The 71,357-nt window shown below is 46.5% G+C and overlaps 3 protein-coding genes across 5 annotated transcripts; all 3 read right to left on the bottom strand.

Moving 5' to 3' along the window:
- Positions 1-36,936: 36,936 nt before the first annotated feature.
- Positions 36,937-39,560, bottom strand: LOC103633434 (40S ribosomal protein S6-like). Its single transcript, NM_001301661.2, has 6 exons — positions 39,404-39,560; positions 39,263-39,327; positions 38,191-38,248; positions 37,991-38,099; positions 37,633-37,905; positions 36,937-37,400 (listed from the first exon to the last, which is right to left on the bottom strand). Exons 1-6 carry the CDS (start codon positions 39,407-39,409, stop codon positions 37,156-37,158), a joined length of 756 nt encoding a protein of 251 aa, NP_001288590.1. The 5' UTR covers positions 39,410-39,560; the 3' UTR covers positions 36,937-37,155.
- Positions 39,561-47,718: 8,158 nt separating this feature from the next.
- LOC542529 (ribosomal proteinS6) lies at positions 47,719-50,172 on the bottom strand. The gene is made up of 6 exons (NM_001112074.2): positions 50,072-50,172; positions 49,931-49,995; positions 48,876-48,933; positions 48,678-48,786; positions 48,320-48,592; positions 47,719-48,087 (listed from the first exon to the last, which is right to left on the bottom strand). The coding sequence occupies exons 1-6, from the start codon at positions 50,075-50,077 to the stop codon at positions 47,843-47,845; spliced, it is 756 nt and encodes a 251-aa protein (NP_001105544.1). The 5' UTR covers positions 50,078-50,172; the 3' UTR covers positions 47,719-47,842.
- A 778-nt stretch (positions 50,173-50,950) lies between these two features.
- Positions 50,951-56,688, bottom strand: LOC100192497 (uncharacterized). 3 transcript variants are annotated; one of them, NM_001155771.2, is made up of 9 exons: positions 56,233-56,688; positions 54,529-54,603; positions 52,766-52,867; positions 52,628-52,681; positions 52,339-52,431; positions 52,170-52,262; positions 51,764-51,868; positions 51,582-51,680; positions 50,951-51,509 (listed from the first exon to the last, which is right to left on the bottom strand). In NM_001155771.2, exons 1-9 carry the CDS (start codon positions 56,350-56,352, stop codon positions 51,231-51,233), a joined length of 1,020 nt encoding a protein of 339 aa, NP_001149243.1. In that variant the 5' UTR covers positions 56,353-56,688; the 3' UTR covers positions 50,951-51,230. The 3 variants fall into 3 exon arrangements, with proteins under 3 accessions (NP_001149243.1, NP_001131189.1, XP_035816257.1); NM_001137717.2 differs by having other exon boundaries at positions 52,766-52,836; XM_035960364.1 differs by having other exon boundaries at positions 52,766-53,644; positions 56,233-56,664.
- Positions 56,689-71,357: the final 14,669 nt, after the last annotated feature.

Here is a 71,357-nt window from a genome sequence, read left to right as displayed (position 1 = left end):
GCCATACCCTGAAGGCAATATGCTCTTGAACTAAGTCTCTCGTTCCAATGAAAGAGCAGACTGCGCTGAAGGCCCTCTGGCATTCTTCGGCAGCTTCATTCATTTCAAACTTCGGCCTCCGAAGGCCGAAGCTTTGCCAAATAGGGTGCATAATTATACCTTTAATATCTTCTCGTATTGTCAGATCATTCTTTACATAAAACCATTCTGTCATCCAGTCGCCGGGCCATCTCTTCCGAAAGGTTGGCACGGGGCAGCTTGACCCGGACCGAGAAACGAAACTGTAGCAGCCAAAATTATTGTGATACTGTTCCTTACCCCAAGGTTTTGTCTCGTATGATAATTCGTGTATATTACAGAAGCTTTTTGCATCAGGCTTCAGACCTTGGCTTCTCACGGCCCACACGAAGATATTCAGCTTTATAATTGCCTCGGGGGTAAGTTGATGGAGATAGATTTCGAATATTTTCAGCACCTCCACAACGAAGCTGCTCAAGGGAAATCGCAGTCCAGCTTTCAAAAAGCTTCGGTACACTACGACCTCATTCTCTTCGGGATGTGGGCAAGTTTTTTCCCTTCGTCCGCCCTCACAATGGACAAATCCCGGAAATACCTTCCTCTCATATTGACAAGATGATTTTCTTTGATAGTTGATTTACCATAAACCGAATGGCTTGGGCGCCAGGGACGATCTTCGGAGTCTTCACCACCACTGTCCACATCATAGCTGCCACTGTCACCAGTATCCTCAGACAAACCTTCCAGAATCTCCTTAGTGATTTTTTCTGTGTTGGTCTTTGACATCGCTATAAGAAACCCCAAATTTTTCTCTTCGTCGAGGCTCAGCTTCGTCTCAACAGCAGTCTTCTTATCTTCGGACATCTTCGGAGACACTAAAAAACTATTTTCAAAGCCGAAGCTTCAAAACTAAAAGCTTAGCAAATCGTAGTGCACAAAAGCTAAAAATTGAGTGAGCGGGAGCAGTTAGCCAGAGAGCGTGTCAAATGCGTTTGCGGTATGGCCGTATTTATACGCCAAGTGCGTTGAAAATTGAAAGACCCCGCTTGTCAGTGAATGTTGCTATTCTAGCAAAGGGAAGGTGTTTTTTCGGACCTTCGGCGTAAAGCCTTCGTCCAGGTCGCAATCTAAATTTATTATTTTGAACAAATTAATATTGCGAGGGGCTACTGTTGGGGACCTTCGGCATCCGAAGGTCCTCAAAAACAGGATTTAATAGTGTTTCTGGAGTATAATGTGTGAACAGGTATCTTCGGACTCAAGTCAGGCATCACAGTAGACCAGAATAATACGAAGGTTGGTGAAGCGCCGAAGGTGTAAGTAGGAAAGCTTCGGCGTGACAGCAGCAGGTGAAACCGACTTAAAGATGAAAAGGCTATTTAGACCTCGACAGATTAGAATTGTTGTCGAGTGTAAAGGGCATTAATGTAATTTTGCACGGGCTGCGTCCCATGCCTATAAATAGGTGAACAGTACTCCCGTACTGTTCACGCTGACTTGGCATTCGCTTTTTGCGTCACGCTTGTAATATCATCTCCTTCCAGTTGAAGGTACACTTGTAATTCAACGATATTCCTGTTTATGCTTAATAATAATACATAATTGTTCATGCCGTCATCTATATTCCTTACATTTCATCCTTCGTCATTTATAATGAATTTATGAAGGTATACCCTTCATAACCTTCGTCCGAAAACCATTATACCCAAAGGGAAATAATGTTTCGAAGGACGAAGGACTTTAACGATTAACATTTTCTATGTTGCCTTGTTCTTAACTCATAGCATTTGAGAACAAGTCCCCAACACCTACCAACATTTCTATCATGCACATAAGAAGAACTAGAAGCAAACATGGCATGAGAATCAAAGGCATTATATGCATTACAACTTCTATAAGCATTTCTAGATTGTCTCCTATCATGGTACATAAAAGCATGGTTCTTTTGCACACTACTAGCCATAGGGGCCTTTCCTTTCTCCTTGGCGGAGATGGGGGCCTTATGGCTTGTCAAGTTCTTGGCTTCCCTCTTGTAGCCAAGTCCATCCTTAATTGAGGGGTGTCTACCGATCGTGTAGGCATCCCTTGCAAATTTTAGCTTGTCAAATTCATTCTTGCTAGTCTTAAGTTGGGCATTAAGACTAGCTAATTCCTCATTTAATTTAGAAATTGAAACTAAATGATCACTACAAGCATCAATGTCAAAATCTTTACACCTATTACAAGTTTCAACAATTTCTACACAAGAATTAGATTTACTAGCTACTTCTAGTTTAGCATTTAAATCATCATTAAAACTTTTTAACTTAGCAATAGTTTCATGACAAGAAGATAATTCACTAGAGAGCATTTCATTCCTCTTAATTTCTAGAGCAAGAGATTTCTGAGCTTCTACAAATTTATCATGTTCTTCATACAACAAATCCTCTTGCTTTTCTAACAGTATATTCCTATCATTCAAGGCATCAATCAATTCATTAATTTTGTCTACCTTAGTTCTATCTAATCCCTTGAATAAGCATGAGTAATCTATCTCATCATCATCACTAGACTCATCCTCACTTGAAGAAGCATAAGTACTAGTATTAGGAGTGCTTACTTTCTTCTCCCTTGCCATGAGGCAAGTGTGACGCTCGTTGGGGAAGAGGGATGACTTGTTGAAGGCAGTGGCGGCGAGTCCCTCATTATCAGAGTCGGACGAGGAGCAGTCCGAATCCCACTCCTTGCCAAGATGAGCCTCGCCCTTTGCCTTCTTATAGTTCTTCTTTTTCTCCCTCTTGTTCCCTTGATCCTGATCACTATCATTGTCGGGACAGTTAGCAATAAAATGACCAAGCTTACCGCATTTGAAGCATGAGCGCTTCCCCTTGGCTTTGGTCTTGCTTGGCTGTCCCTTGCGATCTTTAAGCACCGTCTTGAATCTTTTGATGATGAGAGCCATCTCTTCATCATTAAGTCCGGCCGCCTCAATCTGTGCCACCTTGCTTGGTAGCGCCTCCTTGCTTCGTGTTGCCTTGAGAGCAAGGGGTTGCGGCTCGTTGACCGGACCATTCAAGGCGTCGTCCACGAACCTCGCCTCCTTGATCATCATTCGCCCGCTAACAAATTTCCCAAGAACTTCTTCGGGCAACATCTTGGTGTACCTGGGATTTTCACGAATATTGTTCACCAAATGAGGATCAAGAACGGTAAATGACCTTAGCATTAGGCGGACGACGTCGTGGTCCGTCCATCGCGTGCTCCCGTAGCTCCTTATTTTGTTGATAAGGGTCTTGAGCCGGTTGTATGTTTGTGTCGGCTCCTCGCCCCTTATCATCGCGAACCGTCCAAGCTCGCCTTCCACCAACTCCATTTTGGTGAGCAAGGTGACGTCGTTTCCCTCATGAGAGATCTTGAGGGTGTCCCAGATCTGCTTGGCATTGTCCAAGCCGCTCACCTTGTGATACTCGTCCCTGCACAAAGAGGCTAGCAACACAGTAGTAGCTTGTGCATTTTTATGAATCTGTTCATTAATAAACACAGGGCTATCCGAGCTATCAAATTTCATTCCACTTTCCACAATCTCCCAAATGCTTGGATGGAGAGAAAACAGGTGAGTACGCATTTTGTGGCTCCAAAATCCGTAGTCCTCTCCATCAAAGTGAGGGGGCTTGCCAAGTGGAATGGGGAGCAATTGAGCAATTGAACTATGCGGGATGCGTGAATAATCGAAAGAAAAGTTTGAGTTAACCGTCTTTCGTCTATCGTGGTCGTCCTTTTGGGAGGAGGAAGATTCGTCGCTATCGTAGTAGACAATTTCCTTGATGCGCCTTGTCTTCTTCTTCCTCCCGTCTTTTCTTTTGTGGCCCGAGCCTGAGTCGGTGAGCTTGTCATCATTGGGCTCGTTGACGAAGGTCTCCTTCTCCTTGTCGTTGATCACCATCCCCTTGCCCTTATGATCTATCTCTTCGGGCGGTTAGTCCCTTTCTTGAAGAGAACTGCTCTGATACCAATTGAGAGCACCTAGAGGGGGGGTGAATAGGTGATCCTGTAATACTTCAAAATCTTAAGCCACAAAACTTGATTAATTGTTAGCATAGTAATTTGCCAAGTGGCTAGAGAAGGATCTCAACACAACACAATAACCAAGAGATATCAATCACAGAGATGGCACGGTGGTTATCCCGTGGTTCGGCCAAGACCAACGCTTGCCTACTCCACGTTGTGGCGTCCCAACGGACGAGGGTTGCAATCAACCCCTCTCAAGCGGTCCAAAGACCAACTTGAATACCACGGTGTTGCTTTGCTTTTCTTAATCCCACTTGCGAGGAATCTCCACAGCTTGGAGCCTCTCGCCCTTTCAAAAGATGTTCACAAAGAATCACGGAGCAAGGGAGGGATCAACAACTCACACACGACACAAAGATCACAGCGAATACGCACACACAAAACCAAGACTTGAGCTCAAGTGACTAGCACACTAGAACGGAGCTCAAATCACTAGAATGTTGAACAAGTGCGCAAGAATGTAGTGTGAGTGATCAACAATGCTCAAGGGATGCTTGGTATTCTCCTCCATGCGCCTAGGGGTCCCTTTTATAGCCCCAAGGTAGCTAGGAGCCGTTGAGCACAAATCTGGAAAGCCATTCTTGCCTTCTGTCATCGGGTGCACCGGACAGTCCGGTGCACACCGGACACTGTCCGGTGCCCGATTTCCTTCCTAAAATGGCGCGGCCGACCGTTGCAGATCTGGGAGCCGTTGGCGCACCGGACATGTCCGGTGCACACCGGACAGTCCGGTGCCCCCTCCCGACCGTTGGCCCTGCCACGTGTCGCGCGCAGATTCCGCGGCCGACCGTTGGGCCGGCCGACCGTTGGCTCACCGGACAGTCCGGTGCACACCGGACTGTCCGGTGAATTTTAGCCGTATGCCGTCGGCGAATTCCCGAGAGCTGCCACTTCACGCCGAGTCAGCCTGGCGCACCGGATACTGTCCGGTGTGCCAGACTGAGCTGAGTCTTGGCTGTACACAGCCAAGCCTTTTTCACCTCTTTTCTTTTCTTCTTCTTTCTGTTTCTAACACTTAGACAAGTATATTAGTACACAAAACCAATGTACTAAGGCTTAGAAACATACCTTTACTCTTGATTTGCACTTTGTCCATCCATGAGCATAAATTCACATTTAAGCACTTGTGTTGGCACTCAATCACCAAAATACTTAGAAATGGCCCAAGTTTACATTTCCCTTTCACTTGTTAAAGACTCTATATGCCCTTGTGTTTGAATCATATCCTAGTAAAAAGCCTTCTACAGTCTTAGGAGCAAATTTAGATTTTCTACCTCTTTTAACAAGAATAAAACATTTGCTACCAAAGACTCTAAAATATGAAATATTGGGCTTTTTACCAGTTAGGAGTTCATAAGATGTCTTCTTGAGGATTCGGTGTAGATATAACCGGTTGATGGCGTAGCAGGCGGTGTTGATCGCCTCGGCCCAAAACCGATCCGAAGTCTTGTACTCATCAAGCATGGTCCTTGTCATGTCCAATAGAGTTCGATTCTTCCTCTCCACTACACCATTTTGTTGTGGCGTGTACGGAGAAGAGAACTCATGCTTGATGCCTTCCTCCTCAAGGAAGCCTTCAATTTGAGAGTTCTTGAACTCCATCCCGTTGTCGCTTCTTATTTTCTTGATCCTTAAGCCGAACTCATTTTGAGCCCGTCTCAAGAATCCCTTTATGGTCTCTTGGGTTTGAGATTTTTCCTGCAAAAAGAATACCCAAGTGAAGTGAGAATAATCATCCACTATTACAAGACAATACTTACTCCTGCCGATGCTTATGTAAGCAATCGGGCCGAATAGATCCATGTGGAGTAGCTCAAGCGGCCTGTCGGTCGTCATGATGTTCTTGTGTGGATGATGGGCTCCAACTTGCTTTCCTGCCTGACATGCGCTACAAACCCTATCTTTCTCAAAATGAACATTGGTTAATCCTAAAATGTGCTCTCCCTTTAGAAGCTTATGAAGATTCTTCATCCCAACATGTGCTAGTCGGCGATGCCAGAGCCAGCCCATGTTAGTCTTAGCAATTAAGCATGTGTCGAGTTTAGCTCTATCAAAATCTACCAAGTATAACTGACCCTCTAGCACACCCTTAAATGCTATTGAATCATCACTTCTTCTAAAGACAGTGATACCTATATCAGTAAAGAGACAGTTGTAGCCCATTTTGCATAATTGAGATACGGAAAGCAAATTGTAATCTAATGAATCAACAAGAAAAACATTGGAAATGGAATGGTCAGGGGATATAGCTATTTTGCCCAAACCTTTGACCAAATCTTGATTTCCATCCCCGAATGTGATAGCTCGTTGGGGATCCTGGTTTTTCTCGTAGGAGGAGAACATCTTCTTCTCCCCTGTCATATGGTTTGTGCACCCGCTGTCGAGTATCCAACTTGAGCCCTCGGATGCATAAACCTACAAAATAATTTTAGTTCTTGACTTTAGGTACCCAAACGGTTTTGGGTCCTTTGGCATTAGAAACAAGAACTTTGGGTACCCAAACACAAGTCTTGGAGCCCTTGTGTTTGCCCCCAACAAACTTGGCAACTATCTTGCCGGATTTGTTAGTTAAAACATAAGATGCATCAAAAGTTTTAAATGAAAAACTATGTTTATTTGATGCACTAGGAGTCTTCTTTTTAGGCAATTTAGCACGGGTTGGTTGCCTAGAGCTAGATGTCTCACCCTTATACATAAAAAGCATGGTTAGGGCCAGAGTGAGACTTCCTAAAATGAATTCTCCTAATTTTGTCCTCGGGATAACCGGCAGGGTATAAAATGTAACCCTCGTTATCCTGAGGCATGGGAGCCTTGCCCTTAACAAAGTTGGACAATTTCTTAGGAGGGGCACTAAGTTTGACATTGCCTCCCTGTTGGAAGCCAATGCCATCCTTAATGCCAGGGCGTCTCCCACTATAGAGCATACTTCTAGCAAATTTAAATTTTTCATTTTCCAAGTTATGCTCGGCAATTTTAGCATCTAATTTCGCTATATCCTATATGATCATTTTGTTGTTTAATTAAAGCCATGTGATCATGAATAGCATTGACATCAACATCTCTACATCTAGTGCAAATAGAAGTGTGCTCAACGGTAGATGTAGAGGTTTTGCAAGATTTTAATTCTACAACCTTAGCATGCAATATATTATTCTTGGTTCTAAGGTCGAAAATAGTAGCATGACAAACATCAAAATCTTTAGCCTTAGCAAGCAATTTTTCATTCTCAATTCTAAGGCTAGCAAGAGAAACATTCAACTCATCAATCCTAGCAAGTAAATCAACATTATCATCTCTAGGATTGGAAGTTGAAACATTACAAATATGAGAATCAACCTTAGCATTTAAACTAGCGTTTTCATTTCTAAGGTTGTCAATGGTCTCATGGCAAGTGCTTAGCTCACTAGATAATTTTTCACATTTTTCAACTTCTAGAGCATAAGCATTTTTAACCTTAACATGCTTTTTTGTTTTCCCTGATTAGGAAGTCCTCTTGGGAGTCCAAAAGGTCATCCTTCTCATGGATGGCACTAATTAATTCATTTAATTTTTCTTTTTGTTGCATGTTTAGGTTGGCAAAAGGGTACGCAAATTATCTTCCTCATCACTAGCATTATCATCACTAGAGGACTCATATCTAGTGGAGGATTTAGATTTAACCTTCTTCCTTTTGTCGTCCTTTGCCATGAGGCACTTGTGGCCGAAGTTGGGGAAGAGGAGTCCCTTGGTGACGGCGATGTTGGCAGCGTCCTCGTCGGAGGAGGAGTCGGTGGAGCTCTCGTCGGAGTCCCACTCGCGGCACACGTGGGCATCGCCGCCCCTCTTCTTGTGGTACCTCTTCTTTTCTCTCCTCTTGCCCTTCTTGTCGTTATCCCTGTCACTGTCACTTGATAATGGACATTTAGCTATAAAGTGACCGGGCTTACCACACTTATAGCAAACCTTCTTGGAACGGGATTTGTAATCCTTCCCCTTCCGTTGCTTGAGGATTTGGCGAAAGCTTTTGATGATTAAAGCCATCTCCTCGTTGTCGAGCTTTGAAGCGTCGATTGGTTGTCTACTTGGTGTAGACTCCTCCTTTTTCTCCTCCGTTGCCTTGAATGCCACCGGTTGAGCTTCGGATGTGGAGGGATCATCAAGCTCGTTGATCTTCTTTGAGCCCTTGATCATACATTCAAAGCTCACAAAATTCCCGATAACTTCCTCGAGAGTCATTAGTGTGTATCTAGGATTACCACGAATTAATTGAACTTGAGTGGGGTTAAGGAAGATGAGTGATCTAAGAATAACCTTAACCACCTCGTGGTCATCCCATTTCTTGCTCCCGAGGTTGTGCACTTGGTTCACCAAGGTTTTGAGCCGGTTGTACATATCTTGTGGCTCCTCCCCTTGGTGAAGACGGAAGCGACCGAGCTCCCCCTCGATCGTTTCCCGCTTGGTGATCCTGGTGAGTTCATCACCCTTGTGCGCGGTCTTGAGTAGATCCCAAATCTCCTTCGCATTCTTCAACCCTTGCACCTTGTTATATTCCTCTCTACTTAGAGAGGCGAGGAGTATGGTTGTGGCCTGGGAGTTGAAGTGCTCGATTTGGGCTACTTCATCCTCATCATAGTTTTCATCCCCTACGGATGGTACCTGTGCACCAAACTCAACAACATCCCATATACTTTTGTGGAGCGAGGTTAGATGAAATCGCATTAAATCACTCCACCTAGCATAATCTTCACCATCAAAAGTTGGTGGTTTGCCTAATGGGACAGAAAGTAAAGGTGTGTGTTTAGAAATGCGTGGGTAGCGTAGGGGAATCTTACTATACTTCTTACGCTCTTGGCGTTTAGAAGTGACGGACGCCGTGTCGGAGCCGGAGGTGGATGCCGATGAAGAATCGGTCTCGTAGTAGACCACCTTCCTCATTCTCTTTTTCTTGTCCCCACTCCGATGCGGCTTGTGGGAAGAGGATTTCTCCTTCTTCTCTTTGTGGTGTGAAGAAGATTTCTTCTCCTTCCCTTTGGAGGAGTCCTTCTTCTTCTCCTTCCTCTTGGTGTGGGACTCTTCCGATGAAGTGCTCCCGTGGCTTGTAGTGGGCTTTTCGCCGGTCTCCATCTCCTTCTTGGCGTGATCTCCTGACATCACTTCGAGCGGTTAGGCTCTAATGAAGCACCGGGCTCTGATACCAATTGATAGTCGCCTAGAGGGGGGGTGAATAGGGCGAAACTGAAATTTACAAATATAAACACAACTACAAGCCGGGTTAGCGTTAGAAATAATAACGAGTCCGAGAGAGGGCGCAAAACAAATCGCAAGCAAATGAAGAATGTGACACGTGGATTTGTTTTACCGAGGTTCGATTCTCGCAAACCTACTCCCCGTTGAGGAGGCCACAAAGGTCGGGTCTCTTTCAACCCTTCCCTCTCTCAAACGGTTCCTCGGACCGAGTGAGCTTCTCTTCTCAAATCAAAACCGGGAACAAAACTTCCCCGCAAGGGCCACCACACAATTGGTGCCTCTTGCTTTGATTACAATGGAGTTTTGATCACAAGAACAAGTGAGAAAGAAAAGAAGCAATCCAAGCGCAAGAGCTCAAAAGAACACGGCAAATCTCTCTCGCTAATCACTAAAGCCTTGTGTGGAATTGGAGAGGATTTGATCTCTTTGGTGTGTCTAGAATTGAATGCCTAGCTCTTGTAAGTGGTTGAGAAGTGGAAAACTTGGATGCAATGAATGGTGGGTGGTTGGGGGTATTTATAGCCCCAACCACCAAACTAGCCGTTTGGTGGGGCTGACTGTCGAATGGTGCACCGGACAGTCCGGTGCGCCAGCCACGTCACCAAAGTTGTTGGGTTCCGACCGTTGAAACTCTGTCTTCTGGGCCCGCCTGGATGTCCGGTGGCGCACCGGACATGTATTGTTGAGTGTCCGGTGCGCTAGTATGGGCGTGCCTGACTTCTGCGCGCGCTGGCGCGCAATAAATGCGCTGCAGGTAGCCGTTGGCGCCGAAATAGCCGTTGCTCCGTTGTCACACCGGACAGTCCGGTGTACACCGGACATGTCCGGTGAATTATAGCGGAGCAGCCGTTGCAGTTTCCCGAAGCTGGCGAGTTCCTGAGGCCGCTCTTCCTTGGAGCACCGGACACTGTCCGGTGTACACCGGACAGTCCGGTGAATTATAGTGGAGTTGCCTCTGGATTTTCCCGAAGGTGACGAGTTTGAGTTGGAGTCCTCTGGTGCACCGGACATGTCCGGTGGTGCACCGGACATGTCCGGTGGTTCACCGAACACTGTCCGGTGGCACACCGGACAGTCCGGTGCGCCAGACCAGAGGTGCCTTCGGTTGCCCCTTTGCTCTTTTGATGAACCCAATACTTGGTCTTTTTATTGGCTAAGTGTGAACCTTTGGCACCTGTATAACTTATACACTAGAGCAAACTAGTTAGTCCAATTATTTGTGTTGGGCAATTCAACCACCAAAATTATTTAGGAACTAGGTGCAAGCCTAATTCCCTTTCAGAAGGTCAGGTCAGCTTTCAGTTCTCTAGTTTGGAGGATCTTAACTCGTCTGGCAGCTCAATGAGTTGTTTGGGTCATGGACTTGGTGCTATAATGCCTTGGGGCCCCATCAACATAGCGGTAGTAGGAGTTGAGGATCCAAAGTTGCCACACTTGATGATTAAAATTTGGACATTCATGTTGTTTTGGTGTTAAAGGCAATCCACCCAGTTATTAATTACAGGCCAAATGATGCTGATATGCTGGAGGATATGGGGGGATAATCAACCTCCTATCAACATGGTAGTAGAAGAAGGAGTTGTGGAGCCAGAGTTACTGAAAGGGAAATAGTCTCAACATTTCCTATAAACGATTTTGGTGTTTGACGACCATCACAAACCTTGTAGACTAACCAGTTTGCCTAGTTGATCACTTCACAGGTGCATAAGTTCATCTACAACTATTCTAAAGTCGACTGTCCGGAATACCATAGATTATTTCGGATAGGAGAAGCTTTTTGGAAAATCACCTAAGCGCGGACCGTCCTCGACACCAAGGTGATCCTTGGACAGGAACACTGCAAGAACACACGTCTACACTACGGACCGTCCAATGGAAAAGCAAGCACCGTCCGAGACCAAGCGCGGACCGTCCGGCCTCAGGCGCGGACCATCCGGTCAGTATAGAACCGAAAAATCCGAAGGTGACGGGTTCGGTAAAATGAATTATAGCGTCCTCGCGGACCGTCCGGGGTGCACGACCGGACCGTCCGTGACTGCCTTTATCTCACATTTGACGACACATTAAATGCTATATAGTCGTTGATATAGCCGTTACTGTTGACCGTTGCAATTTCAGTCGTTGATGTGCAGGGGTGGACCGTCCGGACCAGGGGCGCGGACCGTCCGGACCAGGGGCGCGGACCGTCCACGGTCGGCAGAAAAGGAGCAACGGCTAGAAGTGGTTGAGGGCTACAAATACAACCCCAACCACATCCATTCAACACATCCAAGCATTCCAATCTTCCACATTCAATACAAGAGCTAGCAATCCATTCAAAGACACAATCAAAGCTTCCAATCTCTCCAAGTTCCACAATTTAGACAAGTGATCATTAGTGATTAGTGACTTGAGAGAGAGAGAGTGATCCATGTGTTATTTGTCGCTCTTGTCGCTTGGTGTTTGCAATCGTGCTTTCTTCTTTTCCCATTCTTATTCTCAGGCACTTGTAATCAAAGCAAGATACACTAAGTTTGTAGTGGTCCTTGTGGGGGTCTAAGTGACCCATTTGATTAAGGAGAAAGCACACTCGGTCTAGGTGATCGTTTGAGAGAGGGAAATGGTTGAAAGAGACCCGGTCTTTGTGACCACCTCAACGGGGACTAGGTTCTTTGGAACCGAACCTCGATAAAACAAATCACCGTGTCATCCGCTCTATTTCTTTGGTTGATTTGTTTTCCCCTCCTTTTCGGACTTGGATTTATTTCTAACGCTAACCCCGGCTTGTAGTTGTGCTTTAAGTTTGTAAATTTTAGTTTCCGCCTATCCACCCCCCCTCTAAGCGACTTTCAATTGGTATTAGAGCCAAGTGCTTCAATAGAGTCTAACAACTCGAAGTGATGTCGGGAGATCACGCCAAGAAGGAGATGGAAATCGGCGAGAAGACCACAAGCCATGGGAAGGCTCCATCAAGAGAGTCCGGCAACAAGTTAAAGGAGGGATCACCTCCTCGCAAGTCGCATTGGAGCGGCGACAAGAAAAAGAAGATGAAGAAGGTGGTCTACTACGAGATTGATTCTTCGTCACCATCTACTTCCGGCTCCGACGCGCCGTCCGTCACTTCTAAGCGCCATGAGCGCAAGAAGTTTAGTAAGATCCCCTTATGCTATCCCCGCATTTCCAAACACACTCCTTTACTTTTCGTCCCATTAGGCAAACCACCGTTTTTTATGGTGAAGATTATTGTATGTGGAGTGATAAAATGAGTCATCATCTAACCTCACCCCACGCTAGCATTTGGGACATTGTTGAGTTTGGAGCGCAGGTACCCTCCGTGGGGGATGAAGGCTATGACTCGGACGAGGTCGCCCAAATCCGGCACTTCAACTCCCAAGCCACTACTATACTCCTCGCCTCTCTAAGTCGAGAGGAGTATAATAAGGTGAAAGGGTTGAAGAATGCCAAAGAGATTTGGGACGTGCTAAAGACCGCGCACGAAGGGGACGAGGTGACCAAGATCACCAAACGGGAGACGATCGAGGGGGAGCTCGGTCGATTCATCCTCAACCAAGGAGAGGAGCCACAAGCCATGTACAACCGGCTCAAGACCTTGGTTAACCAAGTGCGCAACCTCGGGAGCACCAAATGGGATGACCATGAAATGGTCAAGGTTATTCTTAGATCACTCGTATTTCGTAATCCTACTCAAGTTCAATTAATATGTGGTGATCCTAGATATAAGCTAATGTCTCCCGAGGAAGTAATAGGAAAGTTTGTGAGCTTTGAGTTGATGATCAAAGGCTCCAAACAAATCGTCGAGCAAGGCGCCACCTCCACACCCGAGGTGCAACCCATCGCATTCAAAGCGACGGAGGAGAAGAAATAAGAGTGTACATCAAATAGGCTCCCCATCGACGCCTCCAAGCTCGACAACAAGGAGATGGCGCTCATCATCAAGAGCTTCCGCCAAATCCTCAAACAAAGGAGGGGGGGAGGATTACAAACCCCACTTCAAGAAGGTTTGCTACAAGTGTGGTAAGCCCGGTCACTTTATAGCAAAATGTCCAGTTTCTAGTGATAGGGGCGACGACAAGATAGGGAAGCAGAAGGAGAAGAAGAGATACTACAAGAAAAAGGGCGGTGATGCCCACGTGTGTCGGGAATGGGACTCCGACGAGAGCACCACCGACTCCTCCTCTGACGAGGATGCCGCCAACATCATCGTCAACAAGGGCCTCCTCTTCCCCAGCGTCGGCCACAAGTGCCTTATGGCAAAGGACGGCAAGAAAAAGAAGGTACAAGCTAGAACCACCCCAAGTATACTACATCTAGTGATGAGGGGAGTTCTAGTGATGATGAAGATGACTTGCTTAGTCTTTTTGCCAATCTTAACATGCAACAAAAGGAAAAATTAAATAAATTGATAGGTGCCATTCATGAGAAGGATGATCACTTGGAAAGCCAAGAGGAATTCCTTATTAAGGAAAACAAAAAGCATGTTAAAGTAAAAAATGCTTATGCTTAGGAAATAGAGAAATGTGAAAAATGACTAGTGAGTTTAGTATTTGCCATGACACTATCTCCAACCTTAGACTCGAGAATGCTAATTTGATTGCTAAGGTTGAGAAGTCAAACGTTTGTGATGATTCTTTTGTCAATCTTAAAAATGATAATGCTAGTTTAATTGCTAAGATTGATAAATTGAATGAATCACTTTCTAGCCTTAAAATTGAAAATGATAAATTAATTTCTAAGGCTAAAGATTTAAATGTTTGCAATATTTCTATTTCCAATCTTAGAAATGAGAACGCCATTTTACATGCTAAGATTGATGAATTAAATGCTTGCAAACCCTCTACATCTAGTGTTGATCATGTTACTATTTGTACTAGATGTAGAGACATTAATGCTGATGCTATACATGATCACCTTGCTTTAATTAAACAACAAAATGATCACATAGCTCAACTTACTGCTAAAATCAATGAGCATGAGGTAGAAAATAAAAAATTCAAATTTGCTAGAAGCATGCTTTATAATGGGAGACACCCTGTCATTAAGGATGACATTGGTTTCCAAGAGGGAAGCAATGTCAAAATTAATGCCCCTAAAAGATTACCTAATTTTGTTAAGGGCAAGGCTTCCATGGCTCAGGATAACGAGGGTTACATTTTATATCCTATTGGTCATCCTGAGCATAAGATTAGGACAATTCATGCTAGAAAAACTCATTCTGTTTCCCACGATGCTTTTATGTACAAGAATGAGGCTTCTAGCTCTAGGCATACCACTCATATCAAAATGTCTAAAAAGAAAACTCCTATTGCATCAAATGAACCTAATGTCTCATTTAAGACTTTTGATGCATCATATGTGCTTACTAACAAATCAGACAAAGTAGTTGCCAAATATGTTGGGGGCAAACACAAGGGCTCCAAGACTTGTGTTTGTGTACCCAAGGTGCTTGTTTCTAATGTGAAAGGATCCAAGACCGTTTGGGTACCTAAGAACAAGGCCTAAACTTGTTTTATAGGTTTATGCATCCGGTGGCTCAAGTTGGATCATTGATAGCGGATGCACAAACCACATGACAGGGGAGAAAAGGATATTCTCCTCCTACGAGAAAAACGATGATCCCCAACGAGCTATCACATTCGGGGATAGAAATCAAGGTTTGGTCAAAGGACTTGGTAAAATTGCTATATCACCTGACCATTCTATTTCCAATGTTTTTCTTGTAGATTCGTTAGATTACAATTTGCTTTCTGTATCTCAATTATGTAAAATGGGTTACAACTGTCTTTTTACGGATATAGGTGTTACTGTCTTTAGAAGAAGTGATGATTCAATAGCATTTAAGGGAGTACTCGAGGGTATAGGTGGCCAAACGGGCCGGGCTATATGGACTAGCACGAAACACGACTATTTTGGCACGACACGAGCACGACACGGCACGATATTATAGTGCCCGGGCTGGCACGAGGCCCATCATGGGTCGTGCTTGGGCTTAGAGACAAGCCCGTTGGGCAGCATGAACACGACACGATTAGCGACGACCCATTTAGCCCGCTGGTTGGCCCGTTCGGCCCAAAAAGCCTAGCACGACCCGGCCCAGTCCATTTATGGCCCGATTACCACTAGTCCAGACTCCAGATCCAGAGACGGTTCAGTAGTGTACTGGTGTCCAGTGTCCACTGTAACGCCCCGAATTTTGCAGTTGAATTTTTTTTCTTTTCTTTGCTCGCCAAAATTCGGGCGTTACCTTTCCTTTTCTTTTTCCCTCGCTAAACCTTGACCTTTTCCAAAGTTCTAGCGGGATTCGGTTTGGAATTCCCGTATGTATAAAAACCCTAAATACTTTATGTTGTTTGATGCACCATGCCGAACCTTGCATTTCTTTTGATTGCTTTGAAAGTGCAAATGCATTCATGTAGAAAGATCGGATTTCGAAAATGTTTTCTTTCTCTTTTCTTTCTCTTTTCTCTCTCTCTTTCTCTCTCCTTTTTTTTTTTCTTTTTCTCTCTCTCCCGCGCCGTGGGCCGACCCCGGCCGGCCCAGCCGCCCCCTGGCGCCCCCCTCTTGGGCCTAGTAGGCCCAGCCGCCCCCCCCCCTCTTTCCCTTATCCCCTAACCCTCTCCCTCTCCCCCCTCATTTTCTCCCTCCCCACCCAAGCCGCCGCCCCCTACCCGCCCCCTGCCCTAGCCGCCGCCCCTGCCTAGGCCGCCGCCCCTCCCCGTCGCCGTTCGGCCGCCCCGCTCGGCCGCCCCGTCCCCGTCACCGGTGAGCCCCCCCCCTCCTCCCTCTCCTCCCTCCCCCTCTCCTCCCTCCCCTTCCCCTCGCCGCTCGGCCCCATGGCCGGTTCGGCCGCCCGCCCCACCCCTCGCCGCTCGGCCCCATGGCCGGTTCGGCCGCCCGCCCCACCCCCCCCCCCGCGCGCGCCCCCGGCTTGGCCGGCTCGGCCGCTCGGCCGCCCCCGCGCCCTGCCCCGCGCCCCTGCGCGCCCAGCGGCTCGGCCGCCCCGCCCCTGCGCCGCCCCCTGCCCGGCCGGTTCAACCGCCCTAGGGCCGGTTCAACCGCCCCCCCCCCCTCTGTTTCTTTTTTTTTTTTATTTTATTTTATTTACTTTCTGTGATCATAATTACTGTATTTTAAGTAGGCTAATCACTGTTCATGCTATGGGAAAATAGGAAGTTTAATTTAAAATTCCGTTATGCTATTGATTCACGTAGTTAATTGTTTACCCCGTGCAATGTTGATCAACTAGAAGTGATTAGGTTTCCATTAGTATATATAAATATGTATAACAGAATTATTTTGTTAAGAACCAATTGTGTCATTAGTGCATAAGATTTAACCCCCTGCGAGACCTTTCCCGTTTCTTTCTATCCACAACAAATGCGTTATCGAATGTCATACTTGATGCATATTCGCTTTATTTGTTATCTTGTATGGTGTACTGTTCTTTTGTATTAAATATGTGGATGTATGTATGTATGTTTGCGCTCGCATAGAGAACGATCCGGTCGAAGAGCCCGAGGAATTCGCAGGAGAAGCCCCTGAGCAGCAGTCGTTTGGTGGAGGCAAGTGTCCTTTGACCTATCTATGTCCTATTCATTCTTTAATTCACCTCCCGCATTACACATTTATACCTAAGGATTGACTAGCTTTTGTTATCCATGTCCTTGTTTACCTATTTGGGTCGGATTATTACTACTTAGTCTGATGCTATTGCTCAACTCTAATCAATGAACATGATGTGATTATCTATGATACGCTGTTTTCCCGTTCTTCTTTATGATTATACTTGTGGTTTTCAAGGGGACTCGAGCGGTTTCTCGAGTGCCTCTCCGTAAGGACCTGTTCTATGGATGACCGCCCGGGAAAACAGTGCAACCATGAGGGTGGAATGGGGTGCCCTTAGCTGAATAATTAGAGGATCCGGGGTGTAGTTCACTTAGCCGTCGTGCCGTCAATGGGGCTCGGTGTATGCGGCTCGCTCTGCCAAGTTTGGGTTCGCCCCTTGGGGAGGAGTGCGGTGCATTTAGGAAACCTAACGGGTGGCTACAGCCCCGGGGAATCTTTGTAAAGGCTTCGTAGTGATGCCCTGCTGGATCACCTTGGTAGTGATCAATGGAGAGTCATGATCTCCGGGCAGAATGGGAATCACGGCTTGTGGGTAAAGTGCACAACCTCTGCAGAGTGTTATGAAACTGATATATCAGCCGTGCTCGCGGTTATGAGCGGCCAAGGGAGCTCCAATGATTAGTGGTACTTGATCAGAGACATTGTGGTACAGGTGGTTATGAGATTGATGGTTCTGGTTATGGTTATGATGCTGGTAAGTGGTATTCTTTCCGTTTGGAAAGGATACATTGGGTTAATAACTTGGGTTAATGCTAAAACTTGGCTTTCTACTAGTAAGTAATAACCTGACCAACTAAAAGCAACTGCTTGACTTATCCCCACATAAAGCTAGTCCACTACAGCCAAACAGGATACTTGCTGAGTATGTTGATGTGTACTCACCCTTGCTCTACACACCAAACCCCCCCCCCAGGTTGTCAGCATTGCAACCACTGCTCAGGCGAAGATGAAGCTGTGGAAGGAGACTTCCAGGAATTCCAAGATTACGACGAGTTCTAGGTGTGGGTTAGCGGCAACCCCCAGTCGGCTGCCTGTGAAGGCCGCGTTATCTACGTTTCTTTTCCGCACTTTGATTTATTGTAAGAACTATATGGACGTCTCAGACGTATGATGTAATCGATTATTTCCCCTTATTAATACTATTTTGAGCACTGTGTGATGATGTCCATATTATGTAACTGCTGTGTACGTGAATAACTGATCCTGGCACGTACATGGTTCGCATTCGGTTTGCCTTTTTAAAACCGGGTGTGACATAAGTGGTATCAAAGCCGTGCTGACTGTAGGACCGCTAACCTAGAGTAGAATGGTCGTTCTAAGGACTATAGACCTCTGTCTCTTCCTTGACTTTGATATCTCTTCAAAAGTTGGTCCTACTGACCAAACCTATGTTCTACTATATATAATACCTTGCTGAAAATTATGTTTCATTCTGATCCTTCATTTACTTATTACTTGCTGGTCATATTAATTCTGTTCTCACCCTTTTGCTTGCGATGTCTTTTGTAGATGGCTCGACTTAGACACACTGCACGAAAGTCAGTCATCCCCTTCTTACCCTCCCGTCTTGCTGAGCGTCCGCTTCGCCGTCCCGTGGCCGGACAGTCCAGCCACTTGGAGAGACTACACCACCGCCTGCGTGAGGAGCAGGAACGTCGACGACAGGAGCAGCGGAGCTCTTCCCTCTCGCTCCACCAGGAGATAGAGTCTGTGAGGAGCTGCTCCCCTGTGCTTTCTCTGGAGCCGCCCCCTGCACCACCACTGGGCGCCCCAGCTTCTGGAGTAGCTGCTGGAGGAGACCCAGACGACGGAGGAGGCGACGACAGCTCGAGCCACGACACCGACTTCTCTGCTAATCCTGAGCCGGAAGGATGGGTTGCTCGACCCATCACTCGCGACGCTGCTCGCGGGTGTCACTTCCACGATGCGCTCGACACCCTGCTACGTCGGGCATTTGACCGGCATACTTGGTCCGTCGAGTATCGCTGTGTGGTCTACCAGCATAGTCGCGGGGTCTACCCGGACCGCTGGGAGGCGACTTGCTTGGTGCGCTGCCCGGAGGACAGTCTCCAGGGTGCAGAGGCCTGTTCAGAGCACTATTCTATCTCTGAGCGGGACTCAGCTGAGGCAGCCATGCAAGATGCTGCACGGCGTGCGCTTTCGCACTACTGCTCGGTTTTCGGTGGGGCAGCTGACGGTCTTGACCTGAAGTATTACCCCCGCCGTTCATCTGGCAGCACAGGAGGCGTGATTGTCTCACCTGTCGGTGAGGGCAATCCTAGGTTGAGCAGCACAGTCAACCTAGCCGCCGTGCTAAACACGGAGCTGGACCATGCACTAGATGAGCTGAGTAGGGCTCGTGCTGAGATCGCCCTGCTGCGGGCTGAGCGCGCGGAACGTCGTTTTCTGGATGGTGGTTCCCCCGCTCCCGTTGGGACTCAGCACCCGTACCGCTCACCTCAGCGTGGACACCAGTCTTATGGCAATCCCGCCTGCAAGACCAAGATCAACCTAGAACCATAGATCGTTAGAGTTGGATCTTGTAATTAATACGAAATAAATATATACATAGAAGCTTCAGTCTTAGCGTTAGTCTCGGTCTTAGTTAGTTTTAGTTAGACAGGGTAGTTTGCTATATCCTGTGCATTTATGTTTGTCATGATGAACTATGTTTGGTTTGGATCTTTGTAATGATTGTCACCAGAGTGTGGGTATCCCCTGCATTTTGGTTTACGTACTATGTCAATAAAGTTAGTTATATAGTTGGGAAACCCATTATTCTCCTTTCCTCTTTATCTGAGAAGCTGTGTGGTCTGTGTTGGAGATCAGTGAAGATGCTCATCTGTTCAGTGCTGTTGGAGAATTCTATACTCTTTTCTTATGCTGCAAGCTTTGCCAGATCAGTTCTGATGTGTGGTTGCGTTCTGCAGATGTCAGAGAACAGGCGTAGAGGAGGAAGGCGTGCTCAGCAGGAGCGAGCCGCTCCGCAGGATGAGGTGCCCCAGCAGCAGCACCTGCCGCCCCCGCCCCCGATGTCCATCGAGCAGATGTTTCTGATGCAGACTCAGGCAGTTCAAGCCATCGGCCAGACTTTGGCCGCCATTCAGCAGCAGCAGCAGCAGCAACAGCAGCAAGCACCACCCCAGCCTCAGATGCCTCAGATGCCTAGAGATAAGCGTGCTGAATTCATGAGAGGTCATCCACCAACGTTCGCTCACTCTTCTGACCCCATGGATGCTGAAGATTGGCTGCGCACTGTGGAGCGGGAGTTGCATACCGCTCAGTGCGATGACAGGGAGAAAGTTCTGTATGGTCCCCGTCTGTTGAGAGGAGCAGCCCAGTCATGGTGGGAGTCTTACCTCGCCACCCATGCCAACCCCGACACCATCACCTGGGAAGAATTCAGAAGTAGCTTTCGTCAGTACCATGTGCCTGCAGGTCTGATGACAGTGAAGAAGGAGGAGTTCCTGGCCCTTAAGCAAGGGTCATCGTCTGTCAGTGAGTATCGGGACAGGTTTCTGCAATTGTCTCGCTACGCTCCCGAAGATGTCAACACCGACGCCAAGCGACAGTACCGTTTCCTGAGAGGCTTGGTTGACCCTCTGCAGTATCAGCTGATGAATCACACCTTCCCGACATTCCAGCACCTGATTGACAGAGCAATCATGACAGAAAGGAAGCGCAAGGAGATGGAAGATCGTAAGCGCAAGATCAGTGGACCCCAGCCTGGAGGCAGCAGCCGTCCCCGTTTCTCAGGCAATCAACCTCAGCAGTTCAGGCAGAACCAGCGTCCACCTCAGCAGCATCAGCAGCGTCAGCAGTATCAGCAGTTCCAAAGGCAGTACCCTCAGAATCAGTACCAGAACCGTCAGAGCAATCAGTCAGGAGGTCAGTTTCAGAAGCAGAATCAGCAAGCACCTCGTCTTCCTGCCCCAGCAAATCAGCAGAACAGTCAGGCAGCACCAGCTCAAGTTGGAAACAGAGCGTGTTTCCACTGTGGAGAGCAAGGCCACTGGGTGATGCAATGTCCGAAGAAGGCAGCCCAGCAGCAGTCAGGCCCCAATGCCCCAGCAAAGCAGAATGTGCCTCAGCCTGGAGCAGGCAATCGCTCTCAGCAGCGCTATAATCATGGAAGATTGAATCACTTGGAAGCTGAAGCAGTTCAGGAGACCCCCGGCATGACAGTAGGTATGTTCCCAGTCGATTCCCATATTGCAGAAGTGTTATTTGATACTGGAGCAACACATTCTTTCATTACTGCATCATGGGTAGAAGCGCATAATCTTCCAACTACTACCATGTTAACCCCCATTCAAATTGACTCAGCCGGTGGTAGAATTCGAGCTGATAGCATTTGTTTAAATGTAAGTGTGGAAATAAGGGGGATAGCGTTTCCCGCCAACCTTATAGTAATGGGTACTCAGGGAATAGATGTCATCCTAGGGATGAATTGGCTAGATAAGTATCAGGCAGTTATCAGTTGTGATAAAAGGACAATCAAGTTAGTGTCCCCACTAGGAGAGGAAGTGGTGACCGAGTTAGTCCCGCCTGAGCCAAAGAAAGGAAGTTGTTATCAGATGGCTGTCGATAGCAGTGAAGCAGACCCAAATGAGAGTATCAAGGTTGTGTCTGAATTCCCAGATGTGTTTCCAAAGGATTTACCGGGTATGCCACCAGAGCGGAAAGTTGAATTTGCTATAGAGCTTCTTCCTGGAACCGCCCCTATCTTCAAGAGAGCTTACAGAATATCTGGACCAGAGTTGGATGAACTTAAGAAGCAAATTGATGAGCTGTCAGAGAAAGGTTACATCCGGCCAAGCACCTCGCCTTGGGCCGCCCCTGTCTTGTTTGTGGAAAAGAAAGATGGTTCTAAGAGGATGTGTATCGATTATCGAGCTTTGAATGAAGTCACGATCAAGAACAAGTATCCTTTGCCCAGAATAGAAGATCTGTTCGACCAGTTGAGAGGAGCCAGTGTGTTCTCCAAGATCGATCTGAGGTCAGGTTATCATCAGCTCAGGATCCGACCTTCGGACATTCCGAAGACGGCATTCATTACCAAGTATGGTTTATATGAGTTCACAGTGATGTCTTTTGGTTTGACCAATGCGCCAGCATTCTTCATGAACTTGATGAACAGTGTATTCATGGATTATCTTGATAAGTTCGTGGTGGTATTCATTGATGACATTCTGGTTTATTCTCAAAGTGAAGAAGAGCATGCAGATCATTTGAGGATGGTATTGCAGAGATTGCGAGAGCACCAGTTGTATGCAAAGTTGAGCAAGTGTGAGTTCTGGATCAGTGAAGTCCTGTTCTTGGGTCACATAATCAACAAAGAAGGATTGGCTGTGGATCCGAAGAAAGTGGCAGACATTCTGAACTGGAAAGCGCCAACGGATGCTCGAGGAATCAAGAGCTTCATTGGAATGGCCGGATATTATCGGCGATTCATTGAAGGGTTTTCGAAGATTGCAAAGCCAATGACAGCGTTGCTAGGCAACAAGGTTGAGTTCAAGTGGACCCAGAAATGCCAAGAGGCCTTTGAAGCGCTGAAAGAGAAGTTGACTACAGCGCCTGTCCTAGTCTTGCCTGATGTGCACAAGCCCTTCTCGGTGTATTGTGATGCTTGTTACACAGGTTTGGGATGTGTGTTGATGCAAGAGGGAAGAGTTGTGGCTTACTCGTCCCGACAGCTGAAGGTTCATGAGAAGAACTACCCCATCCATGATCTAGAGTTGGCAGCAGTGGTTCACGCACTGAAGACATGGAGGCACTATCTGTATGGACAGAAATGCGATGTTTACACAGACCACAAGAGTCTGAAGTACATATTCACTCAGTCAGAATTGAACATGAGGCAACGAAGATGGTTAGAATTGATCAAAGACTATGAGTTGGAGATTCATTACCATCCAGGCAAAGCAAACGTAGTGGCAGATGCTTTGAGCAGAAAGAGTCAAGTCAATCTGATGGTCGCTCGCCCGATGCCTTATGAGTTGGCCAAGGAGTTTGACAGGTTGAGTCTCGGATTTCTGAACAATTCGCGAGGAGTCACAGTTGAATTGGAACCTACCTTGGAGCGCGAAATCAAAGACGCGCAGAAGAATGATGAGAAGATCAGTGAGATTCGGCGATTGATTCTAGATGGCAGAGGCAAAGATTTTCGAGAAGATGCAGAAGGTGTGGTATGGTTCAAAGACCGCTTGTGTGTTCCCAATGTCCAGTCTATTCGGGAGTTGATTCTTAAGGAAGCTCATGAGACAGCTTATTCGATTCACCCTGGCAGTGAGAAGATGTATCAGGATCTGAAGAAGAAATTCTGGTGGTACGGAATGAAAAGAGAAATCGCAGAGCATGTGGCTATGTGCGGTAGTTGTCGAAGAATTAAGGCAGAACACCAGAGACCGGCTGGATTGTTGCAACCGTTGCAGATCCCTCAGTGGAAATGGGATGAAATTGGTATGGATTTCATAGTCGGATTGCCTCGCACTCGAGCCGGCTACGATTCCATTTGGGTAGTAGTGGACCGCTTGACCAAGTCAGCCCACTTCATACCTGTCAAGACCAACTACAACAGTGCAGTATTGGCAGAATTGTATATGTCTCGGATCGTTTGTCTTCATGGTGTGCCAAAGAAGATAGTGTCAGACAGAGGAACGCAGTTCACCTCTCATTTCTGGCAGCAGTTGCATGAAGCCTTGGGCACGCATCTGAATTTCAGTTCAGCTTATCACCCGCAGACAGATGGCCAGACCGAAAGAACCAATCAAATTCTTGAAGATATGTTGAGAGCATGTGCGTTGCAAGATCAGTCCGGATGGGACAAGCGATTGCCTTATGCGGAGTTTTCCTATAACAACAGTTACCAGGCCAGTTTGAAGATGTCACCGTTTCAAGCGCTGTATGGAAGGAGTTGTAGAACTCCGTTGCAATGGGATCAGCCTGGAGAGAAGCAAGTGTTTGGGCCAGACATTTTGCTTGAAGCCGAAGAGAACATCAAGATGGTCCGAGAGAATCTGAAGATAGCGCAATCAAGGCAGCGAAGCTATGCAGACACAAGAAGAAGAGAGCTGAGTTTCGAAGTCGGAGACTTTGTTTATCTGAAAGTGTCACCGATCAGAGGAGTCAGAAGATTCGGAGTGAAAGGCAAGCTAGCACCCCGCTACATTGGTCCGTACCAGATCCTCTCAAAGCGTGGAGAAGTGGCTTATCAGCTCAGTTTGCCAGAGAATTTGTCTGCTGTGCATGATGTCTTTCATGTGTCTCAGTTGAAGAAGTGCTTGCGTGTGCCGGAAGAGCAGTTGCCAGTGGAAGGTCTGGAAGTCCAGGAGGACTTGACCTACGTTGAGAAGCCAGCTCAGATCCTTGAGATTGCAGACAGAGTCACCCGAAGGAAGACCGTCAGAATGTGCAAAGTCAGATGGAATCATCACTCTGAGGAAGAAGCAACCTGGGAGCGTGAAGATGATCTGAAGGCCAAGTACCCGGAGCTCTTTGCTAGCCAGCCCTGAATCTCGAGGGCGAGATTCTTTTAAGGGGGATAGGTTTGTAACGCCCCGAATTTTGCAGTTGAATTTTTTTTCTTTTCTTTGCTCGCCAAAATTCGGGCGTTACCTTTCCTTTTCTTTTTCCCTCGCTAAACCTTGACCTTTTCCAAAGTTCTAGCGGGATTCGGTTTGGAATTCCCGTATGTATAAAAACCCTAAATACTTTATGTTGTTTGATGCACCATGCCGAACCTTGCATTTCTTTTGATTGCTTTGAAAGTGCAAATGCATTCATGTAGAAAGATCGGATTTCGAAAATGTTTTCTTTCTCTTTTCTTTCTCTTTTCTCTCTCTCTTTCTCTCTCCTTTTTTTTTTCTTTTTCTCTCTCTCCCGCGCCGTGGGCCGACCCCGGCCGGCCCAGCCGCCCCCTGGCGCCCCCCTCTTGGGCCTAGTAGGCCCAGCCGCCCCCCCCCTCTTTCCCTTATCCCCTAACCCTCTCCCTCTCCCCCCTCATTTTCTCCCTCCCCACCCAAGCCGCCGCCCCCTACCCGCCCCCTGCCCTAGCCGCCGCCCCTGCCTAGGCCGCCGCCCCTCCCCGTCGCCGTTCGGCCGCCCCGCTCGGCCGCCCCGTCCCCGTCACCGGTGAGCCCCCCCCCTCCTCCCTCTCCTCCCTCCCCCTCTCCTCCCTCCCCTTCCCCTCGCCGCTCGGCCCCATGGCCGGTTCGGCCGCCCGCCCCACCCCTCGCCGCTCGGCCCCATGGCCGGTTCGGCCGCCCGCCCCACCCCCCCCCCCCGCGCGCGCCCCCGGCTTGGCCGGCTCGGCCGCTCGGCCGCCCCCGCGCCCTGCCCCGCGCCCCTGCGCGCCCAGCGGCTCGGCCGCCCCGCCCCTGCGCCGCCCCCTGCCCGGCCGGTTCAACCGCCCTAGGGCCGGTTCAACCGCCCCCCCCCCCCCCCCCCTCTGTTTCTTTTTTTTTTTTTATTTTATTTTATTTACTTTCTGTGATCATAATTACTGTATTTTAAGTAGGCTAATCACTGTTCATGCTATGGGAAAATAGGAAGTTTAATTTAAAATTCCGTTATGCTATTGATTCACGTAGTTAATTGTTTACCCCGTGCAATGTTGATCAACTAGAAGTGATTAGGTTTCCATTAGTATATATAAATATGTATAACAGAATTATTTTGTTAAGAACCAATTGTGTCATTAGTGCATAAGATTTAACCCCCTGCGAGACCTTTCCCGTTTCTTTCTATCCACAACAAATGCGTTATCGAATGTCATACTTGATGCATATTCGCTTTATTTGTTATCTTGTATGGTGTACTGTTCTTTTGTATTAAATATGTGGATGTATGTATGTATGTTTGCGCTCGCATAGAGAACGATCCGGTCGAAGAGCCCGAGGAATTCGCAGGAGAAGCCCCTGAGCAGCAGTCGTTTGGTGGAGGCAAGTGTCCTTTGACCTATCTATGTCCTATTCATTCTTTAATTCACCTCCCGCATTACACATTTATACCTAAGGATTGACTAGCTTTTGTTATCCATGTCCTTGTTTACCTATTTGGGTCGGATTATTACTACTTAGTCTGATGCTATTGCTCAACTCTAATCAATGAACATGATGTGATTATCTATGATACGCTGTTTTCCCGTTCTTCTTTATGATTATACTTGTGGTTTTCAAGGGGACTCGAGCGGTTTCTCGAGTGCCTCTCCGTAAGGACCTGTTCTATGGATGACCGCCCGGGAAAACAGTGCAACCATGAGGGTGGAATGGGGTGCCCTTAGCTGAATAATTAGAGGATCCGGGGTGTAGTTCACTTAGCCGTCGTGCCGTCAATGGGGCTCGGTGTATGCGGCTCGCTCTGCCAAGTTTGGGTTCGCCCCTTGGGGAGGAGTGCGGTGCATTTAGGAAACCTAACGGGTGGCTACAGCCCCGGGGAATCTTTGTAAAGGCTTCGTAGTGATGCCCTGCTGGATCACCTTGGTAGTGATCAATGGAGAGTCATGATCTCCGGGCAGAATGGGAATCACGGCTTGTGGGTAAAGTGCACAACCTCTGCAGAGTGTTATGAAACTGATATATCAGCCGTGCTCGCGGTTATGAGCGGCCAAGGGAGCTCCAATGATTAGTGGTACTTGATCAGAGACATTGTGGTACAGGTGGTTATGAGATTGATGGTTCTGGTTATGGTTATGATGCTGGTAAGTGGTATTCTTTCCGTTTGGAAAGGATACATTGGGTTAATAACTTGGGTTAATGCTAAAACTTGGCTTTCTACTAGTAAGTAATAACCTGACCAACTAAAAGCAACTGCTTGACTTATCCCCACATAAAGCTAGTCCACTACAGCCAAACAGGATACTTGCTGAGTATGTTGATGTGTACTCACCCTTGCTCTACACACCAAACCCCCCCCCCCAGGTTGTCAGCATTGCAACCACTGCTCAGGCGAAGATGAAGCTGTGGAAGGAGACTTCCAGGAATTCCAAGATTACGACGAGTTCTAGGTGTGGGTTAGCGGCAACCCCCAGTCGGCTGCCTGTGAAGGCCGCGTTATCTACGTTTCTTTTCCGCACTTTGATTTATTGTAAGAACTATATGGACGTCTCAGACGTATGATGTAATCGATTATTTCCCCTTATTAATACTATTTTGAGCACTGTGTGATGATGTCCATATTATGTAACTGCTGTGTACGTGAATAACTGATCCTGGCACGTACATGGTTCGCATTCGGTTTGCCTTTTTAAAACCGGGTGTGACATCCACTGTCCAGATTCCAAATTTCCAATACCAGGCAGCCCAGCCACTCGCCACTGTCGCCAGCGCCCAAACGGCCCAGACGGCAGACGCCACAGTGCAGACGGCCCACGGGCCCAGACAGCGGCTAACCCTAAATTCCCTTACATATTACTGCGGTACCGCCGGTCCGCCGCACAGTGCAGGCAGCCAGGCAGTAGTGCGCGCGCCAGCCGCCAGCGGACGACGGCCGAAAACCCTAGTCGCCACTTCGCCGGTCGCCAATCCCACTTCGCCGAAAACCCTAGGACGCCAGTCGCCAGCCACTTCGCCGGTCGCCAGTCGCCACTTCGCCAGCCGCCGCTCGCCAGTCGCCAGGTGCCAGCGCCACTTCGCCAGCAACTCGCCAGCCGCACCGAGTGGCGTACCCGAGTTCGGCAGCTGCACCGCACCGAGTGGCGTACCCGAGTTCGGCAGCCGCAACTCGCCAGCCAACTCGTCAAGCACCCAGCAAGCCGCCGCACCGAGTTCGCCGCCAACTCGTCAAGCACCTAGCAGCCCTCTAATGGAGACTCGCGAGCAGGTGGCTGGATCTCTTCCACCGCGGGTTCGGTGCTCCCTCGTCTCTCCTGCGGCACTACGTCCTACTCCTGCTCCCGCCTCCATCCGTGCAGCAACACCGTCGTTGTCGCCATCGACTACTCCCCCTGTGGATGGTACTGTTTCTTGTATTTTTCTCAAAATTAGTTTCATGACCATCAGCTGCACATGACCATCAGCGGTACATGACCGAAACAGTACAGTTTGTCTAGTTTCTCCAGGTTTGTCTAGTGATGATGTTGACGCAGTGTTGGGTTCAAATCCCTCATGTCCTAATAGTTTGGATGGCGAAGGAGCAAGTCTTGAGAGCACTGCGGGTGGTGACAACAAGAGAATGAGGACCAGAGCATCGACATCTGAGGTTTGGAAAGATCTAAAGCCTCTATTCAAAATCTTATCTAGATAGTGATCCTCTTACTGAGTTTGATGATTCATTTAGTGTACTTAGTTGGTGGCGTGATCATAAAAGAACCTAATATGGGTCAGCTATTCTTAGTTGATTTCAATAGAGCTGAACTCGATACTTGCTTAATTGCTAAGACTAATATGGGTTGGCTCTGGCATCGCCGACTAGCCCATGTTGGGATGAAGAATCTTCACAAGCTTCTAAAGGGAGAACACATTTTGTGTCTAACAAATGTTCATTTTGAGAAAGACAAGGTTTGTAGCGCATGTCAAGCAGGAAAGCAAGTTGGTACCCATCATCCACACAAGAACATTATGACAACCGACAGGTCGGTTGAGCTACTCCACATGGACCTATTTGGCCTGATAGCTTACATAAGCATCGGCGGGAGTAAGTATTATCTTGTAATTGTGGATGATTATTCTCGCTTCACTTGGGTGTTCTTTTTGCAGGAAAAATCACAAACCCAAGAGACCTTAAAGGGATTCTTGAGATGAGCTCAAAATGAGTTCAGATTAAGGATCAAGAAAATAAGAAGCGACAACGGGACGGAGTTCAAGAACTCTCAAATTGAAGGTTTTCTTGAGGATGAGGGCATCAAGCATGAGTTCTCTTCTCCCTACACACCTCAACAAAATGGTGTAGTGGAGAGGAAGAATAGAACTCTTTTGGACATGGCGAGGATCATGCTTGATGAGTACAAGACTCTGGACCGGTTTTGGGCTGAGGCGATTAACACCGCCTGCTACTCCATCAACCGGCTCTACCTTCACCGAATCCTCAAGAAGACATCGTATGAACTCCTAACCGGTAAAAAGCCCAATGTTTCATATTTTAGAGTCTTTGGTAGCAAATGTTTTATTCTTGTTAAAAGAGGTAGAAAATCTAAATTTGCTCCTAAGGTTGTAGAAGGCTTTTTACTTGGTTATGACTCAAACACAAGGGCATATAGAGTCTTCAACAAATCCACTAGATTAGTTGAGGTTTCTTGTGACATTGTGTTTGATGAGACTAATGGCTCCCAAGTGGAGCAAGTTGATCTTGATGAGCTAGATGATGAAGAGGCTCCGTGCGTCGTGCTAAGGAACATGTCCATTGGGGATGTGTGTCCTAAAGAATCCGAAGAGCCTCCATAAGCACAAGATCAACCATCATCTTCCAATCTAGCATCTCCACCAACCCAAGATGAGGATCAAGCTCAAGATGTTGTAAATGAAGATCAAGAAGATGAGCCACCTCAAGAGGAGGACAACGATCAAGGGGGAGATGAAGTAGATCAAGACAAGGAAGATGATCAGGGTCAAAGACCGCCACATCCAAGAGTCCATCAAGTGATACAACGAGATCACCTCGTGAACTCCATCCTCAACGACATTCATAAGGGGGTAACAACTCGATCTCGTGTCGCTCATTTTTGTGAACATTACTCTTTTGTGTCTTCAAAGAAATAAAATTCAGTAGCTCTTTCTACCGCCGAAGCCGAATGTATTGCCGTAGGTCACTGTTGTGCGCAATTATTTGGATGAGGCAAACCCTCAGGGACTATGGCTACAAATTGAGCAAAGTCCCTCTCCTATGTGACAATGAGAGTCCAATCCACATGGCGGATAATCCCGTTGAATACAGCCGCACTAAGCACATAGCCATTTGGTATCACTTTTTGAGAGATCACCAACAAAGGGGGATATCGAGATTGCTTATGCTAGCACCAAAGAACAATTAGCCGATATCTTTACCAAACCATTAGATGAGAAAACCTTTACCAAACTTAGGCATGAGCTAAATATACTTGATTCTCGGAACTTTGATTGACACTTTGCACACATAGCTCATTTATATACCTTTGATCATATCTCTTTCATTTGCTATGACTTCTATGTTTTCAAGTATATTTTCATGATAAGTTATAGATTGAAAGGGAAATGGAGTCTTCGACGAAGACAAGGCTTCCACTCCACTCTATCGGTATTCTTTACCCTTCGCCGTCACTCCATACCTCTCCTCACTTTGGTATAATCTTCACTCATATTTATATGTACCATTAGGGGAGAAAGTATAAGGGCTCTCAAAAGACTCCGTTTTTTGCGATTAATGCCAAAGGGGGAGAAAGTATTAGCCCAAAGCAAAAGAACCGCACCACCACCAATTTCAAAAGTTTTTAAAGAAGTTTTTCAATTGGTATCTTATTTTAGATAGAAGTCTTTCAATTGGTATCTTATTTCTGATATATTTCAAATTCATAAGTCCAGCTTGAAATTAGTATCTAAAACCCTCTTGAACACTAAGAGGATAATTTTATTCAGGGGGAGTTTTGTTCTAGTCAAAGGAAAAGCATTTGAAACAGGGGAAGAAATTTCAAAACCTAAAAATGCTTCCTAAAAATCTTATTCCTATACCTTTGACTATTTGCAAAAAGATTATGAAAAGATTTTTCAAAAGAATTTGCAAAAACAAACAAGTGGTGCAAATGTGGTCCAAAATGTTAAAATTATCACATCAAACTTATCTGCTTAGAAATGCTTTCATTTCAAAATAACTTATGCACATCTGTCAAGATGCAAACTAGTTACATTTCTACACTTTGTATTTGCTTTGGTTTGTGTTGGCATCAATCACCAAAAAGGGGGAGATTGAAAGGGAAATAGTCTCAACATTTTCTATAATCCATTTTGGTGTTTGACGACCATCACAAACCTTGTAGACTAACCAGTTTGCCTAGTTGATCACTTCACAGGTGCATAAGTTCATCTACAACTATTCTAAAGTCAACTATCCAGAATACCGTAGATTATTCCGGGCAGGAGAAGATTTTTGGAAAATCACCTAAGCGCGGACCATCTGGGCCCTTGCGGTGGACCGTCCGCGACACCCTCGGATAGGAACACTACAAGAACACACGTCTACACTACGGACCGTCCGATGGAAAAGCAAGCACCGTCCGAGACCAAGCGCGGACCGTCCGGCCTCAGGCGCGGACCGTCCGGTCAGCACAGAACCGAAAAACCTGAAGGTGATGGGTTCGGTAAAATGAATTATAGCGTCCTCGCGGACCGTCCGGGGTGCACGACCGGACCGTCCGCGACTGCCTTTATCTGACATCTGACGACGCATTAAATGCTATATAGCCGTTGATATAGCCGTTACTGCTGACCGTTGCGATTTCAGCCGTTGATGTGCAGGGGCGGACCGTCCAGACCAGGGGCGCGGACCGTTTGCGGTCGGCTGAAAAGGAGCAACGGCTAGGAAGTGGTTGAGGGCTATAAATACAACCCCAACCACCTCCATTCAACACATCCAAGCATTCCAATCTTCCACATTCAATACAAGAGCTAGCAATCCATTCAAAGACACAATCAAAGCTTCCAATCTCTCCAAGTTCCACAATTTAGACAAGTGATCATTAGTGATTAGTGACTTGAGAGAGAGAGTGATCCGTGTGTTATCTGTCGGTCTTGTCGCTTGGTGTTTGCAATCGTGCTTTCTTCTTTTCCCATCTTATTCTCAGACACTTGTAATCAAAGCAAGAGACACTAAGTTTGTAGTGGTCCTTGTGGGGGTCTTAGTGACCCATTTGATTAAGGAGAGAGCTCACTCGGTCTAGGTGACCGTTTGAGAGAGGGAAAGGGTTGAAAGAGATCTGGTCTTTGTGACCACCTCAACGGGGACTAGGTTCTTTGGAACCGAACCTCGGTAAAACAAATCACCGTGTCATCTGCTCTATTTCTTTGGTTGATTTATTTTCCCCTCCTTTTTGTACTCGGATTTATTTCTAACGCTAACCCCGGCTTGTAGTTGTGCTTTAAGTTTGTAAATTTCAGTTTCCGCCTATCCACCCCCCCTTATGTGACTTTCAGTTACCATAGTTTAATGATAAAAATTTGGACATACCTGTTGCATTGGCATTGGAGGCCATCCCCCAGTTATAAACTTGGGGCCAAATGATGTTGATATGTTGTAGGATATGGGGGATAATCAACCTTTGCAGGCAGCAAACCAGGAATTTATGGAGTACCACCCGAACATGGGTTTCATGTAGAGTCTTGATACCTACATGTTGGATCCGGACCTGGAAGAGCACATGGCAAGAAAAAGGCTTCACATGTGGACCTCACACTTTGTTGGGTTTGAAACTGACAGTATGGTGCTAGTGTCAAAAAAGTTGGGTGTCTTCCTTTATGGATCTTCTTCTGAAGCCTCGGTCCTTTGAATGGGCAATAAAGTTCATGACATCAGAAGTTGTTAAACCTTCCTAGAACCAGGCTCATAAACAGTCCCATTGTACCTGTCCAAAAAAATGTCAGTCTTTATCTGTTACAGTGGAGCAGAATGGGGAGGTGGACCTTTCTACCAAGAAAAACCAAAAGAAAACAACAATAGTAGACACAAAAGTAAGGAGGAGTCTCAGGCTCAAGAAAAAAAATCTGCTTGTTTCAAGCACTACATGAACCAAAGTGGGTGTTGTATCATTTGCAGAGATATTGTCCCCCACCATCTCCCCGAAAGTGATCAAGAAACTAGGAGAGGAGTTCTGCAAAGTTGCACCAGATGAACTTCTTGTTGGTACTTCAGACACTCCCAATAATAGGTTTAAAAGTCAAGCAATGATGTTGGGCAAGGCAACGACAAAAATGACATCTCGCATGGGCCCTAAGAGCCTAGGTGATATGTAGAGCCATGTGCTCGCATCATCATTTTGTTGTTGCTGTTTTGGAAACAACTTCTTTTGGGAACTACTTTTGATTGCTATATAAATGTCTTTAAGTTGTAATTTTGATTTGCGAGAGTGGAAGATTTTGGGATTCTGCACTTTTATTAGGGCCGCTTGGGGCCCTAGAACCTTTAAAAATGATGCACTTGCTTCTAAGCTTAATGGGACCCAACAATGGGGGTTTTCCTTTATATTGTTGTTGATTTCTCTCTATTGGCTTCAGCATGAGTCTTCCTTTGGCATGTGTTATGCACATGTCAACTTTATTGAATTTATGTTATTTCTTTATGGCATCCACATAAGAACGACGTAACAGAGATTGGAAAATCCTCTCTCACAATATCAGAGGGGTCAATGGAAATGGAAAATGAAATTCTTTGCATAATAAAATCAAAGAAACCAAATGTGACATTGTTTGCTTACAAGAAACGAAGAGAGAATATTTTGATGAAGTTTATCTTAGGAATTCTGCCCAAGACAATATGACAAAATTCTTTTTGATTTGTCGATCGAGGCCTCTGGTGGTACAATCGTTATCTGGACAAAATTCTTTTTTCTGCCCAAGATTTTCTAGTGAATTGATTTTTGAGAATGAATATGCTCAAACAAAAAAGTTCCACTCCTACCTAACGAATGAGCCCTAGGTCCTCACAAATATATATGCCCCTTGTACGATAAGTGGAAAATTAGTTTTCTTGCAATGGTTTTCAAGTCATTTGTTACCCTAGGATGTGCCATGTATTATCCTTGGAGAATTTAACTTAATACGTAGGCCTAAGAATCGTAATAAACTAGGTGGCAATATCTAGCTTATGATGGAGCTCAATGCTTTAATTAGTTAGATCAAGGTTCTCGAGATCCCCTTGAAAGGACAAGCCTTCACTTGGATTAATATGCAACAATTCATCAGTTGGACCTAATAAAAAACTCATGGCCAAACTCAAGAGAACAAGGAAAGCACTTAAAGAGTGGTAGAAAAGCATGATGAACCTCAACAGCACAATTGAGAACAACAAATTGATCATCTAGTTGTTTGATTTTATTGAGGAGCGAAGGGACTTAACAACCTAGGAGTGGATCTTTAGAAACTTTCTCTCCCAACGTGTTCAATCGCTGTTGGAACAACAAAAGGCTTACCGAAAAGAAAGATGTGACATTAAATGGGCCACGTGTGGTGACGCGGGAACCAAATTCTTCCACGCCAATGCCACTTTAAACATAGGCAAAATACAATTGTGACGTTGTGCAACACTTCAGGGCAGGATATCTCCAGTCATGAAGGAAAAGTAGGAATTTTGGAAAAGCTTTTGACAAGATCGAAAAAGCTTTTGACAAGACCGAGCATGAGGTCATCTACAGTATCCTGCAACACAAAGGTTTCGGTTCAAAGTGGCTCAAGTGGATGGAAATGGTCATGAAGTCCAATACATCTGCAATGCTTCTTAATAGAGTGTGTGGGAAACCATTTTGGTGCAGAAGACGAGTCAAACAAGGTGTTCCACTCTCTCCACTCCTTTTTGTGCTCGCTGCAGATCCCTTTCAATCAATAGTCAACAAGGCCAAAGATCTAGGCATTCTCAAGCTCCCTATTCAACAAGGATGTGGGCAAGATTTTCCTATTATATAGTACGCAGACAACACCATAATGGTTTTGGAAGCATGCCAGAAACAAATTTTCTTCTTGAAAGCAGTCTTGAACTCTTTCACAGAATCTACAGGGCTACGTGTCAATTATCACAAGTCCAACATTTACCCCATCAATGTGCCAGCTCAAAAAATGGAGATCCTGGCTAGAACTTTTTAGTGTTGAATTGGGACTTTGCCTTTCACCTGTCTAGGACTACCCATGGGTCTTACCAGACCCCCTGGAGGGTTTTCTGCCTCTTGTCCAAAAGATCGAAAAAAGGTTGTCCTCCACCTCCATATTTTTATCACAAGAAGGCAGATTGCAAATGGTCAATTCAGTGTTCTCGTCATTACCTACCTACTTTATGTGTGCTCTTTGTCTCCCGAGGTATGTTATCAAATAGATACATAAATATAGGAAGCATTGTTTATGGAGGGGCGCTAACATCAATGCGACCCCCACAGGCGTCCTGGTCCTTGGCATGCAAACCCAAAAACTAAGGAGGCCTACGCATCCTTCAGCTTTCCACTCACAATGATACTCTGTTGATAAAAACTTACATGAGTTTTTCAACAGGCTTGATATACCCTGGGTGAACCTGATCTAGAATACCCACTTAGAGCAGGGAAGATCCCTTCTAAAAAAGGATTTGATCTTTCTAGTGAAAAGATGTGTTGAAGAATCTGAATGCTTTCAAAGGGTTTTCAAAAGTAAACATACAAGATGGTCGTATTGTTCGAATATGGTACGATGAATGGAACAATAAAACACTTTTCTCATAATACCCGGAGCTTTTTTCATATTCCATCAACAAGAACATTACAGTTATGAAAGCAAAGAGGATCACGCAACATGAGGACATGTTCCATATGCCTATGTCTGTACAGGCCTTCACCAAATTCCAGTTAACAAGGGTTTCCCCCGCTTCGCTGACCTTCGCATTATTGTGGAGGTCCAAGTGTCAGCTAAAGCATAAGCTCTTCTTTTAGTTATTCCTTCACAATCGTCTGAATACAAAAACAATGCTTAGAAGGAGAAACATGGAGTTGGACTCATACACATGTGAAAATTGCATCTTACAAAAAGAGGAAACAATTGCTCACCTCTTTCTTAGGTGTAACTTTGCGAGGAGATGCTGGCAGATAATTGGATTAACATCATCGCGCACCTCGAACCTTCACACTACGGTTCAGTGCACCATGCAACAACTTGCAAATGCCTGTAGAGTGGAAGTCGTGGTGGTGCTCATGTTGTGGTGCACATGGAAGTGTAGAAATGGCTAGATTTTTGAAAATAATCCACCCAGGACCCACAGTTGTCTAGCGATGTTCAGAAGGAAGATGCTTGTTATCTGTTTCATAATAAAGCAAACGATAGCAGAAGATGTGAGGCTATGGGTGCATGCTTTGTAAATACCCCATGTACATAGCAAAAATTGTAAAAATATTTAATCATTGAATAAAAAATACTGAGGACCACCCTGCACTAATCCTTTCAAAAAATACTATGGTTTTGAAAACATAGTTTTTAAGAAAGCAACCAAACAGAATCAATCATGTTATTGCCTAGAAACTACAAAAATTTCACTTTCGAACTAGCCTTTGTTACACTTGTACGTATCAACTAGCCTTTGTTACACTTGTACACATCTTACTTCTTGCTTGTTTATCAATCCATGCTCCTTTGGAATGTAGGAATTTCACAAAAATAGTATATGAGTTTCACAAGATTTAGTTCAAAACACATAAAAAACGTAGGATTCAGGAAATGATCCTTTGTTCCAAAGGAGGCCCCATTTTCAACTCAAGGTGCTATGAAATTTCCTATAAGCAATAATAGTACATAGTAGAGTCAAATTTCCTATAAGGACCGTCAATCTGGAACAGTTTGAGTTAGGCTAGTACGGGGTTAGCTTTGTTTGTTTAAATGTGTTAGGCAATCTTCAACGGGTCTTCTATCATACCCATTTTTTTCAAACTTAACTCTATTATCTAGAGTGCTACATTCTCTATTTTACAGGGTCCACTAAAGAGAGGCTACCAGCTGTTCGACCAATTCACAAATATATAACCCTACGCTGTGATCTTTTTCTAAGCCTTTCCACTTATTTAAAATATTAATAAAAATAGTAAGTCCATCTTAAATAACCTTAAGTGATAAAACAAATCATAAAAATAAACGATACGCTTAAACAAGTTTTAAGTACGTATCTTCTTATTTGTTTACTTGATTCAACGCAATTTCAACTCAATGATCTTAAGAAATTTCCTATAACATGGATACACTGTTTACAGATGAGACGGTAACAATGCCGGAGATAATAAGTAGCTGCTGAGGCCAACTTTTCAGCCAAGCTTCGGATTGAGAAGAGAGATCGCAGCAAAGCCCCAATAGAACCATACAGCAAAAAGGATCAAGGCAACCAAGCAGGATACTTCATGTTAACAAAAATCCCAAACGTTAACATATAGTTCAGACTGCATACCAAAGAATATGGCTCGCTTACGTTCACAGCATAAACCAACATAGTAAACCTCTGGTACCCCGACAAGCCATTACCATGTTCATACAAAAAAGCAACAATTACTCATAAATCTAAGTAGAGAGGCACTTTCGCTGTAACGAGATAGACCTTACAAAGATCCCAAAACACTGAATATTCTTAAGCAGAGGTGGCAGCAGAAGCCTTGACGGCGGCAGAAAGCTTGGACCTCCTCTTGGCCAAGCTCTCGCTCCGGCGGTCCCTCTGTTCCTTCAGCCTCTGGGCAAGAAGCTTCTGGTACTCAGCAGCCTCAGACTTCTTCTTAGTTATCCTCTTCTTCTTGTCAGCGATTCTAGCACGCTTCCTCTGGAGGGTCAAGGGTGTCACAAGCCGTTGGATCTTAGGTGCCTTGCTGACCTTCTTGCCTGCCAAGGAAACATACAGGTTAGCTTGTTGTGGTTCGAAAACTTCAGAAAACTGTGGCTCATTGTCAAGAAACCCATCCAGCGTATAACAAGCAGAGTACCAAGTAGAAGAGTAAGTAACCAAGACAAAGCATGCAAGCACTTGGGAGACAAACTGTCGAACCCAACCAAAGTCAAGTCTACTTTACCAAGACATTGAAATTCAACTGCAGTTTGATGCAAGGAAGCTCACCGTTCTTGGTAGTGAATGTCCTGCGGTATGTGTTCACGTACTTGCGTACATCATCATCCTTGTTAAGGTTGAACAGCTTTCTGATCTTGGAGGCCCTCTTGGGACCCCTCATCCTTGGCTTCTCAGTGTCAGTCAGACCAGGCAGATCATTCTCACCCTTCTTCACAATCACCAAGTTGATAACAGATAGGTCTTGGCTCACGATGCAACCACGGACAGACTTCCTCCTGCGCTCACCATTACGCCTGCCATAACCACGGAAGCAGGGAGTGCCTACAGAATTGATATCGAATGTTCAGATAAGAATCAGAGTAAAAGATGGTGTTGAGAGTACACTGGACATAGGAAGTCTCTATACCCCTATGGAGCAGAAGACGAACACGACCAGAAGTCAAAACTCCTTGCTTCATTGGGAAGCCTTGCTTGTCACATCCACCCATGATCTTGAAGACATAACCCTTGAACTCCTGCAAAACAAAGAAACATATCACACCTATATTTTTAAGTATGAAATCAGCAAGAGTCATGGATCAAGAAATAAGTCACCCCAAAGTTTACCTCACCCAGAGCATCACCACTGACCTCCTGGGATATCCTTCGGTCATAAAAGGCACGCCTATAGTTGATACAAAAGGTTTATCAGCAAACTAAGCAAGGAAGACCAAGAAGAAATAGCATCTGTTTATTTGATACCTCGGTCCATACAAAAACACAATTATAGCTCTATTTCTAGAGAAACTTTCTAAAGTGTAAAGAAATTTATAGAAAAGAGTGACAGATCTAATGACATTTAGTTGGTATCAGAAATAATGATAAATTTCATATAAACCTAGCCAAAATCAAAATGGTTTAACACAGTAGTATGCTTTGAGGACAGAGGGAATAGATTATAACTTCACAGAAGACATTTTCATTAACTCAAAAGCTAGATAGTAAAGTGCACTTTCAAACAAATAAAACAGAACATAATGATCTACAACCATTTTGAATCAAGTCAGTATAATTTCTAGAAATAAACTATTACCCTAAGGACTAAGTTGCTCTAAGCCCCTATATGAAATATCAATTCTCACCACAATTTAAAACACGGCAATGAAACAATTCCCTGCTCCTAAGTTCAACAAATAATGAATTTTAACACGATTTAAACAACATTTAACGCAAATCAAGATGCTGCTTTCCTAATTTAAATCATTGGACACGAAAAAAACACCAGCAACGATCCATTCAAGAAACAAAAAAATGGGGATGGAGTATATCTAAAAATCCAATACCTCATAAGACTATGCTAATCATGTATGTTTTTATATTGCTAGTTTACTATTCCATACAAGGCATTATATTATATCCGGATAATAAAGCTAATATATATGGATATAGCAAGTATTAGATGGTCCAGTGGGCAACAGCAAGCAGCCTAAGTAAATGAATCTAAGCAGGAAGAGTGCTTAATGAGACAAGGGACAAGTTGGTAAAACCACATAGAACAAACTGATGCATTAAGTACTAGACCTCAAATACTCAATCAAGGCACCATCAGCTACAAAGTGGGCTCGAAGCAAAACACCACTCCCACAGATCTAAGAGAAACGAAAAAATACAGAGCAGATGGAGGACGCGAAACACTCACAGCTTCTGGTCGTCATCGATTTCCAGCTTCTTTTGGCACCCGGTGGAAGGGTTCGCGATGTTGAACTGGAAAGTGCGCACAGATCAGATACTAGATTCCCACAAACACCGCCTATCGCGGGAAAGGCCGGGAGTAGCTTACCTTCATGGTGGCGTTGCGGCGCGCGCTCGCAGGACGCGAGGAGCTCGAGCGCTGGGTGGCGGAGGAGGCGGCGGCGCAAGGGCTAGGGTTTTGGACGAGAGGGCAGAGAAGACAGACGATTGGTTCTTATATAAGTTGCGTGGATCGATCTAGCCCGTTCATCTTTGCCTGCGCGATTTGGCAGTTGGGTTGCATTAGTAGGCCTGAAGTATAAATGGGCCCCAACTTATGTGACCAAGCTGTACCACCACCCAGTTCGCCCAGTTTCTTGGCCCATTAGAAAATTTTCTTGTTTTGTGCCATCGAAAATGCTAGTCGTTGACTCGTTGTAGGACATCTTTTGGCTTATATATACTAGCCAAGTATCCGTAAATTGATATGTTTCTATTTATATTTAAATATAGAATATAAAGTATAAATACATTTATGTTTCGTTGACTAAGTGGTTGTGAATGTATGTTTAGAGCCAGAACAATTATGACTTAAATCTTCATTTATGTATAATTTTAGTATTTTTACTATTTAAACATTAGAGAGCACGTCGACGGTAAAAACCGTGGAATCATGAAAACTGGTGCTCTAATATAGTACTAGTCGGTTGTCCGTGCGTTACGACAGCTCACAACAATATCCACATAAACTATCCATTAAAAAGATCTCAAGATTTTTTATTAATTGTCTCCACTCTCCACATAATATTTTTTGATTTGACTAACTAATGTTGTTGTTTTTTCCATCCAATATGTCTTGGTACAAGACGACCAATGAAGTGAGCGATTAGAAGAGAGTTCACAACGACTGACTGAACAAACAGAGATTATAGAATAACATAATTCCACCATAAAGAGTCCAAATAAAAAAAAGTTTGTGAGTTCAAGTTTCTAAAATAAGTCACGTGAACTCAAACTTATAAAAAAAAGATAGATCAAAATATGGAGTGGTTGCTAAAGTCATGCATCAATAAAAACTGGATGTGCTCCATACAAATTATGGTACTTTATAGCAATTACAAACTTTTAAAACCAACAAATAACATTTCTTTTATTGTTAGTGTGACAAATTATTGTTGCTCCATACAATTCAACAACCTCAAACACCATGTAGTCCATTGCGCCAATGTGGTATCAGAAACGACCTAATGTTTGCAAGAGCCAAGAACACAAGTGACAAGCATGGTTATTAAAACGGTAAAACGTTAAAACGTTATGAACCAACTTTTCAAAGTTTAAACGTTTAAACGAACGTTGAAACGTCTTTTCAGACTTGACATAGAATTTCAAATATAGAATAAGTTCATACATAAGTTGAATTCACAAACCAAATAGCATTAGCATAAAAAGAAACAGTGCACACACAGCTATTGTGACTAATCTTTGAGTGGGTCATAGGAGTCATTAGCCTCGCTATTTGTTGCCATTGCAATTGAAATTCACTGCCACACAGCCCACACTTTAGCCTGCAACAGTGCAACACACAGTGGAATGAACATCAGCCCACAGTCACACAGCCACAGTGGAATTCACTGCCACACAGCCCACACTTTGCAATTGAAATTCGTTGCTGGTTGTGATGCTGGGTTATACTAAGCAGTTTATGAACATCAGCAGCCAAGGCCCAAGGGATTCAAGTTTAACACACTGGTTATACTAAGGGAATCAGCAGCCAAGGGATTCAGCACTACAGCCAAGGGATTCTGGAGGGCGGCCGACAGCGACAGCATACCTGGAGGGAGGAGGGAGAGGAGGGAGGAGGGAGGATGGAGGAGGGGGCGACATACCTGGAGCGTGGAGAGCGGCTGACGGCGTCTAGGCGGTCTGGCGGCTGGAGCGTCTGCGTCTGGGCGGCTGGGCGCGCGCGCAAGCCTCTGGCTGCTCCTGGGCGGTGGATAGCAGGCCGGCTGGGTGGGTAAAGGACTAAAGGCGGCCCATTAAGGCCCACTAGTACACAGGCGCGTAGAACGTCCACAAAACAGAGAAAACGTCTAGAACGGACGTTCCGACGTTTTAACATCGTTTAAACGTCCAGAACGGACGTTCTACGCGGTTTTTGAAAAACGTGCAGACGTTCCAGCCACTAATCACGATTTAGCGTTTAAACGACGATTAATCGTTGTTTAAACGACGTTTTAATAACCATGGTGACGAGCACCCTATGGTAGTGCTCGCATGGATCTCCAAATTCTAACACATATTTTGCAGGATTCATGAGCCATCATCAGAAGAACGCAACCATGTGCAGACAATAAATAAAGTATTAACACACTCAAATTATGTTCAGTCGTTAGCACAACAAAAAAACTAACACCCAAAACAAATAGAAACAACACAATAATTGTTGCAATGACACAAGGATGGGTGATAGGTACATAAAAGCGATAGAAGCATACCGAGTCGACACCATGGTAAGGAAAAGGCCATGTAGACAGGCGATACCGAGCCATTGAACAGGTACCATATGCACCAAATCAGTGATCCCCATCCTTCGCCTCCTCACTTCCAAGGTTTCGTAGAGCAGAAAGGGAAGGGAAGAGACGGACATACCTGTTCGTTGCCGGAGAAGGACACGACGAAGAACTGGACATCTAGAAACGACATAGGTAGTATACCGCTAGATACATATAGGAAGAGAGCATGCAAGCGGAGAAAGAAGTCCAGCTGGAGCAGCTCCAAAAAGGGAGGCACCCGCACCAGGCGTCGGTCCGAGAAAGACGAGAGAATGCGAGTGCCTTCCTAGGACCCGCCGAGGCGAAACAACACCACCATCAACTCCGTAGCATATGCCGACTACTGTCGCGCTACGGACCTTGGTTGTCCAATATCTCAGACTTGGACTCCTCATCACCAAGATAACCTAAGCGTGGCAGATGCCACCGTGTCCTATCAGCGGCACGCACGAAGACAGGCCAGGAGCAAGACCGACTCACCTCGTACCTGCGACGAAGAGCATCGGTTGGCTCGCAGCTGCGACCGTGGGCGGGGGCAGTAGGTTGGAGAGGAAGAACAGGGGCGAAGGCCGTGAAGACGAACGGGGCGTCCGATTTTTCCCCGGAAATTCGGTTCTTGATTCGGAGCTGGTACCTTCTGATAGAGTAATACGTTGTCGACATTGAACATTCCCACAAGGCAAGTATGAAATAGTTAAGCATTTTGACGTTGGTTAAATAGCAAAGGTAAAACAAATTGGTTACTCCTATAAACTCTTAAATTATACACTTGGGACATGTTTGAAACCATACTGATAATGAGAAAATCTAGCAGATCTAGACTGATAATGAGAATCTAGCAATCTGCTAAATTTTAGCTCTATGGATATAAATAGGTACGGGTAATAGATGGGAATAAACTTTAGATTGTTTCTAAATCCCCATTACCTTATTATCTACCCCAAATCTAGATAATATTATCTAATGGGAGCTAACAGGAACATTATTCTCCCAACCTATTAACTAATCCATTAGTTGTGGATCTGAACACTACCAACTACTATCCACTTTTCTAGGCATTAGTTAAATAACGATAATATGTAGTACATCGAACAGATCATAAGAAAGGTAAGGACAACCAAATAGCCGTACGTGGTAATTCACATGCAATGATGCAATCAGCAACTTCGAATAAATAGATCATCAACATTACGTGATTGTCATGGCACCAAGTTACAAAATGTAGGTTAGTAGATGTTGGTTATTTACAGAATTTGACCTGAACAATTTGATTGTCATGAGATCTTACATTATGAAGTGGCAAAACATTTTTAAGGCTATAAGAACTGAAATGTAGAGCTTGAAGAGCTTCAGGGTTAGTTCTTTCCTTAGGTAAGGATTTTTTCTGTGACATATGATAGGGTTTGTAAAGCATGAGCACATAGGTTAGCCATGTTCTACACATACAAATCATTGTATGAAAGTTTGGAAGTGTAGGTGTGAATAAAAGGAATCCATTACATATAGAATAAACCAAGTTGGCAGCACAAGATATTTACTTGTTTTAGACCTTTTTATATGTTGTACCTCTCTTAGGATAATCAAAAAAGAATTGATAACAGGGAAGGGCTAAAATGGTGGGCTAAGCAAATGGAAAAGGAGATCTGTTTTCAGAGCAATTATATGATTGCTGCTAATTGGGTGTCAGAGCATATCTTTCTCCTTTTGTTAACTAAATTCTATAAAGACGCAATATAAATGCATTTTAGCATAGATTGACTAAGCACTTGGGCGAGCCGCACAAAGCACAAGCCACCTCACCTTTGTTGGAGAGTGGAGAGAGCTACAGACAAATGGCGAACTGCGGGATGTGGGAGTTGGAGAAGCAAGCGGCGGTGAAGCAGCATAGGTACCTCCGTCAGATAGTGGTGAATCTAGCTTAGAATCAAAAGTTGGGCCCTGTTATAAACCTCTAAATTTCACCAAGAGGATATTAGTCTGGAAACTTCAATGCCAGATAATAAAACAGATAAGGGTATATCGTACTTTTGTATCTAAGTTGCTAAATCTGGATCCTAAAGCAAGGTCAACTTTGGTTGCACCACACTATGAAGTTAAATTTTGTCCGACCACAAACCGATGTCTTGCAACTTTTAGAATCTAAGCATGACATAATAGGAAATGTAAACACAAAATGACACATAAGAAGTATATATGTCACATGCAACAATAATATCATCAAACTGAACATCAATAGTATAATTTGATCCATTTAGTAAGCAACATTATGTTGATGTATTATAATTGTGATGATTCACATGCAAGGAGTTAAACTATCAATTAGTTTTAATAGTATGAGCATTAACAGAAGTTCCCAAAATCACCCCGCTGCAATTCAGAGCTCTCGATGGCACCTTCAACGTGTGATTCAGAGTTCAATAGTTACAATTGAAACCTCCATCTTAAGCGGATACTCAAATTTGAAAGGAAGAAATAGAACATATGTCGTATGAGCACAATCATGTTGCCGGTCAATATTCAAGTGCTCATTGGATTGAATGCAATTACCAGATACCCACACATTTCACTGATAGCTCTTGCACAATATGCAGCATGCTCATTTTATCAGAACTAACGTGACATAATTTATTTACATCTAATTGAGTGACCTAAATGATGAAGTCATCAAGACAGTAGGCTGGAATTCCTGTCCGCCAGGACATTTGATACTCAAAGATTATTGATCTTCACCAGCTATTTCGAAACTGAGATAGATTCTGGTTGTTCCTGTCATTATCGTTGCTTGATCTCCCTTATTGGTTCAAAATATTCTCTGAACAGTAAGATTTATAAAGATCAGGTTGCACTTTCTAAATCAAATTCATTTATAAACATAAAAATGAAATATGGAAACCATAAGTACAATTTGATCAATTCATTCAACAGTATGATATGATACATAATACGGACCTCCTCAATCTTCAGTCCTCAACAGTGGCGCTGCTGTTGCCTGCTGGTCGTATGGACTTGGAGACTAGAGAAGTGTCGAGCAGAGCCTGTGGAATGCGGAGGGCACTGGCCAGCGGCCGCGTTGCTGCTGCCTCGGCTGCCAAGCGGAGGGCGTAGCGTGGCCAGGGCTGCGCTATGCGTGGCTGCGCTGCTGGGGCTTTGCTAAGGAGGGAGGCAAGGGGACGATTGCCACCTGGAGTTGTATCGCAGTCATGGTTTACAAAACCGGTAAAAACCGGCGGTAAATCGGTCAGTTTACCGAAACCGACGGGGTGCGGTTTTCGGTAAACCACCGGGTTTTTTCAAAATTCATTTTAAATTTTGAAATTTTGAAAAAAAAATCATAAAAACCGAAAACTGTTGGTAAACCGTTTTCTGGGACCGGTAAACCGTTATTTGAGACTGATAAATCGCCATTTTTTACCAGAAAATTGGATTTGATGCCAAAACTGAGTATTTAGTGGTCAATTTAAGTATATTAGTCTTGTTTACTGTTATATGTGAAGATGTTATATATTATCTGTGAAAATAAACCCGTAGCTCAAGTCCAGTTTAGGCATTTAGTGTCAATTTCGGTTTCATTTTCTGACCAAGATGGAATCCGTAGATCAAGTAGCTTCAGTTCTTCTAATAACTATCCGTCTAGACAAGACTCAATCTAGAACTCTTAGCTCCAGTTCTTCTATATGTGTTCCTAAGATTTGCTGATCAGGAGAAAATTCCAACACTTGGTGAGGTGCACATGCAATACACAAACACCGAACACATGTACCGGTATGTTTTTTGCTTTGTGGATAAATATTTATTTGTCATTCTTGTTTTCTTGCTAATGTATCTCATATATTTTGTAGACTTATCACTATCTCTATAACAGATCAGAACAATATCATGATCCTTCCAACATGCTTGAATACTATCACTATGACTCGAGATAAACATGTGAGTATTGTGAAATAAGTCGACGTATGTGTCGTTGCCTCGTTAGGGAGTTGTAAAAAAAAACTTGTATTTGAGTATTGCGAAGTTCGCTGGTTGTTTGTTGCATGAGAACTAGAATTTGTGGTTGCATATGTATGTTATATGTTATTTTGGTGAACACATGTCGTCTGGATCAAAATATTTACTGTGCAATGTCAATTGAGCAAACTACAAATAAATTTTGTCAAAATTTTTCATTTTTCTATAAAAAACAGCAAAAACCGGTTCGCTTCGCGATTAACCGGTGGTTTAGAGCGCGTTTTCGTTGGTTTTTCACCGGTTTTTCGCAGGTAAACCGGTTCGAATTCAAATTGATTTGAATTGGTCAAACCGGTCGGTTTTTACCGTTTTTTACCGGTGGGTAGCGGTTTTCACATAGGAAACAATTTTGTAAACCGTGATCGCAGTGTCCAGAGCGAGACACGATGTGGAGTCGGGCTATTCTTGACTCTTGAGCGATGGACACGTGTAGAGCGGACGACCGTGATGGGCGACGAAGGTGGGCCGACGATCGACGATCGAGCGGTTAGAAAGATTTCAAAAAACATGGATAGTCTAGATAGAGGTGGTTTGGAGTTGCTTCCGTATAAACCAGAAAGATTTCAGGATAGTCTAAATAGAGGTGGTTTGGAGCTTCATTCATATATAGGAATTTGCAGATTCTTGCTATCTCTGGACAGGTCCAACTTCACTAGCTCCGAAGAAAAATAATAGAATGCTTTTTATGGAAGCATCACAGGGGTATTTTGGTTGAATGAATGGGTTGATGATGGCGTGGAAATGATTGGTATATATAAATGTAGAAATCCAGTCGGTTTACTTTTTAAATGGCATTACCAAATGTTATATTATCCGTCTTGAGAAACTTGATCTTTAGTGCATGTTCGGTTCTTTCGGAACGACGGACCGAAATAATTCCCCGTGGAAACTATTCACTAATTTGTTATGAATGATAAGCAATTGCTTATCGCTTCCAGCCATGGGCTCCAAAGGACGTGTCCTTTGCACGTTCTCCACATATCGACGGATGTGACCCCACGAAAGGAACAGACGGCTCCTGGTTTGCATGGCACGTTCGCACGGACGCTTCTCTTTTCTGTTGTTATACATCTCCTTGAACAACAGAAAAGAGAAGCGTCCGTGCGAACGTGCTAGAGGCACGTCCCTTGGAGCCATGCAGACCATGAGCCGTCTGTTCCTTTCGTGGGGTCACATCTGTCAACATGTGGAGAACGTGCAAAGGACACGTCCTTTAGAGCCCATGGCTGGAAGCGATAAGCAACTGCGATAAGCAATTGCTTATCATTCATAACATTCCCCCTTAAACAATTGTCCATTATATATATCCGAACGGACCAGTTTCAGATGCATTCCAAACTAACCGAACGGACTCTTAACCTATAAATAAGTTGGTGATGCTTCGATATAAAAAATATATTGGTATTGAATGGTTATATAGGGATTCTAATTACATATTACCAGCTTATAACAAGGAAAGAGGGGTTATGCTCCATGAGTACCTAATAAACGTGACAGAGATTAAATTGTACAGGACATTCGTTCAGGTTGGGGTTTATCTGCAATACGGGCACATAATTTGGAAGTGGTCCCTTACTCTTTTATAAAGAGCAGACATACTCATGTGGTTTAAGGAAGAAGATTCCTTATTCTTTTATAAAAAAAACAAATTTCCCCAACTGAAGCTAAATCTCTGAGAAACAAAACTAGTTTTAAGAAAACAATTTACAAGAATGCCTAAGCATCTAAACCCAACGTAGCTATATGGGTAGATTAATCAGGACCCAGGTGGCCACGTGCGAAACTCGACTCTTTATATGTAAACAGTTAAAAGCAAAGTGACACCTGCATTGATCGGTCAGGTGTGACTCAGAGCCAAGCAAGCAAATAGTTGTGGATCCACTACTAGCAGAAACACTTAAGTGATGTGAACTATGGAGCTTACAAAGATCCCAAAACACTTTTGCCGTTACAAGATAGACCTTACAAAGATCCCAAAACACTGAACATTCTTAAGCAGAGGTGGCAGCAGAAGCCTTGGCGGCGGCAGAAAGCTTGGACCTCCTCTTGGCCAAGCTCTCGCTCCGGCGGTCTCTCTGTTCCTTCAGCCTCTGGGCAAGAAGCTTCTGGTACTCAGCAGCCTCAGACTTCTTCTTAGTTATCCTCTTCTTCTTGTCAGCGATTCTAGCACGCTTCCTCTGGAGGGTCAAGGGTGTCACAAGCCGTTGGATCTTAGGTGCCTTGCTGACCTTCTTGCCTGCCAAGGAAACATACAGGTTAGCTTGTTGTGGTTCAAAAACTTCAGAAAACTGTGGCTCATTGTCAAGAAACCCATCCAGCGCATAACAAGCAGAGTACCAAGTAGAAGGGTAAATAACCAAGACAAAGCATGCAGGCACTTGGGAGACAAACTGTCGAACCCAACCAAAGTCAAATCTACTTTAACAAGACATTGAAATTCAACTGCAGTTTGATGCAAGGAAGCTCACCGTTCTTGGTAGTGAATGTCCTGCGGTATGTGTTCACGTACTTGCGTACATCATCATCCTTGTTAAGGTTGAACAGCTTTCTGATCTTGGAGGCCCTCTTGGGACCCCTCATCCTTGGCTTCTCAGTGTCAGTCAGACCAGGCAGATCATTCTCACCCTTCTTCACAATCACCAAGTTGATAACAGATAGGTCTTGGCTCACGATGCAACCACGGACAGACTTCCTCCTGCGCTCACCATTACGCCTGCCATAACCACGGAAGCAGGGAGTCCCTACAGAATTGATATCGAATGTTCAGATAAGAATCAGAGTAAAAGATGGTGCTGAGAGTACACTGTAAATAGGAAGTCTCTATACCCCTATGGAGCAGAAGACGAACACGACCAGAAGTCAAAACTCCTTGCTTCATTGGGAAGCCTTGCTTGTCACATCCACCCATGATCTTGAAGACATAACCCTTGAACTCCTGCAAAACAAAGAAACATATCACACCTATATTTAAGTATGAAATCAGCAAGAGTCATGGATCAAGAAATAAGTCATCCCAAAGTTTACCTCACCCAGAGCATCACCACTGACCTCCTGGGATATCCTTCGGTCATAAAAGGCACGCCTATAGTTGATACAAAAGGTTTATCAGCAAACTAAGCAAGGAAGACCAAGAAGAAATAGCATGTTTATTTGATACCTCAGTCCAATAAAAAACGCAAGTATAGCTCTATTTCTAGAGAAACTTTCTAAAGTGTAAAGAAATTTATAGAAAAGTGTGACAAATCTAATGACATTTATTTGGTATCAGAAATAATGATACTTTTCATATAAACCTAGTCAAATTCAAAATGGTTTAACACAGTAGTATGCTTTTAGGACAGAGGGAATAGATTATAACTTCAGAGAAGACATTTTCATTAACTCAAAAGCTAGATAGTAAAGTCCTCTTTCAAACAAATAAAACAGAACAGATTGATCTACCACCATTTTGAATTAAGTCAGTATAATTTCTAGAAATAAATTATTACCCTAAGTTGCTCTAAGCCCCTATATGAAATATCAATTCTCACCACAATTTAAAACACGGCAATCAAACGATTCCCTGCTCCTAAGTTCAACAAATCATGAATTTAACACGATTTAAACAACATTTAACGCAAATCAAGATGTTTTCCTAATTTAATCAATGGACACGAAAAAAACCAGCAATGATCCATTCAAGAAACAACAAAATGGGGGTGGCGTATATCTAAAAATTCAATACCTCAGAAGACTATGCTAATCATGTATGTTTTTATATTCCTAATTTACTGTTGCATACAAGGCATTATATTATATCCGGATAATAAAGCTAATATATATGAATATAGGAAGTATAAGATGGTCCAGTGGGCAACAGCAAGCAGCCTAAGTAAATGAATCTAAGCAGGAAGGGTTATTAATGAGACAAGGGACAAGTTGGCAAAACCACATAGAACAAACCGATGCATCAAGTACTAGCACTCAAATACTCAATCAAGGCACCATCAGCTACAAAGTGGGCTCGAAGCAAAACACCACTCCCACGGATCTAAGAGAAACGAAAAATACAGAGCAGATGGAGGACGCGAAACACTCACAGCTTCTGGTCGTCATCGATTTCCAGCTTCTTTTGGCACCCGGTGGAAGGGTTCGCGATGTTGAACTGGAAAGTGCGCACAGATCAGATACTATATTCCCACAAACACCTCCTATCGTGGGAAAAGCCGGGAGTAGCTTACCTTCATGGTGGCGTTGCGGCGCGCGCTCGCAGGGAGCGAGGAGCTCGAGCGCTGGGTGGCGAAGGAGGCGGCGGCGCGAGGGCTAGGGTTTTGGACGAGAGGGCAGAGAGGACAGACGATTGGTTTTTATATAAGTTGCGGGGAGGCTAGGAGGAGCGGGCGCCGCACGAACGGTTGCGATGATCGATCTTGGCCGTTCATATTTGCCTGCGCGATTTGGCAGTATAAATGGGCCCCAACCTATGCGACCAAGCTGTACCACCACCCAGTTCGCCCATTTTCTTGGCCCATTAGAGAATATTCTTGTGCCATCGAAAATGCTAGTCGTTGTAGGACATGTTTTGCCTTATATATACTAGCCAAGTATCCTGGTTTCTATTTATATTTAAGTGTAGAATATAAAGCACAAATACATTTATGTTTTGTTGACTAAGTGGTTGTGAATGTATGTTTAGAGCCAAAACAATTATGACTTAAATCTTTATTTGTGTATAATTTTAGTATTTTTACTATTTAAACATGAGAGAGCACGTCGACAGTAAAAACCGTGGAATCATGAAAACCGGTACTTTAATATAGTATTATGTTGGGTTTTCTTCCGAATAAGGTCTTGTTCGGTTATTGATATTCCACGTGGATTAGAGTATATTGGGTGGGATTGGAATAGATTTTTGACTTACTATGAATTTAATCTGACTCAATCTCATCCAATACACATGGATTAACGCAAAAAAACGAATAAACCTTAAATAATGCTAGTCGTTCATTGATATGGTAATAAAGCAAAATCTGATAGGGTGGTAAATAGTACTCGTAACTCATAAGATTGCTTCTAGCAAAAATACAAGAAAAAACACATTGCCGAGACAAGGGAAGACAGAGCCATCAACATACACATTGTGGTACTCATGAAACTGCCCAGTTCATACAGGGCAAACAGAAGGAGCTGAACAACAATTCAGCAAGAATACAACACATAACGTCTATTATTTATCCACAGCGTCACTACCTTGGTTACACAAAACATGTGATATTACAACAACAAAATGGGAGCTCGGAGCTCGCTGAAACAAACAACATGGAATAACAGCAAGACACAAAGACCAGGAGAGTGGGGGAGAGTCCACCGCAGCAACGGTGCCGGACAGCCTGAACCGCGTCACAAGGCACATACAAAGTCGCCACTGTCCTCAACGTCTATGTCGTCAACATCAATGTCATCCAGCTCCATGCTCCCAAGGCCGGGGAGCTGTCCCGCATGCTTCAGCCCGTCGCCGGGCTTCCGGGCCTCCAGTATGATGGACATGATCTCCTCCAGGCTTTGCGAGGGGACATTCATGTCGACTAGCTGTAGGTTCATCTGGTACTCGTCGGTCATCTCGATGGGCAGGTTCTTCAGGAACCATGGGTGGTTCTTGATCTCTGGGATGGTTATCCGCTGCAAGAAATGGATGATAAGAATGCAGCAGAGTTATGATTTTCGTTGCGGAAAATGTTTCGACGCAATTACTTGCTCAGGTTTCGCCACAAAGATCCGAGACAGCAGATGCCTGCACTCCATTGAAACTCGGACAAAATCAGGAACCGCGTACTGGACGCTGATAATCCGCTGCGAGAAAATTAAATACATGAGCCGAGCAGTAAACTAGTACATACATAAGTTATTGTTTGGGGAAGGTTGGATCTACTCACAGTAAGCGTCTTGCGGAAATTCTTCGGTTCGTCGGGGTCCTCAAAGGGATAGGCACCAACAAGCATCACATACAGAGTAACTCCACATGACCAAACATCGGCGACCTAAATTGAACATGGTGATGTTTGAGGGTTCAGTTTTATTAATTAGGATATTTCTCTTATTTAGAACATGCAACAAGTTTGTGCGCCACTCCATTAGAGATAAGATAAACGTTTAAACGGACTAAAAGGTCACCTATGGTTTAGCTATTTATTCATGATAAATGGCTATTTAAACATACGCGATAAATGGCTATTTAAACATACGCGGTAAGCCAATGTGTAGCGTTTACACGACGTGTACACGGGCTAAACGACCATGCACACAACATAGGAAACAAGATCTAGCAAAGACAGGACTCACCTTTCCATCATATTCCTTTCTAGCAAGGACCTCAGGAGCAATGTAAGCTGGTGTCCCGACAGTTGATTTTGGTTGAGAGTGCAGCACAGAGGACTGAAAAAAACCCGAGTATGATTTATAGTGTTCATTTGCAAGGCAAGCTGCTTACTAAAGTTATAATCTGCAGTACCTTGGAGTAACCAAAATCACATATCTTTAGCCGAGGTGCTATACTATCATCCAGGAGAGTGTTTTCTAGTTTCAAATCTCTATGGCATATTTGCTGCAGCAAGGGAACAAAAATATCATTATGTCAGACTCACAGATGAAGCTATAGCTATAGCTGCGGCTGCAGCCCCTACACTTCTATCTACTATAGAAATAGCTGCAGCAACAGCAGCTACACCAGCTGATAAGCTGAAGCGAACGGCTTTGTTCTATTCAAGTTACTAATCACATGTTAGCTGGAGAGAACATACCATTGAGTGGCAATAACTAACTCCTGAAATCAGTTGTTGGAAGAAAAATCTCGCCTACACAGGAGAACAAATGATGTTCATTAGAAGAACATATCTTGGTTAATATGAAAGATTCCAATGTAGTAAAAGCTGATCTACCTCATCCTCACTAAATCTTCCAGCATTACAGATCCTTTCAAATAGCTCACCACCAGCAGCATATTCCATAACTATGGCCAAATGTGTGGGAGTTAGCACAACCTGAAAAACTAAGCCTCTCTTTTAATTTGTAGTTTGGAAATGGTAATAAATTTAAATTCTGAAACAAAAATGTAATAATCACGGTTGGACCCTCTCCTGCTATTTTCTGCAGTAATAAGCTTCATGAGATAACTATGTTGTTAGCATTATAAAGAGGTCTCCAATTAAATCCACGAAATTTACTGTCGTCAATGACCAGTACACTAAGTATTTCTCCGGTACTGCAGCCAAACTAGTTGAAAGGAATACAAGTTACTGCCAGAATCATAATTGACCCATGCTTGTTGTAGCTAATTACATTCCAAAGAACTTAGTTGCGAGAAACATTTCTTAAAGGTGTGCTGCTATGAAATCCTGGCGAGAGAAAAAAACAAGTTAAAAGGAATTCAGTCTATGGACCGAAGTTCGATATTTTTGGTTGATATTACCATCCAGCGATAATTCTCCTTCACTCTACCTAGTTGATACCTCTTTTATCGACGGCAAATCAGGTAGCACAAAAAACAGTGGCATGCATTCCGTGCAAACAAGAATATATAACAGAAGAACAAGAGGACAAAGCAGACTGCTAACTGCTAAGGAACTGTCACTCAGTCATTGCATTATAGCCACTCAACAAATATGAGTTATTGGCAAAAAAAACTCCGAGGCCCAAATGCCATAAGCACTTCCCCGACTCAAGGGGCATGGCACTAGTGCATGCTACCCATAGCTGCTGAATGCTGATAGACATCCAAGTATCCAACACCCATAGAAACAAGTTGCCACCAAGTAGTCCTACACATAAAAACAGACAATGACTCTAGAACTGTTGATCTAAAGGAATTATTCTACCAAACAAGTATCATTTACACCAACTACACTAAACATATGACTGACTATAATAGAACACACTTGCTGTCAGAAAATTCATTCAACTTTGCAACGTGTAGATACTTTCGCCTCACACTTCATTTGTCCAATAAAAAAGGCAGAATGGGTTACGTATAAACAATACTTTGTTGCTGGGAGAGGGATAGCCCAAAAATTTATGAAGTTGAGCATCACACCATACTTTATTTTTATCTAGTCAATCAAAAACTGAATATTCTCTTAGGTATTTCAATTTTAACTCAGATTCAGAATTCCAAAGAAGCGAAAGGGCCTCTAGCCTAGTGGTTAAGGACTTCCAAGTAGCACCTCCAAGTCCTGGGTTCGATTCCCCTCGGGAGCGAATTTTCAGGCTTGGTTAAAAAAATCACCTCGCTGTGCCACATCCACTCTCGGGTTACGATGTCTTGTGCGCCACCCTCCGGTTGGGCCGTTGCAGAGTGGACAGTTGACGCCGGCCCGTTAGTGATGGGGGGCCAGGGTTCGGGGATTTTCTCGGCCGGGACCATTGTTTCGGTCTCTTCTTAATATAATACCGGGAGGGCGGTCTTTCCCTCCCCGGCCGAGTTTTTAGAATTCCAAAGAATGTGTAATAAATGCACAAGGTAGATATTTTCCCGTACAATAATTATAGAATTCTCCAGCAGCTCTTATGAGATGTTTTTATAACATTCAATGCAATATGAAACAGAAGGCATTAACGAATTCAGAAATGGAACATTTCAAATTTACCAGACTGCGCTGCTGAATCTAAGTTTGTATTGCTGTCTCATAGGCAAAATAGGACGTACCTCCTTAAATTTAACTATGTTTGGATGCCTCAGTGACCTGTGGTTCATGATCTCCCTTTGGACATTCTCATCAATCTGGAAACAGAAGGAAAGATTTTAGGAATTAACTCATGCGGCAAGCAGAATAACATTTATAGGTAAACAAATGTTGTAAAAATATGTGTTCAACTCCAAGAAAACACAAACAACCGCACGGCAAATCTAACCCAGATACTTAAAATCCAACTCATCATTACCAGCTGCACTACTACAATAAAAATACCATTAACTGCAGATGTCAAGACAATATGGGAAGCTGAAATTAAGCTGAACCTAGTCTTTGACGCAAAATTGAGGTGTGGAATCAACTGAACCCATGGTAAAACTTGTGCTATCGGCGATCTTACAAGCTTTCAACGATTGAATTCATGAACTAATAATACTCGATGCTAACAATAACAGATACGACTATTTGAATTATTTATAGTTATAGTAAAGCATGTTTACCTACCATGGCAGGTTCTTGCTATCTCTAGACTGGTCCAACTTCACCAGCTCCCCAGAAAAATAATAGAATGTTTTTTATGGAAGCATCACAGGGATATTTATGGTTCAATGAATGGGTTGATGATGGAGTGGAAATGATTGGTATCTATAAATGTAGAAACCCAGTCGGTTTACTTTTTAAATGGCATTACCAAAGGTTATATTATCCGTCTTGAGAAACTTGATCTTTCATTTATGAATAAGTTGGTGATGTGTCGATATAAAAGAATATGTTGGTATTGAATGGTTATATAGGGATTCCAATTACAAATTACCAGCTTATAACGAGGAAAAAGGGGTTATGCTCGATGAGTACCTAATAAACATGACAAAGAGATTAAATTGTACAGGACATTCATTAAGGTTGGGGTTTATCTGCAATACGGGCACATAATTTGGAAGTGATCCCTTACTCTTTTATAAAGAGCAGACATACTCATGTGGTTTAAGGAAGGAGATTCCTTATTCTTTTATAAAAAAACAAATTTCCCCAACTGAAGCTAAATCTTGATAAACAAAACAAATTTTAAGAAAACAATTTACAAGAATGCCTAAGCATCTAAACCCAACGTAGCTATATGGGTAGATTAATCAGGACCCAGGTGGCCACGTGCGAAACTCGACTCTTTATATGTAAACAGTTAAAAGCAAAGTGACACCTGCATTGATCGGTCAGGTGTGACTCAGAGCCAAGCAAGCAAAGAGTTGTGGATCCACTACTAGCAGAAACACTTGAGTGATGTGAACTATGGAGCTAGTCAAAATTCAAGTCCCATTTATGGAGATTCAGACATTTTAGAGAGGTTTAGACGGAAAAACAGAGTAGATCGGCCAGGGCATGGGGAATACTAGCGCAGCGCAGCGTTCATGCCATCTCTTGATCCAGCTATATGAAGAACGAGCAAAGCAGATAGATAGCTAGTACGTAGAATCAACAATCCAAAGCAGTCAACTACTACCAAGTAAACAACCCCAATAATGGGGTTCTTGTTATGCATCAGGAGAACAAGACAAACCTAGGACTAGGGAGGAGTGGAGGACCAGAACCAACAACCCGATGAAAAACACACCTGCCATAATTCGCATTAACCGATCGAACGCACTCCAAGATCGAACCTTTTCCACGCGAGAAGGGATCCCGTAGGGAAGGGGGAGAACAGATTCAAAGGCCGGACGCACCTTCATCCCCCGCTCGATGAACTTGACGGCGAAGAGCTCCTTGGTCCTGACGTCCCGGACCAGCTTGGCCACCCCGAAGTTGCCCGATCCTATGTCCTTGATCACCTCGTACCTCTCCATCGCCGCCTTCCTCACAGGCTTGTTTCCTTGCCCTCTCCTCACAGCTCGTCGTCGGCACTGGTCTGAGGTCTGAACGCACCGTCAGGACCAGGAAGTAGCAGGCTCGCTGCTAGCAGCTCCACCACCAGTCTCAGTCAAATACTGAGCTGCAGGGCCGGCGAGTGGAGTGGACTGTGGTGGGAGGAAGCAACGGAGCAAGGCGGAAGGAAGCGGGGCGGTGGGGGCAGGGCAGGGGAGAGGGGATGGTGGAGCCGTGGAGGAAGGTGAGGGAGTGCGCTGTGGAAGGGGCCAGCTTTTGATAGGGCCGGCCGGGTCGAAGTGGGAGGATAGAGACGTAGCCATGTAGACATACTCCAGTGTATGGGTATACCGTCATCCGCCGCCGTGGACCGTGCTGATGGTGGTGCAGTCGTGTGGCGGTGTGGGCTCTCTCGCTCCGGAAGTGGTCGCCGCTGGTAATGGACAAAAGAAAATGGAGATTATCACCGGGAAGAAAAGAGAAGAAGAAACTGGAATTTTTGAACCGGTTTGGTGGCCGCTCCCTTCCATCGCTTCTCCAGTCTTTTCCTCGTTGATTAACGATGATGATTGAGGTTTCGTGCTTTCACACAATGAAGAGCAGTGTCAGTGCATGACATGACACCTGCTGCTTACTGCTGGTCTGCTGCTGAACCTGAGGTTCAGCTTGGAAATACCACGAGGAACTCGGAATTGCCGAATCGTGTGGGCCATGGCAAAAATCTGGGAACTATCCCTCTTGGTTCTCCGGTCAGCCTCCTACTAGACATGGAATCCTCCGTTTTCTGCAGTTTGGTGATTCGTCGCCTAATCGACTCAGCTTTAGACTGAGTTCAACGGTTCACTCTACATTTTTACTTTTATATCACACTTATGTATCACGTCAGTGATCTCTCTTTTTATAGTTTTATCCTCCATATCAGTTCACTCTAACAAATATCATTTCCTATAAATATCATTTCTCGTACTTATTCATCATTCATTACCATTTTTTCCATAACTAACAGACACGTGTGTACTAAAATCTAGGCAAGGGGTGTCAGCTGCCACCCCCACATCTAGGCGAGTGTTATAGCATCCGTTAGACTGTTCGCAGCAGTGACCTCTAAATTTTCCCCCCTATATCACTTTTCTGCGTCACATCATTAACATTTCATCCCTTACCTTTTTTATCTCCCACAACGGTTACCCTATATTATCCCCTATACCCTACTACAACTATAAAATATTATTATCTAATCATATTCATCTTTATTACTATTTTTCAACTATTAAATAGGAAAGCACTGTGCAAGGGGTGCTACAGTGTTCCCCTTGATCTAGGGGAGCGGCGCGGCCTCCCTTGCGCTGCAACGCGTAGGGGGGCATTTGTAGGCCGCCGCTGCGCGCGTAGAGACCCCTACACATATAAAGTGCAAGGGGAGGGGGCACGGCGCGACATGCGCTGCGGACAGCCTTAGCACTGTGGCGGTAGAGGTGGATTTAGAGTGTGACGTTGTAGCTGCTATATAGGGAAGGGGTAGGGGAGAGGGGACAGCTGAAGATAGTCTTAGGTTGTGTTTGGTTTAGCCGGTTTGGTCTATTCCGGCCCTAGCTCCATGTGGAATAAATCAGTCTAGGTTAGAAACTGGTCTAGTATGCTGACCCTATTTGGACAGCTGCTGTTTGTTGAAAAAACAGCTTATGTGAGAAGCTGATGACAAGCAGTTATTGACTGTTTTAGTCCATTCTGAAAAGCAGCTAAACTGATAAGTTATTGTAAAAGTATTATGTTTGGCATACTTCTGCTTAAATACGTGAAGAAGTTAAAATTAAGTTGTGCCAAACAGGGTTGTTAGAGGTGTTCGTTTTAAGTTGCCGAAAATAATCCCACCTGATTTCAACTCCCTTCCTTCAATTCTCGGACGAGTCTGTGGTTTGTCTCCTCGATTGGTTCCTGATCGGAAAATAGGCTGATGACCAAGAACGAGTAACAATCTATGTTCCACTCGATCCCGGTTGACTTGGTTACTGGTCTGGCTTAAATATCGACCTATAAAACACGGCCTTAGCAGGTCCTCTAAAGCATCATCTACTAGATATTTCATCTAAACTTTGAAGAAGATTATATCCCTTTACGTCTCATGCAACGTCCTCTAAACAATACTCTAAATATAAAAGACGCTGCTAGATCCTCTATATATATACAGGGTTTATATTTCATCTCCTCTATCTATTTTAATATTTAAAACACCAGATTTAGCAAAAGTAAAATATGTACAATATATTTAAGAGCACAACAAATATGTACGTACAAAAATTAAAAGTAAAATATGTCTCTATTATAGATATTTAGATATAGAGAACGAAATATAAAGAACACTGTTGAAGAAGATACGGAGAAGACAGCTAATCCGCGACAAAAAAGAGTTGTTGTCCGAGCTGATCACTGAAAACGCTGTGCGCGGAGGTAGATGTCTCCGTCTGATAGGTTTATGTCGCATTTTTTCTCACCACAAACCTGCGAGCTAGGCCATGAATGAATCCTCCTGACATGTTCACCCAACCCTTCTCAGGAAAATATTGTCAAAGATACTCTTCTCTCTGTCTAAACTTTTTTTTTGTCGAGAAATAAGGAATAAAAAACTGAAGAGCCTGTGGACCAAATCGGGCCAGATCCGGTGAACATAAAGAATTTTGGAATGTCCATATGGCATCACCCGAGCCATAAAGGGAAAGATGGAGGTAACCGCGCCCTCACGTATGAGCAGGAAAAAGATTCGCTCTGCTGAGGTGGTATGGCGCCAACGCCACAACCCTGCTATTTTAAGGTCTGTGGTTGGTTGGTTGGTTGGTTGGGAATTGGGATTCTACACCAGGATGGTGCCCAAGTGTAGAACAAATCAGCTTTTAGTAGGTAGTTCGAACTTCGAACTGATTCAGTTCAAATAATGTAGGTCTCAAACCTGAAAATCTACACAAGGTGGCCCATCAAATTTGAAAACATACACAGTGTACTTTAGCAAATATCGTATTGAAGTTTTAGAGCTCAAAACAAACTGAAGTGCTTTAAAGTTTAGAAGAAGTGGATCGAATCGGAATCTAATAGATTAACTAATAACATGTTCAGTACATTGCTCACCGGGAAATGGAACTGCAGGAATTCCAACAGCATGGCGGGCTTCTTTACTTTCTGACGGAGCGTTCCATTAAAAATTAAAATTACCAGGACTGGAAACTTCCGGCTGAGCCTGTTCCGAAGGAGAAGCTTCTGGACAGGCATTGCTGGAACTTTTATCCTCATCGGCGGATGGCGAAAGCTGCCTCGAGAACAGCGTGCCTGGCACCAAACCGTCGATAAAACCAATAAACAAGTGGGTCAGACGCGGATAAGAAATTCAGTGGATTACTTGAAGTGGAAACCCAAAACGTCAGCGGAATGCCGTTCCGGACGCAGACTTTTTTTTCTTCTTCTTGGATTAGTGTTTTTGTTTCTTGTGTGCTTGCCGAGAGGCAAAAGTAAGAGCCTGTTGCTACAGATCTTCCGTAGTAAGTTGATTTTTTAGATAGAAGCGATAGCGATTCTCCAGGATGGATTACATGTACAGTGGTGAAACCGAAGAAGCTAGCGCTCTCTTTTTTCTAGCTCCTAGCTCTTTGTTCAGTTTAGATAATCATTTTACTTAGTTAGTAGTACATAATTACTTCTAAGTAAAAAAAAAGCTATTTAACAGAGCTTAATCTTGATTTAGCCTGGAAGCTACTTGTCGGGGACCATAATTAGGGGTACCCTCAAGACGCCTAATTCTCAGCTGGTAACCCCATCAGCATAAAGCTGCAAAGGCCTGATGGGTGCGATTAAGTCAGGAATCAGTCCATACGAGTGACTCGATCACGCTTCGCCCGAGCCTAGCCTCGGACAAGGGCAGCCGACCTCGAGGGACTTCCGTCTCGCCCGAGGCCCCCCTTTAACGGCGGACACATCTCCGGTTCGCCCGAGGCCTTGGCTTCGCTAAGAAGCAACCCTGACTAAATCGCCGCACCGACTGACCGAGTTGCAGGAGCATTTAACGCAAAGGTGGTCTGACACCTTTATCCTGACGCGCGCCCCCCGGCAGAGCCGAAGTGACCGTCGTCACTCCGCCGCTCCACTGACCGGTCTGACAGAAGGACAGCGCCGCCTGCGCCACTCCGACTGCAGTGCCACTCGACAGAGTGAGTCTGACAGGCAGTCAGGCCTTGCCAAAGGCGCCATAGGAAACTCCGCTCCGCCCGACCCAGGGCTCGGACTCGGGCTAAGACCCGGAAGACGGCGAACTCCGCTCCGCCCGACCCAGGGCTCGGACTCGGGCTAAGACCCGGAAGACGGCGAACTCCGCTCCGCCCGACCCAGGGCTCGGACTCGGGCTAAGACCCGGAAGACGGCGAACTCCGCTCCGCCCGACCCAGGGCTCGGACTCGGGCTAAGCCCCGGAAGACGGCGAACTCTGCTCCGCCCGACCCAGGGCTCGGACTCGGGCTAAGACCCGGAAGACGGCGAACTCCGCTCCGCCCGACCCAAGGCTCGGACAGCCCCGGAAGACGACGAACTCCGCCTCGCCCGACCCCAGGGCTCGGACTCCGCTCTGGCCTCTGCCGAACGATCTCCGCCTCGCCCGACCCAGGGGCTCGGGCTCGGCCTCGGCCACGGAAGACAGACTCGACCTCGGCTTCGGAGGAGCCCCCACGTCGCCCGACCTAGGGCACAGGCCCGCCACGTCAACGGGAAGCGCCATCATCATCCTACCCCGAGCCGACTCGAGTCACAGAGAACAAGACCGGTGTCCCATCTGGCTAGCTCCGCCAGATGGGCAATGATGGCGCCACACAAGCTCTGTGACGACGGCGGCTCTCAGCTCTCTTACGGAAGCAGGGGGACGTCAGCAAGGACTCGACCGCTCCGACAGCTGTCCCTCCGCCAGGCTCCGTTGCTCCTCCGACAGCCACGACATCACGCCAGCAGGGTGCCAAGATCTCTCCGGCTGCCACATTGGCATGTACTTAGGGCGCTAGCTCTCCCTCCGCTAGACACGTAGCACTCTGCTACACCCCCATTGTACACCTGGATCCTCTCCTTACGCCTATAAAAGGAAGGACCAGGGCCTTCTTAGAGAGGGTTGACCGCGCGGGACCGAGGACGGGACATGCGCTCTCTTGGGGCCGCTCGCTTCCCTCACCCGCGTGGACGCTTGTAACCCCCTACTGCAAGCGCACCCGACCTGGGCGCGGGACGAACACGAAGGCCGCAGGATCTCCACCTCTCTCACGCCCGTCTCCGGCCACCTCGCTTCTCCCCCCTTCGCGCTCGCCCACACGCTCGACCCATCTGGGCTGGGGCACGCGGCACACTCACTCGTCGGCTTAGGGACCCCCCGGTCTCGAAACGCCGACAGTTGGCGCGCCATGTAGGGGCCTGCTGCGTGCTGACGAACAGCTTCCCGTCAAGCTCCAGATGGGCAGTCTCCAGCAACCTCTCCGGTCCGGGACGGTGCTCCGTTTCGGGAGTCTTGAGTTCATGTCCTTCGACGGCAGCTACGACATGATACTCCTTCCACCGCCGCGCGACAACGACAATGGCGGCCCACAACCCGCCCGCCGGCGGCGGAATCGACGACGTCTTCCCCGCGTGGTGGAAGAACAACATTCGAGCTCGCTCCGTCCTCTCCCCCGCCAACGGAGGAGGAGGCGGGGCAACCAAGGCCAAGCGGGAGGCCGCGCTTCGTCGGCCGTCGAGCGAATCGACGCCCCCGACGCCCCAACGGAAGGCACGCCGGGCGTCGACCTCACGTTCGAGACGAAGGCAAGCGCCGTCCCCCCGCGACACGCTGATCCCGAGCAAGAAGACGACGCCAGCACGCTCGCGGAAAGCTTGCAGGACGTAGCCCCCGTACCTGAGACGACGGTGCAACCAATCCCCGATGTGACTACGTCGCTCCTCGTCGACCAAAAGGTACTGACTAACTCCCATCTTACGTCATTTCGACTCGGCCTCAACCCGCCTAGCGACCTCGCTTTGGCGGGCGCTCTCATTGAGGCGAGTGCAACCCCACTGGGGTTTCGTATGCGGTCGCCTTGGGACCGATTGACGGACGTCTTGACCTACGGGCCCTCTGGGTCCGAGGAAGATGACGATCCCAACATCTGTTGGGATTTATCTGGATTTGGCAACCCCAGTGCCATGCGGGACTTCATGACCGCATGTGACTACTGCCTCTCCGACTGTTCCGACGGAAGCCGCAGCCTTGGCGACGAGGACTGCGGCCCAAGCCGCGAATGTTTCCACGTCGAGCTAGGGGATCCCTCCGAAGGCAACCATCTTGGCATGCCGGAGGACGGTGATTTTCCTAGGCCGGTGCCTCGCACCGACATCCCGCGGGAGCTAGGTGTGGTCCCCGTTCCGGCGGGGGGTCACGACCCACAGCTCGAGCAAGTCCGCGGGGCGCAGGCCAGGCTCGACGAGGGAACAGGGGCGCTTGAGACGATCCGCCGGGACGTCGGGCAGGTATGGGCGGGCCAACCCCCGGCCGGAGAAATACGTCACCTGCCCCAGGGTCTCCAGCACCGCGTCGCCAACGATGTCAGGGTCAGGCCGCCGCCCGCATCCAGCGGGGTCGGTCAGAACCTGGCAGCCGCAGCGATGCTCCTCCGCGCGATGCCGGAGCCATCAACCACCGAGGGTCGGCGAATCCAGTGAGAGCTCAAGAATCTCCTGGAAGGCGCTGCGGCCCGACGGGCCGAGAGCACTGCCTCCCGAAGGCAGGGATACCCCTCGGAACCTCACGCCGCGACTTCCCGATTCATGCGGGAAGCCTCGGTCTACACCGGGCGCACGCGCAACACCGCGCCTGCGGCCCCGGGCCACCTCGGCAACGAGCACCACCGTCGCGACCGTCGGGCCCACCTCGACGAAAGGGTGCGCCGAGGCTACCACCCCAGGCGTGGGGGGCGCTACGACAGCGGGGAGGATCGGAGTCCCTCGCCCGAACCGCCCGGTCCGCAGGCCTTCAGTCGGGCCATCCGACGGGCGCCGTTCCCGACCCGGTTCCGACCCCCGACTACTATCATAAAGTACTCGGGGGAAACGAGGCCGGAACTGTGGCTCGTGGGCTACCGCCTGGCCTGCCAACTGGGTGGAACGGACGACGACAACCTCATCATCCGCAACCTTCCCCTGTTCCTCTCCGACACTGCTCGCGCCTGGTTGGAGCACCTGCCTCCGGGGCAGATCTCCAACTGGGACGACTTGGTCCAAGCCTTCGCCGGCAATTTCCAGGGCACGTACGTGCGCCCCGGGAATTCCTGGGACCTCCGAAGCTACCGGCAACGGCCGGGAGAGTCGCTCCGGGACTACATCCGGCGATTCTCAAAGCAGCGCACCGAGCTGCCCAACATCACCGACTCGGATGTCATCGGCGCGTTCCTTGCCGGCACCACCTGCCGTGACCTGGTGAGCAAGTTGGGTCGCAAGACCCCCACCAGGGCGAGCGAGCTGATGGACATCGCCACCAAGTTCGCCTCTGGCCAGGAGGCGGTCGAGGCTATCTTCCGAAAGGACAAGCAGCCCCAGGGTCGCCCATCGGAAGAGGCTCCCGAGGCGTCTACTCCGCACGGCGCCAAGAAGAAAGGCAAGAAGAAGTCGCAATCGAAACGCGACGCCGCCGACGCGGACCTTGTCGCCGCCGCCGAGTACAAGAACCCTCGGAAGCCCCCCGGAGGTGCTAACCTCTTCGACAAGATGCTCAAGGAGCCGTGCCCCTATCATCAGGGGCCCGTCAAGCACACCCTTGAGGAGTGCGTCATGCTTCAGCGCCACTTCCACAGGGCCGGGCCACCCGCAGAGGGTGGCAGGGCCCACGACGACGACAAGGAGGAAGGTCACCAAGCAGGAGAGTACCCCGAGGTCCGCGACTGCTTCATGATCTACGGTGGGCATGCGGCGAATGCCTCGGCTCGGCATCGCAAGCAAGAGCGCCGAGAGGTCTGCTCGGTGAAGGTGGCGGCGCCAGTCTACCTAGACTGGTCCGACAAGCCCATCACCTTCGACCAGGCCGACCACCCCGACCACGTGCCGAGCCCGGGGAAATACCCGCTCGTCGTCGACCCCATCATCGGCGACGTCAGGCTCACCAAGGTCCTGATGGATGGGGGCAGCTGCCTCAACATCATCTACGCCGAGACTCTCAGGCTCCTGCGCGTCGATCTGTCCTCCGTCCGGGCAGGCGCTGCGTCATTCCACGGGATCATCCCTGGGAAGCGCGTCCAGCCCCTCGGACGACTCGACCTTCCCGTCTGCTTCGGAACGCCCTCCAACTTCCGAAGGGAGACCTTGACGTTCGAGGTGGTCGGTGTCACACCCGGTTTTGGAAGGCAAACCGAATGCGAACTATGTACGTGCCAGGATCAGAACTCACGTACACAGCGATTACATAAATGAACATCATCACACAATGCTCGAATAATAACATAAAAGAGTACTTATTACATCATAGAGTCATAGACATCCACATAGTCATTGTCTTAACAAGTAAATCAAAGTGCTAAGCGAAACGCAGTAAAGATAAGGCCTTCACAGGCAGCTGACTGGGGGTTGCCGCCAACCCACACCTAGAATTCATCGTAGTCTTGGAACTCTTGGAAGTCTCCTTCCACGGCTTCACCTTCTCCTGAGCAGTGATTACAATGCGGGCAACCTGGTGTTTTGTGGTAAAGCAAGGATGAGTACACATCAACGTACTCAGCAAATGTCCCGTTTGGCTGAGGTGGACTAGCTTTATGTGGGGTTAGGCTCCAGCAGTTGCTTTTAGTTGGTCAAGTATTTATCATTAGTAGAAGCCAGATTTTAGCATTAACCAATCCCGTAAACCGTTTCCTCGTCGAGGAACATCATCATCATAGCCGAACCAAAACCATATCATAATCATTGTATCTCGAACCATCTGTATCTCTAATCAAAGAGGATCCCAAGGCTGCTCTTAACCGTGAGCACGGCTGATATACCAGTTTCACTACCCTCTGCAGAGGTTGCACACTTTACCCATGAGTCATGATTCCCTTTCTACCCGGGGAGAGCTAATCCCCATTGACCACTACCTAGGTGGTCCGGCAGGGCATCACTACGTAGCTTTTACAAAGATTCCCTAGAGATCGTAGCTGCCCGTTAGGTTTCTCCAGTTTGATAAACACAGTACTCCTCCCCGCAGGAGAGTGACTAACAAAGAGCAAAACGAAAGAACCTCGGCACTCAGCCTCGGCAGAGCAAGCACTGTGCCTGGACCCCATTGACGGCACGACGGCTAAGCAACTACACCTCTAGTTCATCCAATTAATCAGCTAAGGGCATCCCATTTCACCCTCATGGTTGCACTGTTATCCCGGGTGGTCTCTCAACGAACCAGTCCTTACGGAGAGGTACTCAGGAAACAGCCTGAGCCCCCTAGAGTATCACAAGATCATCAACATCAACAGGATAACAGTATCATAAATAGCCACATCATGTTCATTGATTATGTTAAAGCAGTAGCAAAGTGCTAACCATAATAGCCCATAAGGTCATCAAGGATAAAGTAAAGTGCAAAGCTGGTCAATCCTTAGGTTTCAGGAAAGTAATGCGGGGTAGTAAGTTATAAATGAATAGGACATAATGGTACAGAGGACACTTGCCTTCACCAAACTGCTGATCAGGGACTTCCTCTGCAACTGCCTCGGGAAACACAGACTGCTCGGTGTCTACGCAAAGCAAACATTCACACTATGCACTTGGGAAAATAACAAACAAAAACAATATACCAAACATATGCAGCAGAGAGGGGTCACAAGTTCATAACAGAAGAGGGATAGACACTCTAAGGTTCCCTAGGTCTGGGGGTAGAGGGTTACACAGAGTGATTCACTAACCACTAATCAGGTCTAAGTTGGTGGTGGGATTAAATAATTATCTGATTTGAGTTTCTAAACTTAAGTGTTTAAGTCCACAAACTTAAGTAATCCAACTTTTATTAAAGTCTACTCATTTCCAATTATCTTAAATAAGATTTCAATAGTCTTAATCCTATCCTAGTGATTAGCTATTAATTAATACATGGAAACAGCACGGAAACATTGCATAAACAGATAGATAATAATATTATGAACATTTTGCAATTTGAAGCACCTAATTTGGAGTTCATATGACAAAGTTATGAATTTTACAAGTTTAGGGGTTAAAATTATACCCTAAGGACTTATTTTGAATTAAATAAAAGAGCCAGGGACTTAACTGCGAGAAACCAGGGACGGCGGCTGGGTTGGGCTGCTTTACCTTTTTCTTTTATTCTGAATTGTTTCTCCCTTTTCTTTTATTTATTCTATTTGATTCAAATTCAAATGGGCCCCAAATTCAAATTAGACCTTTTGAGAATTATGCTCCAAACAAAAGTGAAATCTAGGGTTCAACATGATGCAACAATTCATACTCCACTAGGGTTTAACATAATAGACTACAATTACAAGTAAAATAAGCACTTAGCTCCTATAGAAATGAGAGAGAAAAGAATTAGGAAGGATGAGAAAAGGAAGTAACACCTGAATTTGTGAATATGAGCAAAGAAATTTTATACCCCCAAATTCAGGGTGTTACAGTCGGGTTCCGAGGAACCTACCACGCGGTACTGGGGAGGCCATGCTACGCGAAGTTCATGGTCGTCCCCAACTACACCTACCTGAAGCTCAAGATGCCGGGCCCCAACGGGGTCATCACCGTCGGCCCCACGTACAAACACGCGTTCGAATGCGACGTGGAGTGCGTGGAGTACGCCGAGGCCCTCGCCGAGTCCGAGGCCCTCATCGCCGACCTGGAGAACCTCTCCAAAGAGATGCCAGACGTGAAGCGTCATGCCGGCAACTTCGAGCCAGCGGAGACGGTTAAGGTCGTCCCTCTCGACCCCAGTGGCGACACCTCCAAGCAGATCCGGATTGGTTCCGGGCTCGACCCCAAATAGGAAGCAGTGCTCGTCGACTTTCTCCGCGCAAACGCCGACGTCTTTGCGTGGAGTCCCTCGGACATGCCCGGCATACCGAGGGATGTCGCCGAGCACTCGCTGGATATTCGGGCCGGAGCCCGACCCGTCAGACAGCCTCTGCGCCGATTCGACGAGGAGAAGCGCAGAGTGATAGGCGAGGAGATCCACAAGCTAATGGCAGCAGGGTTCATCAAAGAGGTATTCCATCCCGAATGGCTTGCCAACCCGGTGCTTGTGAGGAAGAAAGGGGGGAAATGGCGGATGTGTGTAGACTACACTGGTCTCAACAAAGCATGTCCGAAGGTTCCCTACCCTCTGCCTCGCATCGATCAAATCGTGGATTCCACTGCTGGGTGCGAAACCCTGTCCTTCCTCGATGCCTACTCAGGGTATCACCAGATCCGGATGAAAGAGTCCGACCAACTCGCGACTTCTTTCATCACGCCGTTCGGCATGTACTGCTATGTCACCATGCCGTTCGGTTTGAGGAATGCGGGCGCGACGTACCAGCGGTGCATGAACCATGTGTTCGGCGAACACATCGGTCGCACAGTCGAGGCCTACGTCGATGACATCGTAGTCAAGACAAGGAAGGCTTCCGACCTCCTCTCTGACCTTGAAGTGACATTTCGATGTCTCAAGGCGAAAGGAGTCAAGCTCAATCCTGAGAAGTGTGTCTTCGGGGTGCCCCGGGGCATGCTCCTGGGGTTCATCGTCTCCGAGCGAGGCATCGAAGCCAACCCGGAGAAGATCGCAGCTATCACCAGCATGGGACCCATCAAGGACTTAAAAGGCGTACAGAGGGTCATGGGATGTCTCGCGGCCCTCAGCCGCTTCATCTCACGCCTCGGCGAAAGAGGTCTACCTCTGTACCGCCTCTTAAGGAAGACTGAGTGTTTCGCTTGGACCCCTGAGGCCGAGGAAGCCCTCGGGAACCTGAAGGCGCTCCTTACAAAGGCGCCTGTCTTGGTGCCCCCAGCTGATGGAGAAGCCCTCTTGGTCTACGTCGCCGCCACCACTCAGGTGGTTAGCGCCGCGATTGTGGTCGAGAGGCAAGAGGAAGGGCATGCATTGCCCGTTCAGAGGCCAGTCTACTTCGTCAGCGAGGTACTGTCCGAGACCAAGATCCGCTACCCACAAGTTCAGAAGCTGCTGTATGCTGTGATCCTGACGAGGCGGAAGTTACGACACTACTTCGAATCTCATCCGGTAACTGTGGTGTCATCCTTCCCCCTGGGGGAGATCATCCAGTGCCGAGAGGCCTCGGGCAGGATCGCAAGGTGGGCGGTGGAAATCATGGGCGAAACAATCTCGTTCGCCCCTCGGAAGGCCATCAAGTCCCAGGTGTTGGCGGACTTCGTAGCCGAATGGGTCGACACCCAGCTGCCGACGGCTCCGATCCAACCGGAGCTCTGGACCATGTTTTTCGACGGGTCGCTGATGAAGACGGGAGCCGGCGCGGGCCTGCTCTTCATCTCGCCCCTCGGGAAGCACCTACGCTACGTGCTACGCCTCCATTTCCCGGCGTCCAACAATGTGGCCGAGTACGAGGCTCTAGTCAACGGGTTGCGGATCGCCATCGAGCTAGGGGTCAGACGCCTCGACGCCCGCGGTGACTCGCAGCTCGTCATCGACCAAGTCATGAAGAACTCCCACTGCCGCGACCCGAAGATGGAGGCCTACTGCGATGAAGTTTGGCGCCTGGAAGACAAGTTCTTCGGGCTCGAGCTTAACCACATCGCTCGGCGCTACAACGAGACTGCGGACGAGCTGGCTAAAATAGCCTCGGGGCGAACGACGGTCCCCCCGGACGTCTTCTCCCGGGATCTGCATCAACCCTCAGTCAAGATCAACGACTCGCCCGAGCTCGAGGCAACCTCGGCCCAGCCCGAGGCACCCTCGGCTCAGCCTGAGGCGTCCTCGGTTCAGCCCGAGGTACCCTCGGCCCCCGAGGGTGAGGCACTGCACGTCGAGGAGGAGCAGAGCGGGGCCACGCCTGATCGAAATTGGCAGGCCCCATACCTGCGATATCTCCGCCAAGGAGAGCTACCCCTCGACCAAGCCGAGGCTCGGCGGGTAGCTCGACGCGCCAAGTCGTTCGCCTTGCTGGGCGATGAGGAGGAGCTCTACCACCGGAGCCCCTCGGGCATCCTCCAGCGATGCATCTCCATCGCCGAAGGTCAGGAACTCCTGCAAGAAATACACTCGGGGGTTTGCGGCCATCATGCAGCGCCTCGAGCCCTTGTCGGGAATGCTTTCCAGCAAGGCTTCTACTGGCCAACGGCGGTGGCTGACGCCACTAGAATTGTCCGCACCTGCGAAGGGTGCCAATTCTATGCGAAGCAGACCCACCTGCCCGCTCAGGCTCTGCAGACGATACCCATCACCTGGCCCTTTGCTGTATGGGGTCTGGACCTCGTCGGTCCCTTGCAGAAGGCGCCCGGGGGCTACACGCACCTGCTGGTCGCCATCGACAAATTCTCCAAGTGGATCGAGGTCCGACCCCTGAACAGCATCAGGTCCGAGCAGGCGGTGGCGTTCTTCACCAACATCATCCATCGCTTCGGGGTCCCAAACTCCATCATCACCGACAACGGTACCCAGTTCACCGGCAGAAAATTCTTGGATTTTTGTGAGGATCACCACATCCGGGTGGACTGGGCCGCCGTGGCCCATCCCATGTCGAATGGGCAAGTGGAGCGTGCCAACGGCATGATTCTGCAAGGGCTCAAGCCCCGGATTTACAACGGCCTCAACAAGTTCGGCAAGCGATGGATGAAGAAACTCCCCTCGGTGGTCTGGAGCCTGAGGACGACGCCGAGCCGAGCCACGGGTTTCACGTCGTTCTTCCTGGTCTACGGGGCCGAGGCCATCTTGCCCACTGACCTGGAATACGGCTCCCCGAGGACGAGGGCCTACAACGGTCAAAGCAACCAAGCTAGCCGAGAAGACTCACTGGACCAGCTGGAAGAGGCTCGGGACAAGGCCTTACTACACTCGGCGCGGTACCAGCAGTCCCTGCGACGCTACCACGCCCGAGGGGTCCGACCCCGAGACCTCCAGGTGGGCGACCTGGTGCTTCGGCTGCGGCAAGACGCCCAAGGGAGGCACAAGCTCACGCCCCCCTGGGAGGGGCCATTCGTCATCTCCAAAATTCTGAAGCCCGGAACATACAAGCTGGCCAACAATCAAGGCGAGGTCTACGGCAACGCTTGGAACATCAAACAGCTACGTCGCTTCTACCCTTAAGATGTTTTCAAGTTGTTCATATACCTCGCACCCACGCAAAGTTTAGTCATCAAGGAAGGGTCGGCCTCGCCTCGGCAAAGCCCGACCCTCCCTCGGGGGCTAAAAGGGGGGAGACCCCCTCTGCGTCGAATTTTTTCCTTGAAAAAAGATCTCTTTTTAGCAGAATTTCTTTCGTGCTTTTTGACTACTTCGAAAAGCGGATCCTGGAAACGACGGAGTACACGTAAGCAGCCAAGGCTGACCGAGCCGAGGGACTCCTACGCCTCCGGGATACGGATACCTCACTCATCACCTTCTGCGATAAGTAACTCGCGTTCGGATAAAGTGACTCCGTGGACCGGACAAGTCTTTACGTTCGGAAGCTCTTCTGCCGAAGCGGTCCTTCAAGCTTTCTCGACTGAGTCGGTGACAGGGCCTCATGGACGGGTGAAAGTACGCGTAAGCGGCAAGGCCGACCGAGCCGAGGGACTCCTACGCCTCCGGGATACGGATACCTCACTCATCACCTTCCGCGAAAAGCAACTCTCACCCGCACAAACATCCCTGTTACCGACGGAAAGTCCAGATGCTCGAAATAAGAGGAAAGGAGACGCGGCTTTACAACGCAGCGAGGGTGTGTTTTCTGGCCTCGACGGCCGCAGAAGGCACACGCTACAAGACAATCTGATCCTGCAGGCTCGGGTCTTCACGCTGAAGGGGGCTGTAGCACCCTCGGCATCGACG

The sequence above is a fragment of the Zea mays genome, chromosome 7 (assembly GCF_902167145.1).
Source record: "Zea mays cultivar B73 chromosome 7, Zm-B73-REFERENCE-NAM-5.0, whole genome shotgun sequence".
NCBI lineage: Eukaryota > Viridiplantae > Streptophyta > Magnoliopsida > Poales > Poaceae > Zea > Zea mays.
Note: the sequence above shows the minus strand (reverse complement) of the source record. Positions and strands in the feature narration are given on the sequence as shown.

Coding starts and splice junctions, on each gene's coding strand:
- LOC542529 (NM_001112074.2), bottom strand. Junction 48,787..48,875: donor GTGGTGATGCTCTGGGTGAG/GTAAACTTTGGG, acceptor TTTGTTTTGCAG/GAGTTCAAGGGTTATGTCTT. Junction 48,593..48,677: donor TCGTCTTCTGCTCCATAGGG/GTATAGAGACTT, acceptor TCAATTCTGTAG/GGACTCCCTGCTTCCGTGGT.
- LOC100192497 (NM_001155771.2), bottom strand. CDS start 56,352: ATGGAGAGGTACGAGGTGATCAAGGACATAGGATCGGGCAACTTCGGG. Junction 52,868..54,528: donor ACATAGTTAAATTTAAGGAG/GTACGTCCTATT, acceptor TTAGTTTTTCAG/GTTGTGCTAACTCCCACACA. Junction 52,432..52,627: donor TTAGTTATTGCCACTCAATG/GTATGTTCTCTC, acceptor CCCTTGCTGCAG/CAAATATGCCATAGAGATTT.
- LOC103633434 (NM_001301661.2), bottom strand. Junction 38,249..39,262: donor ATCGATGACGACCAGAAGCT/GTGAGTGTTTCG, acceptor TATCAACTATAG/GCGTGCCTTTTATGACCGAA. Junction 37,401..37,632: donor GACATTCACTACCAAGAACG/GTGAGCTTCCTT, acceptor TTTCCTTGGCAG/GCAAGAAGGTCAGCAAGGCA.